Source organism: Rutilus rutilus (assembly GCF_951802725.1).
Source record: "Rutilus rutilus genome assembly, chromosome: 15".
Lineage (NCBI taxonomy): Eukaryota > Metazoa > Chordata > Actinopteri > Cypriniformes > Leuciscidae > Rutilus > Rutilus rutilus.
Window position 1 is genome coordinate 16,349,988 of NC_140220.1, and position 72,089 is coordinate 16,422,076.

Consider the following 72,089-nt stretch of genomic DNA (forward strand, 5'->3'; position numbering starts at 1 on the left):
GTTAGATCGTTTGTGCAATGCTTTGCAACAACACATATGTTATCTCTATAATGAACATGGGAAAGAATAAGTTCTGTTGTGCAATGCAATGCAAGAAGTGCATAGCCTATGTTATTCTTCAATGCACAACGTTAGATCATTTGTGCAAGGCAACAACACATATGTTATCTCTTTAATGAACATGGGATTAAGTTAGTTCTGGTGTGCAGTGCAATGCAAGAAGTGCATAGCCTATCTTCAATCTATTCTTCAATGCACATCGTTAGATCGTTAGTGCAATGCAGTGCAACACATATGTTATCTCTTTCATAAACATGGTAATGAGTTAGTTCTGGTTTTTAATGCAATGCAATACAAGATGTGCATAGCCTATATGTTATTATTCAATGCACAACGTTAGATCGTTTGTGCAATGCATTGCAACAACACATGTTATCTCTTTAATTAACATGTGAATGAATTAGTTCTGGTGAGGAGTGCAATGCAATGCAAGAAGTGCATAGCCCCTATGTTATTCTTCAATGCACAATGTTAGATCGTTTGGGCAATGTAATGCAACACACGTTATCTCTTTAATGAACATGGGAATGAGTTAGTTCTGGTGTTTAATGCAATGCAATGCAAGAAGTGCATTGCCTATATGTTATTCTTCAATGCACAACGTTAGATTGTTTGTGCATGCAATGCAACAACACATATGTTATCTATTTAATGAAAATGGGAAGGAGTTAGTTCTGGTGTGCGATGCAATGCAAGAAGTGCATAGCCTATAAGTCTTTCTTCAGTGCACAACGTTAGATCGTTTGTGCAATGCAATGCAATTATACAACACATGTTATCTCTTTAATGAACATGGGAAGGAGTTAGTTCTAGTGTGCAATGCAATGCAATGCAAGTAGTGCATAACCAATATGTTATTCTTCAATGCACAACGTTAGATCGTTTGTGCAATGCAATGCAACACATATGTTATCTCTTTCATAAACATGGTAATGAGTTAGTTCTGGTTTTTAATGCAATGCAAGAGGTGCATAGACTATATGTTATTATTCAATGCACAACGTTAGATCGTTTGTGCAATGCAATGCAACAACACACATTATCTCTTCATTGAACATGTGAATGAATTAGTTCTGGTGTGCAATGCAATGCAAGGAGTGCGTAGCCCATATGTTATTCTTCAATGCACAACGTTAGATCGTTTGTGCAATGCAATGCAAACAACACATATTTTATCTCTTTAATAAACATGGGAATGAGTTAGATCTGGTGTGCAATGCAATGCAATGCAAGAAGTGCATAGCCCATATGTTATTCTTCAATGCACAACGTTAGATCGTTTTATGCAATGCAATGCAACAACATATGTTATCTCTTTAATGAACATTGGAATGAATTAGTTATTTTGTGCAATGCAATGCAAGAAGTGCATAGCCTATGTTATTCTTCAATGCACAACGTTAGATCGTTTGTGCAATGCAATGCAAAAACACAAATGTTATCTATTTAATGAACATGGGAAAGAGTTAGTTCTGGTGTTTAATGCAATGCAATGCAAGAAGTGCATAGCCTATGTTATTCTTTAATGCACAACGTTGGATCGTTTTTGCGATGCAATGGAACACATTATGTTATTTCTTTAATGAACATGTGAATGAGTTAGTTCTGGTGTGCAATGCAATGCTGTGCATATATGTTATTCTTCAATGCACAATGTTAGATCGTTTGTGCAATGCAATGCAACAAACACATTTATTATATCTTTAATGAACATGGGAATGAATTAGTTCTGCTGTGCAATGCAATGCAAGAAGTGCATAGCCTATGTTATTCTTCAATGCACAACTTTAGGTCGATTATGCAATGCAATGCAACAACACATATGTTATCTCAATGAACATGGGAAGGAGTTAGTTCTGGTGTGCAATGCAATGCAAGAAGTGGGTCCGTGTACTTTTTGATAATTTCATTTCCTGTTTGGAATGGAATAACGAGAAATGAAAACCAGCTCGTTTATGCGTTTTTTAGTTTAGTTTAAAAAACGAAAAATGAGATTTTTGCTCGATTTTTCATTTTTCGTTTGTGGTTTACAAATTGGTTTACGGGTTCGATATTTATTTGCACACGTGGGTGGCGCTGAAACGCCGCTTTCATCTGACTGGTTTAAAAACCCCTCATGTAGTTTCTGTGAAGACGAGCGCATATCTTACAAAGGTTCCAGTTCTGTTTAGGCTATTGTAGTTTGTAATGCTTGTTATGTTCCTAAATTTATATAGGCCTAACACATTTAAACATCTATCTATCTATCTATCTATCTATCTATCTATCTATCTATCTATCTATCTATCTGACTGAGCTTCCTTTGTGAAAAATAGCAGACCACCTTTTTTAAACTTTTATTTAAAACGGTGGTCTGCTATATTTCACAAAGGAAGCCCATTTGTGCAGTTGTTGGCATTATACAAGAAGGACATTCTGAATATGAAATATGCGGATTGATCAGTGCAGAGTTATTCCAAACGCCTCCTGGTGCTATTGGTATTTGAATTGTGTAATCACAGATTATGAACAGATGTTTTCAGAGGTGGACAAAGTACACAACTTCCTTACTTGAGTGAAAGTACAGATACTACTGGTCAAATATTACTATTAAAAATATTTACAAATACTATTATTAAAAGTACAGAAGTACTTGTTTTTAAAAGTAGCCTACTTTAGTATCAAAAGTAAATGTCAATGCATTGTTTTATTATTGTTGCATTGTTGTGTGTAATACTTACAGTATGTAAGTTAATGCCTCTGAATCTATGCCTGCCTACCTACCCTCATATCAATATCAAGTTTATTTCTAGAACACAGTTCCAGTAGTGGGATTGAATGTAAGATTTTAATACATTCAATAATAAGTGCACTCATTCAACTGTTAATAAGTGCACTCAATAACGTCCACAATGGTTTCGGACACCCAAATGGCTGTTCCCTCAAATAGTGCCCTATTTAAAGTTTTTTGGCTTTTAGTATGAATATGTTAGCCTTACTGTTATCTATAAACTAGTGTGCACCAAAACAATGACAAAATTCGCATTTAGAAGACCAAACCCAATGGTGAAAATGAAAACCAGGTTGATGTCAGAATCCAAAGCCAGATTGACATTAATCTCCAACATTGGACAGACGTTGTATTGTGGTTGAAAACAAGGATATATTCCCAGTGTGTTTAATGGGAACTTTAGACATAATGATTTTTATACTGTACAAACTGTGTGATCCCCTAACTCTAATGTAACAGTTATGGGTAGGTCATCAACAGACATCTAATGTTACGGACATATTATCACGGTAGGCCTACAGTTCAGCCTATTATTGATTTTTATTTCCACTTCCCTTTTATCCAAAGAGACGGAACTATTTGCACTGTATTTATCAATGGGAAATACATCATGCTAAAATAATCTGTCATAGGCTATACTGTGGTTCACATTATTGGGGTTGCACATCGCTTGCAAGTCGCAGCAGCACGAATTACGTGGCCAGCAACATATTTCTGCTTCAAATATTGTGCGTAGTTAACGGTTTCAGACATTATTTTATTAAAGTGCATTTGTCAGTGCCGCACTCGTACACTGTAAAAAAAAAAAAACATCCCCAACTCAAAATTTTCTAGTGACTGGTCACATCTACATTTTTCAATTAGTCTGACGTATTATTTCTCATTGAACCAATGTTAACAGACTATTGCAACAAGAATTGCACTTGGGCCAATTTAAAAATTTAGATGTGACCAGTCACTAGAAAATTTTGACTTGGAGAGGTTAGAATTTTTTTACAGTGTACTGACTCTTTATTCTGCCTGACAGAAAGAAAAGCTCATAGCTTACTGAAGGCGGAGCGTTTTGACCAATCAGATGAAAGGGGCGTTTCAGCGCCGCCCATGTGTGCAAATGAAATATCAAACCCATTTGTAAACCACAAACGAAAAATGAAAAATCGAGCCAAAATCTCATTTTTCGTTTTTTAAACTAAACTAAAAACCGAATAAACGAGCTGACTTTAAAAGTATAAAGTTCAAATATAAACACTGATGTCCACGAAAGCGATAGAGTAAATCAGCTTTTGATAAAAAACTTGGTGCTTAAAATAACGCATTTATTGATTGCATTGTTTCGCCACAAGGTGGTGACAAGTGACTGTTAAAATAATTATTTTGTTATTGAATCATTTATTACAGTTTTTCTCAGTCGCTTTGGTGTATTTCTCACATTACTATTTACATTTGCACAACAGTTAATGCAGTTCTCAAAACAATTAGTACAAACTGCAAAACCTAGTTGATAACCTGCAAAAGCGTGTCACTTGCTCAAAATGGATAGCTCATTCCTCAAAATCAAGTATTCATGTCAATGAAAGTGTCAGTGTCATCAAGCTGAAAAGTCCTGACACCATTGTTTATGAACAAGATAGTCAAATGGCTTTGTCATGTTTTCATTATGACAGTTTACTCTGTAAATGTTTTCCAATGCAAAAAAGTCAGATCTTGGTGACACTACCTGAAAATGCTCAAGACAGCACTATATACTATTTGCACAGCCATTTGAAAAATACAGTAAAGTTACACATTACTGTATTTAGTGAGGTAACTGAGTACAAGACACTGAAAATGTATGTTTCACATTTTTACTGCATATGCTCTTTGCAATTCTAATTTGTTCACAGCATTGTGCAAAAGAAAAAATACACCCTTATTTACAACAAACATAAACTCCCTTTGGGTAGAGCTGTGCACAACTGTAAACAATATTGCAGTACATATTGGAACTGAACATACAACATACATAGTACTGTAATCATTCATGCACATCCAGACGTTCCTCATCAGTGAAAGCTGAGATTCACCTGAGAGAAATTGTTCAATTTAGGAGACATTTTCAGGAAAAAAAAGATAATTTTTTGTATTTTTTATTTGCTTGACAGATTTTGACAACTAGTTCAACATTTTTGTATGTAATGACTCAAGCAATGAAATGAGGACTATTAGTTTTATATGGAATGACTATTCAGCATTCACAAGTATAGTTAATTTTGACTGACATGACATAAGAAAATGATAATGTTATGAAGCAGCAGAGAGTTGTATGAAAGCAATTGATGCATGTCCAAAAGCATTTGCAATTTGTTGGAAGGAATGAGAAACTGCTACTATGATTTGCACAAATGACTAAATGTTGTGGAGGTTGAACTAACTGTGTTGAACTAACTCATCTGTGTCACGATCACTGTCACTGTCAATGTCATCGTCACGTCATCGTCACTGTCATCTGTTAGTCTCCGTTTGCACTACAGTTCCCAGCATCCTCCTTGTCCCACACCTGCAAGTCTTTCATCATTACCCGCACCTGCCAGTCGTCATCGTCATTGTTTTCTTTATCTTCTGTGTATTTAGTTCCTGCTCGTTTTCAGTTCATTGTCGGTGATTGTTCGTGTTAAATCACACTGTTTCGCACCTAGTTTACTATTGTTGTTAGAAATAAAGCTTCTTGTTATTTTGTTACCCGTTGCCTCCATTTGCCACCCGTTGCCTGCCTTTGAGAACCCAGCGTGACAATCTGAAACAATTTTAGTGCAGTATTTTGTAGATATATCACATTTTACTACTTTAGATGCCTATTAAGTCCCCATTTCTAAGTAGAAAAAAGTAAATGCCAGTTCTCATAAGGGACGTCCCTTAGCCTATATGTACACAATCTGTCACAAGTGTTGTATGTATGCACACCTCATATCAAACCTTTTTACTGCAGCATTTTGGAGATATATGCCATTATTCTACTTTAAACACCTATAAAAACCTACTTTAAACACCTATAAAAAAAAAAAGTAGAAAAAAGTAATGGTCAGTTTCTATAGGGGACGTCCCATACAGTATACACACCTCATATCTAACCATTTTACTGCAGCATTTTGGAGATATGTCACATTAAGTGACTTCAGAGGCCTATAAAGACCTCATTTCTAATAAAAAACAAAAAAAACAATGGTCAAGCTTAATACAGGACGTCCCATACAGTATACACACCTCATATCAAACCATTTTACTGCAGCATTTTGGAGATATGTCACATTAAGTGACTTTGGAGGCCTATAACGACCTCATTTCTAATAAGTAGAAAAAGTTATGGCAGTTTCTATAGGGGACGTCCCATACAGTACACAAACCTCATATCAAACCAATTTACTGTAGCATTTTGGAGATATGTCACATTAAGTGACTTCAGAGGCCTATAAAGACCTCTTTTCTAATAAGTAGAAAAAAACAATGGTCAAGTTAACACAGGACGTCCCATACAGTATACACACCTCATATCAAACCAGTTTACTGCAGCATTTTGGAGATATGTCACATTATTCTACTTTAAACACATATAAAGACCTCATTTCTAATATGTAGAAAAAAGTAATGGTCAGTTTCTATAGGGGACTTACAGTATACAAACCTCATTTGAAACCATTTTACTGTAGCATTTTGGAGATATGTCACATTAAGTGACTTTGGAGGCCTGCAACGACCTAATTTCTAATAAGTTTAAAAAAGTAATGGTCAGTTTCAATATGGGAACCATTTTACTGTAGCGTTTTGGAGATATGTCACATTAAAGGGATAGTTCACTTTGAAATTAAATTTTGGTATGTTGGGCATCCAAGATGTAGGTGTCTTTTTTTCCGCAGTAGTTTCAATTTTGATATTTTTAGGTCAAACCGTTCTTGTCTGTCAGTCATTTAATCCAGGTCTATGGTTACTGTCTCAAAGAGCATGCACAGAGTCCAAATTAAAACAATTCCCCGTCGTCCAAATTAAACAATTCCTCATCGTAAGTACACATTGATGGCCTAAGACACGAAACGAGCGGTTTGTGTGAGAAAACGAACAGTATTTATATCGTTTTGATCTGAGGGCGCGCGCGCATCCTGGTGTGTGACGTGTGCGCAGACTGGTGCATAGATATATACACTAGATGTCGCCTTAAAGACATTCGTTCCAATGAACTGCCGTAGACAAGGTGACATCTAGTGTATATATCTATGCACCAGTCTGCGTACACGTCAGATCAGATCACTTGGACGTGGCTGTGTATAAGAGGTAAAAACGATAAAAATACTGTTCGTTTTCTCACACAAACCGCTTGTTTCGTGTCTTAGGCCATCAATGTGTACTTACGATGGGGAATTGTTTAATTTGGACGACGGGGAATTGTTTTAATTTGGACTCTGTGCATGCTCTTTGAGACAGTGACCATAGACCTGCATTATATGACTGACAGACAAGAACGGTTTGACCTAAAAATATCAAAATTGAAACTACTGTGGAAAAAAAGACACCTACATCTTGGATGCCCTTGAGGTAAGCTAAAACATACCAAAATTTAATTTCAAAGTGAACTATCCCTTTAAGTGACTTCAGAGGCCTTTAACGATATAATTTCTAATAAGTAGAAAAAAAAAACAATGGACAGGAAGTCCCATACAGTATACACACCTCATATCAAACCAGTTTACTCTAGCGTTTTGGAGATATGTCACATTAATCCACTTCAGATGCCTATAAAAACCTAATTTCTAATAAGTAGAAAAAAACAATGGTCAAGTTCGTCCCATACAGTATACACACCTCATATCTAACCAGTTTACTGTAGCATTTTGGAGATATATAAGGAGGTTATTGTTTAATAATTATATATTTTAGTTTACATGCTAACAGTGTTTTCACTGTAGCATTTTCACTTTGTTTTCATTTACGCATTTTTTTCTGAGAGTACAATGTGTTATTTTTTATTTATTTTTTTATAGTTTAAAACACAAATCTTGAAAGTATTGTAAAGTAATAGGGAAAAACACTAATACAGTTCTTTTGCATTGCACTCAAATAGAAAACAAGTTTAGAACGTTTTATGACATGCAGCATCATCTGACATTGCATTCTCTTTGGCTCTTCTGATGCATGATCAACTCATGCATGATCAACAACCTGTTCAGTCTATCCTCTAAATGTCCTGATTGGCCGAATCACTGCATGATCAGCGTATGAAAACGAAACGGGTGCTTTTACAAAATAACTTTAATAATAATAATAGTAACGATAACATTTATTAGTATTACTTACTTTAAAGTTACAGATTTTTTTAAACGTCAATTTAAAACGTTTAATAGCTTGAATAAATATTTTTTGAAAAACATGTAGGTGAATTTAGGTGAGGGTGGGTGCATTGCATTAGATTCCCATCTTTCAGTCTTTAAAACAGCATCATGAGGCGACAGAAAGACCGGTAAGTTGGTAACCTTTTTATATAATTAATTGATGCTTTAACTGTAACTACTTTGATAGATATTTCTTCATTAACTATTGTTTTAATGTTGCCATGTTGTTTACAAAAAATATTAAATTATTGTACATTTCAGAAGATACTGTTTTAAACATTTTGGGAAGGTACGTAACATTTTCATCATAAGCTGTATTACTAGTCAAGGTAGTTATATTACTATTTGACATTTGAATTGCCAATAAAAAAAAAAAATATTTAAAAAAAAGAAAAAAAAAAGGAATTAAAACATTTTTTGTTTACTTTTCTCTACACAGAGTTGTAAAATTACGCTCACTTTGCAAGACATACAGAATGTTATACACGGCCGTGCTACGGATTAAAGTGCGAATCATTCTGATGGCACCTGGGCAACAATTTGCACGTCTTTGCAGGTTCCAATTTCATTATCAAACAGGATACGACTAAGGAACATTTTTTTTTTGCACACTTGAAGGTAATATTGTGACCGAGATATAAATGATAAAGTAATCTATTAACAATAACAAAATTGTTGTAAATAAAAATTGTTACAAATAAAAAACAAAATAATTGTTTGTCTTTGGTTGAACTTGTCACGATTGCCCATTGTATAAGGCAGAGGTGTGGACTCGAGTCATGTGACTTGGACTCGAGTCAGACTCGAGTCATGAATTTGATGACTTCAGACTCGACTCGACAAAATGTACAAAGACTTGCAACTCGACTTGGACTTTAACATCAATGACTCGTGACTTCACTTGGACTTGCGCCTTTTGACTCGAGAAGACTTGCTACTTACTTCCCATGAAAACTGGGGGAAAAAATGTCCACATGGCCGCGCCGCTCTCAGTTTATCTGCATCTGTGAAAAAAATGTGCACCACCTGTATGCATGCAGCGAGCGCGCGCGCTGCCTGCACGACATCCAATCACTGTAGTCCCACGTTGTTTTGATTCGACAGCATCTAACGCCCGTTTCACATTCACACATACTCCGTTTGCAGTGCGTATGCGCCAGCGGGTGCGTATTTTTTTCCGTACCCATGTTAACAGGTTAGAGCTTTCACACTGCACGCGGTTGCAGTCCGTCGATCCGTTCCAGGTGCGGAGCGTATACAGCAGTGCCGTGATCGTTTCCGCACCGAGTCTATTTCTGCTGTGCTGCACATGTGCTGCACGCGCTGAATTAAAGTGACAGCGCATGTTTCGTGGTCAACATGAACGCAGATTGACCTAAAAATTTAGTAATTTCACCATAAATGCGATTAATTAAATAAAATGTAGTAATCTCACCATAAATGTATTTAATTAAATACTATTTTTACTTTAAGACCAGGGTAAAGCAAGGAAAACTACAATTTACCTCAACAAGGCGACATAATGAACAAATCTCGTCTCATTCGTGGAGGTGGAAAAACATGTTCCTTGTGACATGCAAGATTTATTGTATTAATTTAAATATAAAATAAAAGGCATGAGAGTCGGCTGTTTTTTTATATAAGTAGCCTACATGGTTAAATATTTGACCACTTGCTTTAGGAACTTAATATAAGTAGAAGTAATGCATTGAATAATAGGCTTACGTTGTTTAAATTGTGTTTAAACGTGCATACGTCTATTAAAGAGTGTATATGTGTACAAAGAGAATCGCAATGCTGAGACGTAAGACCGGGGTAGCCTAAATCAAGGGAAAATACATATTATTTCAACAAGGCAACATAACACTCGTCTCATTCGTGGAGGTGGAAAAACAAGTTCTTTGTGACATGCGAGATTTATTGTATAAAGATTTAAATTATGCAAAAGAAAGAGTATGAGTCTGCTGTTTTTGTCAATTTTAAGTTTTAATTTAAAATGTAGGCTATGCGATTTTAATATAAGTACATGGTTAAATATTTTACCACTTGTTTGAGCAACTTAATATATAATTATATAAGAGTAATGCATTAAATAATACGTTGTTTAAATTGTATTTAAACGTGAATACGTCTATTAAAGAGTGTATACGTGTGTACAAAGAGAATCGCAATGCTGACAAAATTTTTTTTTTAAATAAAAGATGTTAATAACTTCTGGATTTGAAATACAAATAGTGAGTATGTATTTGTGGTACAGCCGCGGATCACGCACTGCAAACGCAGCATATGTGAAAGCACTATTGCGCGTGCTGGTCTTGCACCGCATACGCACTGCAACACGCATTCCAATTATATTATCAGGTTGGTCCAGTTTTTCAGAAGTGATAATTTTGAGGAGTGAGGATTTTATTGATGACATGTTTAAAAAGGTTTAGGCTAAAACGACCCATGTCTATTTGAAAGTTAAACTGTTTTGCAATATGAGGTTAATACAATACAGGACTGAAGCTGCATGCTGTGCATTGTTCTAGTGCAATATGCTGTTGAAATACAAGCATTTTTTGTGAAAATTAAATTTTCAGTTTTATACTGTATTTGATTATAAATCAAAGTATAAAAAGAGGTTTAAATAAATACAAATCTTACAGACGTACATGATTTGTATAAATTTTATTTCTGTGGTAAGAGGACTTGAAATGACTCGAAACTAAAATGGTAGGACTTTGGACTCGACTTGAGACTTGTTGGCTTTGACTTTTGACTCGACTCGGGACTTGCCTCATCTTTGACTCGACTTGACTCGGGACTCGAGGGCAAAGACTTGAGACTTACTTGTGACTTGCATAACAATGACTTTGTCCCACCTCTGGTATAAGGAGCCTCCTGAAGGCAGTGCAGAGGTGAGAGATGTGTTGGAGGCAGAATCTCCGACCCCCAAGGTTGTTGTTGTATTATATTATATTATATTATACTACTTAAATTCTACTTAAAAGTTTTCTGTGCATGTCGGGAAAATATACAAAGGAAAAACAAAAAACAACAAAAGGTATTAGGACACAACAGCCCTAAGAACGTTTTTTTTGTGTGTGTGTGTTTCCACTGTATATCTAAGCCTTCCACCCTGGGCAGTCCTTTCATAACTCTGGAAAGTAACAGAGAGTCTGAGAGCAGAGATGTGTTGGAGGCAGAGTCTCTGTCGCCCAAGGTTGTCGCTTTGTTAAATGCACCTAAAATTGTAGATTCAGTCCATTTTCAGCAAATAATTGTCCCTATGTTGTTCCTTATTGTTTATTTTTTGGTTTGTATATTTTTATAATTTTAGGTTTATTTTTTTCAGACATCAAAATTTTTGCATTTTGATGTCTGAGACTGAAGAACACAATATGACATTGCAATTCCTTTAACATTGTTCAATCACACACTGTTGTGGTCCAACAACAATGTTTACTCATTTTTTTTCTCACTGTACATCTAAGTGTTCTCCTCTGGGAAGTCCTGATGCTGCACTTGACACCAACATTGAGTATGAGGCCAGTGATCTTGTGGAGGTTGAGTCTTCTTCATCCAAGGTAAAGCCTTTGTTCAACGTAGCATTTTGATGTCTGAGACTGAAGAACACAATATGACATTGCAATTCCTTTAACATTGTTCGATCGCACACTGTTGTGGTTCAACAACAATGTTTACTCATTTTTTTTCCACTGTGCATCTAAGTGTTCTCCTCTGGGAAGTCCTGATGCTGCACTTGACACCAACATTGAGTATCTTAACAAGGATCTTGTGGAGGTTGAGTCTTCTTCATCCAAGGTAAAGCCTTTTTTAAGCAACTCATCAACTTTGATATGCAGGGAGCGATCACCTGGTGTATAAGAATGTTGTAATTTGTGTGATCATTTAAAACTTAACCTTTTAACCATCCAGAAGTATACTCTGGCCAGCCAAGTACCATCTAAAAGCAACACAAATAGTAAAATCATAGAACTTTTTAGAAGCTACACATCACAGAATAAGCTTTGTAACAATGGACCATTTAATTTACTGTGATGATGCTTTTCCACAGTTATGAACATCAGAAATCTTATAAAATAAAGTTTTTTATATTTTCATTTTAAAAATTTGTAATACACATTTAAAACACTTTTTGTTATATTACCTTGGCTATAAATTACCTGAAAAAGATAAGAAATTAATACTGCAGTAAGGGTGTTTGTAATATAGGGCTTAAAGGTGTGATGGCATATTTTACATCTTTCTTTCTTCTGACCAAAGTCAGAATCTCTCTTGGTATTTTTTCCTCTGTAGGATTGAAAATAATCCAAAATATTTTAAATGAAAAAAGATATTTGCTTGACTGTTTTTCTACCCCCTCTTTCTACCACAATGACCATTTGGAGTTCCTAAGGCACAGAGGGGCTGATAGTGATCTCGGCTTGCAGGCCAAATGTTTGTACTTTGGGGGGTCGATGAATTGTCACACCTTTAGTACAGTGGTGGAAGTGTAATTATCTGATTGGTCAGTTTGAATGTCTCACATTTGGGTTTTAGTCACATGGTCAAGGAAAGGATAAAACAAGATTGAAACTGTTGCTCTGGCGCTTTGATGCTCTGGCTATCTTCTTCTCTGGGTCCCTTTCTTGGGGGCTCTCTTCTTTTCTCTCTCTCTCTCTCTCTCTCTCTCTCTCTCTCTCTCTCTCTCTCTCAGGTAACATTTTTCACATATGCTGGGTACATTTAATAATATAAGTTATCATCATTTCAAACATTTATTTTGTAACTATTTTAAGTGTAACCATAACCATATTTTGTCATTAAACCTTTTCAATTGCAACTAATGTGCTAACTAGTTTTGATTTGATATTGACTTTGAAGTGCTACATATTGCAATACAATATTGTCACTATCTATAGCAACGCTCTCCCACAAATATTAAGCTATTGTAACTGCACTTATTTCCGTCGTTGGTATAAGTGGCAGTGGGTGGTTAAAGACTAGAAATGTGCAGTTTTCTACCATCTTGCCAATAACGTTTCTTTAGTCATTCGGCAGTTCTTGCAGCTTGAACCACTGCAGGAATTCCACCCTTACAGATGGTGCCGAAACCCGGGATCCCTTGCAGTGTGTTTTCTGAAATTCACTTTGATCAGAATAAGGACATTTTTTCACAGTTAATTTTGTGAATGGACTAAAGCTGATCTTCTGACCATGGAATGGGTAAGTCTGTTTTCATTGTTTAATGGTATGATAGGAAAAGTCTCCATTTGCATGAATTGAATGAAACAGAATTTAGAAGGTTTTGAATAGCTTTAATAGTCCCATTACTGTATAAATTACTGTAAATATTGTGAATATTCAGATCTCCTCGGGGATGGAAGGGAAAAAATCTGATAACAGTGATGTATTGTTTGCTTTATGGAGCAAAAAAGTTGAGCCTACCTTGTGTAAACTCAAGAAAGAGTACATTGGGATTAAATGTCCAGATAAGGAAATGCTCCAATGGTGGGACACAATAGGCAAACATCAAAAGAAATCAAAACATGCTGAAATAATTGAGGCTTTAAATTTCATAAGTTTTACACGGCTACGTGAGTTAACAACATGTCTATCTTCAAGTATAGATGCTAAATGTAAAGAAGTGCAATCTAAAAATGCAGAGGCAAAAAATTCTGAGGCAAAGATTCAAGATCTTCAAACACAGCTAGATAAATTACTAGCTGAGCAGTTAGCCCTGACTGAAAAGTGTAAAAATCACAAAGAGACCATTGCAGATCTCAAGGCTAAGCTAAATGCTAAATTGTCTCCCAAAATGCTTAACAGCGATGGGACTAAGAAGCATGTTCACTTCTTAGAGGAGGTGACTAGCTCTAATGAATCTGAAACGTTTAGTTCAGAAAATGCATGTGCAACTGACCAAGAAAGTGTGCCTATTTCAGTTTTTAAGGTGATGCAACACCGTAATAGCGCAGAGTCATGTACCAGAACGCATGGTGTTCAGGCATTAGAGAGTCGTGAAAACCCTCAAACTCCAGGAGAACATAGCAAACATCCCTATGGTAAAGAAAGCAGGTTTTGCAGTTCCTGTCAGAAAATAGGCCATAAAGAGGGAAAATGCTGGTCACTGGGAAAGGGTAGACCTCCTCCTTATTTTCAGAAAAATAGTAAACCACTTTCTAAGAGCAAAAATCAGCGATCTGCACACACAGGTAAAACTCTTAGTGAGTTAACTGCTTTGTTCATGCAAGGCCTTCAACTATTAACTTCACTTGCTAGTGGGTTGGTAGCCCAATAGCAACAAGTTAAATAGTTAAACATCCAAATTGCAATGATCCTGTTTGTATTTTCAAATGTGTAATTGTGCGTAACACATTGTGCTCATAGAACACACTTTATAGTTGTTTGTGCTACATGTGCACATAGGCTAATTAAGTTTATTCTTTAAAACACATGAATGCTTTACTGTAAGTGTTGTATGAAACACTTAGGTTAAAAGGTTGTAGATGCTAAGAGTTCTAGACCATGTATCTTGTGTAAACTGGAATAACTGTTTTACTGGAATTGCATAGCGATTTCAAGTTGCATGTGTGACTATGTTGAATTTGTTTGTCTCCTTAGTGGAAAACTCTGCTATTTTTCCATATAGCTGCAGTGAAACCACGTAAAGGAGCACAGAATTGCCATGTGGCCACAATGTTAATCACGATTTGCATTAACCATGAAAATGCTTTCCTCACAACAGGATTCAGTAACTCTGTACTTTGCACTTTTATCATGTTCCTTAACAAAAACATTGGTGTGGGAAGATTGAGCCAGAACACACCTCATACTCACATTCTCAGACTGGCTCCCTGTTACAACAACAGGACCAAATTTGCATCACAATTGTAAAACCTCCTCACCTTTGTTTTGGGGCATGATGAATTTACACATAGCCACAGGTAAATGCAGCCACATAATCTGATCCCACACAAAGTCAAATCTGCATCTGATTCTGCCTCACAAAATTAATGCATACAATGTTATTTAAGTCTTTACATCTAGACTGAATTATAACTGTGAATTGCATCTAGTAATTGTTTGTTTTGTTTTTCTTTGGATTTACTTTATCACTTAAGTAATCATTGTCTCACCAAGTTAAATTTTTAAATTGAATGTCAGTATTTCTCATTTTTACCCAAGTACAAATATTTGTATTCTCATTCATGCATTTGAAACATTTCTGAAATGTATTTGATTTCTACTTATTTGTATTTTGTCCATTTTACTTGCAACAATGTTTTGGACATTCATTCAATTGAATCTCTGTGTTTGGTTACACTGAATATTTTGCTGATACTCTTCATGAAATGGGGTTTTTAACCAGCATTTGTTGTTTTGTTGAAATGCAATTTATTTAAATGTTTCCAGAAACAGTGTAAGAGCTTGTTAGATCTTATTTTATTCTCCCTTGACCATATTTTTAAGTACATCAATTTAAGGGCTTTTTGCCAGAGACTAATTTTAATCTGACCATATCAAACCTCTGACCAATGTCAAATGCCATGTGTCTGCTTTTGCTGTTTGTTGTGCTATATGCTCTTTTAAGATAACAGGATCCCTGCAAGCAAAGTTCACATCCTGTGATCCGTCTTATAAAGAAGAACCAGCGTTCCCAGAGTCAGTGCCTGTTCTTGTGCAGGTGTGAAGTGTTCGATGGATGATTTGCATATCTATGAACGGTGCAACACCATTTGTTGGAGCCTTCCTCATGCAGGGCTGAAGGAGAACAAAGACTGAACCAGAGCCCGTCTACGGAGAGCCTGTCCACTCCCTATTGTACCGAATTTTGGTTGTAGTACCACCAGAGTTCCACTGGGGGCGCTCGCCATGAGTGCAAAATGAATGGGAGTCAATGGGGCTAGACGGCTAAATTAGTCTCTTTCACCCGATTGCCGTTGAGAAATCTCAGATGTGATTGTAGATTTTGCAAGTTCAACATGGGTTTTAGGTCGAAAGTTGAATGAATGAGTACTTATGTCGTTTTGATTTCTTACAGGTTGAGTTGTTGTTGCCCATAACACGCTAGCATTCTGCTAATGACGTCAGCATTCTGACGTCATTGACATTTTGAAAGACTTTTTTAAAGCAAATAAGTGACTCTAAAAAATCTAACACCCAGCAATGTGTAATTTCTTTGCATCTCCTTTCGAATACAACATTCAAATTACTAGACAAAAAATTATATCCTGAGAAAAGTGGATTTTGAGGGGTATACCGCCATTGACCTCCATTCATTCTGCACTCGTCCTGTGAGCGCCCTCATATGGAATCAGAGTGGAACTGCAACCAGTTCAGAAGCCGGAAGTGTAGTGAGAGTGAAACTTCTCGCCATATTAGACATTCTCTGACTGAACACTGACCAACTGAGATTGCAACAAGCTTGGACGAAAAGTCTGAAGATACAACTACACACAACAGAAAGCATGGCTTTATGGATTGTGTCACCTTTGGACTCCATGTGTGTGGCCAACGGTGCCAAGGGGGGAAATTGTAGGATTGAAAATAATCCAAAATATTTTAAATGAAAAAAGATATTTGCTTGACTGTTTTTCTACCCCCTCTTTCTACCACAATGACCATTTGGAGTTCCTAAGGCACAGAGGGGCTGATAGTGATCTCGGCTTGCAGGCCAAATGTTTGTACTTTGGGGGGTCGATGAATTGTCACACCTTTAGTACAGTGGTGGAAGTGTAATTATCTGATTGGTCAGTTTGAATGTCTCACATTTGGGTTTTAGTCACATGGTCAAGGAAAGGATAAAACAAGATTGAAACTGTTGCTCTGGCGCTTTGATGCTCTGGCTATCTTCTTCTCTGGGTCCCTTTCTTGGGGGCTCTCTTCTTTTCTCTCTCTCTCTCTCTCTCTCTCTCTCTCTCTCTCTCTCTCTCTCTCAGGTAACATTTTTCACATATGCTGGGTACATTTAATAATATAAGTTATCATCATTTCAAACATTTATTTTGTAACTATTTTAAGTGTAACCATAACCATATTTTGTCATTAAACCTTTTCAATTGCAACTAATGTGCTAACTAGTTTTGATTTGATATTGACTTTGAAGTGCTACATATTGCAATACAATATTGTCACTATCTATAGCAACGCTCTCCCACAAATATTAAGCTATTGTAACTGCACTTATTTCCGTCGTTGGTATAAGTGGCAGTGGGTGGTTAAAGACTAGAAATGTGCAGTTTTCTACCATCTTGCCAATAACGTTTCTTTAGTCATTCGGCAGTTCTTGCAGCTTGAACCACTGCAGGAATTCCACCCTTACACCTCCGTTGGAAAGTAGTGGAAATGCTGTCGGATATTATTTATTTTGCTATTATAGCAAATGCAAAAACATTAATTATATTATATGTTTTTGGCAAACTGTAGAATTCAAGCCTGAACTTGTCCTGATAACGAAAACAGTTCTGAAAGAAACAGACACAGAATCAATTGTTCTTTAAACAACATAAAACACTATAAAAAAAGTGTTTTATCTCTCATAAAGACACTTAATTCCATGTAATAACAGTAAAACCACAAAACAAAAAGCATTACTAAATATGTTTCTTGAAAGTATGAAGTGTTTTTTTTAATTGTAAACACCCAAAAATGTGGTTCATGTACTAACATTCAACTAAATCAACATGATTTAACGATGTTTACCAACAAAAGTTAAAATTTTAACCATGTTCTACATCAATATGAAGTGCCTTCATTCATAGGACTTGCAGGAAAACAGTATTTACACTGACCTACAGTTAATATATTTAACAACGTTTTTCTTTCATTTATAGCTCACTGAGAGAGACAGGATTCTAGCCAAGCATCAGAAACATCTTCTGAAAATAGTGGTCCAGATAGCCTCTTTTTTCAGCATAAGCTGCTGACAAGCCCATGTTTTTTTATTTTATGGACACTAAGGAGTGGAGCGAGCTGAGAAAACGACAGGTTGGACACCAGTTTAAAGATCTGCAGTGGACAAATATAATCTCAAAAAGAGTACAATCTGTCCATCCATACTGCAGCATTGCTTTTAAAAGGCACACCGTGAAAAATAAAATGTCTAAAAGAAAAGGGTCTTTATTTAATTGCCTGGGATACTGCACATTTTCAGATTGCCCAGTTTGTGTAGAGGTCACTGTGAGGGATGAGAGTACCCTCAAGGCCTGGGTGACCTTCCAGGGAGAGGAGGTCTGTCACAGTATGGAAGAATTAAAAAGAAGATATGTACGGGCTGATAACAAAGACATTTTTGGAAAACAACTTGAATCAGTGCTTCCAAGGGCCTTACATTTGCAGTGTCTGGACAAAATCCAGCCTAAAGTCTTTGAATCAGGATGCAGAGACCAGGCACCTACAGTCCTCAAAAACATAGCCTACATGACACGAAAGAAATGCAGAAGGCATGACAACGAAATACTAAGTCTTCTCAAAATGGTGGAGGACAAAATGGATGAAGACAATGAAGTTCTCCAAAAGGTGCTCTTGCACCCCAAAGGAGTCATGTTGTGGTCCAAAAACACAATCAGACTGTTCCATCAACGATGCAGGGATGATATTGTGTATATTGACGCCACAGGAAGCATTGTGCAAAAAGCGCGAGGGAAATCAGCACCTTTTTATGTGTATGAGTTGGTGTTGAGGCATCCTATTAAAGAATCCTCCCCTATCCCTGTTGCAATGTATGTCACCTGCCAACACACCACTGCATCAGTGTTATTTTTTATGGAGTCATTTCAAACTCAAACTACTACAAGTTGTTTGGAAGGAAATCTGTGAGGAGACCTGTGATGATTATGTGTGATGGGTCCCTTGTTCTGATGCAAGCTGTTGCCTACACTTTTTGTAAACTTTCTTTGGTGAGCTTGCTCAGTGTGTACTATGACATTGTCACTGGACAGTAGGTCATGAATATGCCAATTCTTCATCGCTGCCTAAGCCACATCATGAAGAATGCAAAAGTGTTCTGCAGGAAACAGTTAGTTCTCTTACGAGAGGTTCTCTCGTATTGCGTAAGTTGCTTACGTTATGGGTAAAGTCATCTTTTCTCGAGATCTGAAGCCAAAAATTGTCCTTAATTTTGTATTTATTGTCAACGCAGTGCGGCAGCCAGCAGACCATAGCAGGCTGTATAAGCGTGCTCATTGGCTGTCCTGCGGCAACTGCAGCAGCCTACCACTGAGCCCCGCGTGACGTCGCGCCCTCCATGCGTCACAGCCCGCCAGAATGGGTGTGGCTTAGTGTATAAAAGGAAGGCTCAGGAGGCTGGGAATCTGATTTTCATTTCTTCAGCGAAGCTCTACGCATCGCTGGATCTTGAGAAGCCGCCGCCGTTGAAACAAGCGACCAGCAAGCTTAGGAAAGCGTCTGAAGAAGCCGGTCGTCTTCGCCGCCTTCAGCTTTCCGTGCCTGCCGCGCTATCCGGCGTCATATCCTTACATTGCTTCTGTGTGTGTGTGAGTGTGTGTGTGTTCGCCGTCGCGACACACACTCTCTAAAAGAGCGCGAGGCGTTTGTTTCAAAATGCCTTGTATTTCCATGTGCTATGTCGACCCTGCGGGCTCGGCTAGCCATTTCCAACACGGACCACGCTTCCGTCTCTCTCGTTCGGGTCGCGCCGAAATGCGCCGCCCGCAGAGACCTCCGGAATGCGGTCCTGCTCGTGGGGGAATCCCCGTGTGCATCGTGAGCTCGCTGCCAGCTGTTCATGAATACACGCTGGTGGATTCCCCGCGTGCATCGTGAGCTCGCGGCCCGGCCAGCTGTTCGTGAATGCACGCCGGTGGAATCCCTGCGTGCATCGTGAGCTCGCGGCCAGTCTTTCTTACGATACAGAAAGCGAACCCGCAGAGCCCCGCTCAGCGACGGAGACCGCCACGTGATTTGCGCTCTCTGCCTGGCCCGAGACCACGCTGTCTCCGGGCGGTTGTGTCCACTGCGACTATATGACAATGTCGACCCTGCGGGCTCGACTAGCATTTCCAACACGGACCCCGCTTCCGCCTCTCTCGCTCGGGTCGCACCGAAAGCGCCGCCCGCAGAGACCACCGGAATGCGATCCTGTTCGTGAATGCACTCCGGGGAATCCCCGCGTGCAACGTGAGCTCACGGCCAGCTTTTTTACGTACAGAAAGCAAACCTGCCCCTCGCGCCCTCCCGTTCATACGGCGGGGCTCGAGCATTATGAGCGTTTTACAGTTTTTTCTGAATGCTTAAACCCTAACCGTGATTCTTATAGCATAATTTCTAAAACTATTAATACTTATAGCAAAACCACTCACTGAGTTTGCAAAACTAAAAGCACAAATACTGCTTTGCACTCAGTTTGCAATTTTGTAAAACACACTTTGCAAAACTGTAGGTACAATCCACTGCACAGCACTCTTTTTGCAGAACTGTAAACACAACTCACTGCTTTACACTCAATTTCCAAGTGATCAGCACACTCCTAGCAAAACTATACACATGTATGGCTATTATTTACACTATTTTGCCAACTGTCTGGCACACTGTCACATGTGAAAACTGTTTTAGATAATTAGTTCACTTTGCAATCAGCCTATGCACTATAAATAAGCCACTGGTAAGCTGTCCGTGTGGAGTACAATGGAGGGAGCAGGAAGAGAGAGAAGAGTGAGAATTAGAGGAGGCAGAGGAAGAGGACGTGGAGGTGATGAAGCGAGAGGGAGAGGACGACAAGGACAAGGAGGGGAAGTTAAAGGAAGAGGACAAGGAGGAGCAAGAGGAGGACGAGGAGGGGGAAGAGGAAGAGTAAGAAATAGAATTACTGATGACATCAGAGCTACAATAGTGGACCATGTAATCAACCATGGAATGACCCTGAGGGAAGCTGGCCAACGGGTTCAGCCTAACTTGAGCCGCTACACTGTAGCAAGCATCATTAGGACATTTCGAAATGAGAATCGGTTAGTACAGTCACTTTGCACTAAGTTTTGTAGCACTGCCATACTCTAATGAGAATCACAACAATACCATACATGTAAAAATAGTGAAACTGTTACTTTACAGAATTGCTGGACGTCCAGATGCAGAGGAAGAATGTTCACTGCAGAACAAGAGACCTATATAGTCAATATGGTGATTGCAAATAATTCCATAAGACTACGAGAAATACAGCAGCGCATAATTGAGGATGACACCACCTTCCAAACCATACACAATGTGAGCATTTCTGTATTATCTCGTGTACTTGCCCGCAACAGAATCCGAATGAAACAAATCTACAGAGTCCCTTTTGAAAGAAACAGTGAACATGTAAAACAACTGCGATATGACTATGTGCAGGTAAGCTATAGTATCATTGGTACTGAATCTGGAAGTGCGTACTGCTGTGCATGGGCCTGCTGTGCTGCATTTGTTTTGTCTTGTCCAGAGAGTGATGGAGCTAGAGGCAGATGCCATGGGTCTTGAGCTGCTTTTTGTGGATGAGGCAGGTTTTAACCTCACTAAAACAAGGAGACGTGGCAGGAACATTATTGGACACCGTGCCATAATCAATGTCCCAGGACAACGTGGTGGTAACATAACTATGTGTGCAGCTATAAGTCAAAATGGTGTTCACCATCATGCAACCCTAGGCCCATATAACACTGCACACATTATTACATTCCTGGACACCTTACATGACATGCTCACTAATGTTCAGAGACCAGAGCAGACCAGATACGTCATCATATGGGACAATGTTAGTTTCCATAGGGCTGCTTTGGTCCGCAACTGGTTTACAGATCACCCACTCTTCACTGTACTCAACCTCCCCCCATACTCTCCATTCTTGAATCCAATTGAAGAGTTCTTCTCTGCCTGGTGCTGGAAGGTCTATGACCGTCATCCCCATCAACGCATAGCCCTTTTACAGGCAATGGAGGAGGCATGTGGGCATATTGAGCAGGCATAATGTCAGGCCTGGATACGGCATTCCAGGAGATATTTTCCCCGGTGCCTTGAACTAGAGGACATTGCATGTGATGTAGACGAAGTTTTGTGGCCGGACCCAGAGCGACGACATGATGTAGAGTAGACAGATTTTTTTTTCCTTTTTTTTTTTTCAGTGAAATTACTATTTTGTGTTTTGACTTGGAAAAAAACACTTGTGTTTGTTTTGATGTGTGTAAATAAACACCAATACTTGAAGTTTGGATCCCTGTATGTTTACAGAACTATGACAAAAGTATGATCTCTAACTGACATAGCCTACCTTGTGCACAGAGAAAGCAAAAGCCAGATGTGTTTTTTATTCATACCATCAGTGTGTAGTTGGCGCATTGTGTGCTTATTAATGTGATGGCGTGTGTTAACTGTTTGATACGAAAATACCATTTTTACGAAGGTTTGAAGAGTCAAGCAAGGTTTATTAGCTTTTGCAAGAGAACTACAATGTTTTGCTGATTTGGTGAAAGGTTTCCTTATTTGTGTGTAGAGTTTGGCAAAAATAGCCAATAGTTACAAAAAATGTGCTTAAGCCATCAGAAGAAACTGTAAACATATGAGCCCACGCTGGTGCCTACCCAGCGTGACTCACATGACGCTCTCTTATATGCTCACGCTAACTGAAAGCTTATGTCATTTCCCCCTGTGGCTCAGTGGCGAAATCTAAAGTTTTCGCGCCAGGAACCCGTGTTCGATTCCCGGCTCTGGCGGCAGATAAATGATATTGCTCTCCTTTGAGCTCGCGGCCAGCTTTCTTACGTACAGAAAGTGAGCCTGCCCCTCGCACCCTCCCGTTCTATGGCAGGGCTCGAGTATTATGAGCGTTTTAAACATATGAGCCCACGCCGGTGCCCTCCACGTGACTCACATGACGCTCTCTTATCTGCCTAAGCTAATTGAAAGCGTACGTCATTTCTCCTCCACTCTGTCCTCCTTAGTAAAGGCTACTGCAAAAGCGTATCATGCAGCCAACGAGCCGTTAATACAACCCGCTCGCCTGCACGCTACCACCGTCGTCACGGCGACCCAGAGAAATCTCAAAAGGGTATAATGTCTGGTTATCCGGCTCACGCCGTAAGTGTTTAAGTGTACAAAATGTGCCCACATCTCAGTGTTCACCCCTACACACAAGCACGATACCCCCCGTGTCTCTCACTCTCACAGAGCCCACTCTCATAAAGCTGGCAAAAGCCGCTCGAGTGTTAGATGTAGGTGTAAGAACTGATTTTCCTGCTAAAACAAAACTCACCCTGCAATAATGCCATAAAATGCACCCTGGACAGCAGATAGCAAAGACAGAGCACAGAACCTTGTCCTGCCCAAACTTATCTCATTTGTCCCCTTGTTTGACTTCAACTCATCCCCCCACTCCCTCCTCAAGGCACTGAAAGTTCATTAAGAATGTCCATTTAACACATATGGTGTATCTTGTGAATATGTTGTTTTTCCTTTTCATGTTTGGTGTCATTTTAAAGGGCACCGTGCGATTGGTAAAATGGTCTTAATTTCATTGCAGTCATTGGTTTAATGAGAAAGATTGAGAACTCAGGAGAATCCTGTATCTCCTCTCTGGCTGATATCTCTTTACGATATCTCAAGAAACCAGGTGCTACCCCCTGGGGTACATGGATTGGCCCAACCAACTCTAAACAACATTTGTTTAACCCCCTTCTGTTCTGATCTGATATTTAAGGTGAGGTAACAGAGCAACCTTTGGGAATCTTTTACCAGGAGAATCCCCCGCACAGTAATACATGTCAGTATTTTCCTGTTGGAAAACCCTAACACATTACTGTGTGTCTTTGTCAGGAAAACATTACTTACTTTTAGAGTCATCTTTGAGTAAATGATGTCATATATTTTTTGAATTGGCTTTTAATAATTTACTTCTGTAATTGGCATGAGATATTTTTACCTGACAAATAAATGTTACATCTTGATTTATTCTGCATTCTTTTGAAATCATTATTTCCAGTAGATTAATGTGTAGTCTGGTGTTTCCGCAAATTTTGTCCAGAATAGATCAAACTGGAGGCACTTTGAATGGACCATGGGGCACATCTTAGAAAGACCTCCTGATTTCTGACTGTTCCCTGACTTAGCATGTTGTACGCTGCAAATATTATAAAAAATTACGCCTATGGGTCTGTAGTGCACGGCTGCATAGGGTAAAATATTTGCACTGCACCCTCTGACTATTTCAGGACTGGCTGGTTTGTGATCGTGAGCGCGCAGTCGCGACGTGACGTCTCAAAGCGACACTAGGTCCGTAATGAACGAATAATTGAAAGTATGGGATAATCAGAATTATCAAAGAACTAAATTAATTCATAATCAATGTTTATGATTATTTTCTAATCAGAAATACGATCTAAATTTGATTATCATTTGAAATTGGAGTCAGATTACGCATAGAGCTAAAGTAATACTAAAACTAAGTTCCAATAAATTAAGTGAACTTCACTGGAGCGCTGAAAAGGCATACACGCTTTAAACCTTCGCCAGGCCGTTGGATTCCGTCGTTGGGCCAATGGATGGTCATTACATAGGAAATGTGCCCACGACCCCGTGCCCACACCTACTCACTGCCCGCTCTGTTACATGGCCACCCCCTGCCGGTCACGTCACAGATGTAAGTCTTGTGCCCGCTCACAAGCGCTCACACTTACTGACAAGCACTTTACCCCCGGCGCCGCTCTCGCGCCTCGTTCTTCGCACAATATGTTCCCCGTCCAAAGCCACCGGGACATCCTGTGTAAAATGGCCAGCCATCGCTGTCTGTGAGCCGCCGTATTCAAGCACAGAGAGCGCGCGCACTGTGCCCGCGCCTCCGAATCAGGTTCTCGAGCCTGCGGAATGTGGCAATCGGAACCCGGAGGCCATTCTGCCCCTAGCCGTACATGCAAAAGCATGGAAAGCTATTCCAGGCGCGTCAGAATGGGTGCTGAGCACAGTAAAGCATGGCTATTCATTGCAGTTCGCTCGCCGTCCCCCACGCTTTCAAGCACGAACCGAGACGAGAGTGAAACTTCTGTGCAAAGGGGCCATAGAACCGGTACCTCCTTCTCTGAGTCAGGCTTTTACAGCCGTTACTTCCTCGTGCCCAAGAAGGACGGAGCTCTCAGACCAATTTTAGATCTGAGATATTTGAACAAAGCTCTTATGAAAAGACCGTTCAAAATGCTCAAAACCAGACAGATCCTCGCGCAGATTTGCCCGGGAGACTGGTTTATTTCCCTCGATCTGAAAGACGCTTACTTTCAGATTCAGATAATACCCCGTCACAGGCCATTCTTGAGATTCGCCTTCGACGGTCAGGTATATCAATACACCGTCCTGCCGTTTGGCCTGTCTTTAGCACCCCGTACATTCACGAAGTGCATGGACACGGCTCTCGCTCCCCTGAGAGGTCAGGGCATGCAAATTTTGAACTATTTGGACGATTGGCTGATTCTAGCACAGTCGGAGGAAGAACTTATCTCTCACAGAACAGTGCTTCTCAGCCACCTGGAAAGATTGGGTCTCACGGTCAACTGGACCAAGAGCTCATTACTGCCCAGTCAGTCAGCCTCTTTTCTGGGTTTATAACTGGACTCTGTAGCAATGACGGCCCGGCTGTCGACACAGCGCGCGCGCCGTGTTCAACGCCTGGCCGCGTCTTTCCAGAAGGGCAGCGCCGCACATTTCAGAGGATGCTGGGTTGTATGGCATCAGCTGCAGCAGTGCTTCAGCTGGGTCTACTGTGTATGCGCCTGCTGCAACACTGGTTGAACACTCGAGTGCCTCACCGAGCCTGGGCGTCCGGCGGCATTCGAATCAGAGTGACTCAGAGCTGCGTTTCAGCACTGAGACCCTGGTTAGCGGCCGACTGGTACCAGCGGGGAGTGACAATGGGAGCCGTCTCGCACCGAAAAGTTATCTCGACAGACGCCTCCAACATAGGTTGGGGCGCTCTTTTCGAGGGCAGACTGGTCTTTGGCCTGTGGTCAGACCAGGAGAAATGCCTCCATATAAACTGTTTGGAGATGCGGTCGAGAACGCGCTCAAGCGTTTCCTCCCACACATACGGGGCCACCATGTTCTAGTCCGCTCGGACAACATGTCCGTGGTGTCCTACGTGAACCACCAGGGTGGTGTCAGATCCAGGAATCTCTGCAAACTGACAGAACGCCTTCTCGTGTGGGCTCATCACTCACTGCGCTCGCTGAGAGCCGCGCACGTGCCGGGCCACGAGAATGTCGGCCCAGACAGACTGTCCACAACATTCCCCCGGGAGAATGGTCCTTGCAACCTCAGACAGTCCAGTCACTGTGGCGCCTTTTCGGCAAAGCGGAAGTCGACCTTTTTGCGTCAAAAGACAGCGCTCATTGCCCGAGATTCCTCTCGAAGAGCGAGGACGCGCTGGCCCAGACCTGGCCCAGCTGCCCGCTGTACGCTTTCCCTCCGATCTCGCTGTTACCACAGGTAATCAAGAGAATCAGGGAAACGCGCCACTCAGTGCTCCTCATAGCCCCGCATAACCTGGTTCCCAGAGCTGGTGAGGCTGTCGCACGTAGCCCCATGGCCGATCCCGGTGAGGAAAGATCTTCTTTCTCAAGCCGGTGGATCGATTTGGCATCCCCATCCAGAGCGCTGGTCTCTGCATGCGTGGATAATCAACGAATAACCGTTGCTTTGCCAGAAGGGGTCGTGAACACGATCACGCAGTCTAGAGCTCCTTCTACGAGAAGACTCTACGCGTCTAAATGGTCAGTGTTCTCCAAATGGTGCGCTACAAAGAGCCTGGATCCACGAACATGTGGGGTTTCGTGGGTGCTCTCCTTCCTTCTAGAGCTGTTGGACAAGGGCAGGTCCCCTTCCACGCTCAAAGTTTACGTTGCGGCTATTGCAGCGTTCGCAGAGTCGACGCACGGCCGCGCGATAGGAAGGAACGAGCTCATCATCCGCTTCCTTAGAGGAGCCAGGAGGATGAACCCCCCGCGACCCCCTTTGGTTCCTATTTGGGATCTTTCTTTGGTCCTAGAGGCCCTGAAAGCATTTCCCTTTGAACCATTAGAACCCGTGGACCTAAAATACCTCTTGCTCAAGACCGTTTTTCTGATAGCTCTGTCATCAGTAAAACGCGTAGGGGATCTACATGCGCTATCTGTTAGCCCCGCGTGTCTCGAGTTTGGACCAAATGACTCTAAAGTCATCCTCAAACCGAGACATGGCTATTTCCCCAAAGCGATTGGCACTCCCTTCAGAGCGCAGATCATCTCCCTATCGGCTCTGCCAGCATCCGATAGCGAGGGCGGTGATAACCTCCTCTGCCCCGTCAGGGCGCTGAGAGTTTACATCACGCGCTCCGCCGCCTTCAGGGGTTCTGAGCAGCTCTTTGTTTCGTTTGGTGGGTGCACCAAGGGTCTCGCCGCCTCGAAACATAGCCTGTCCAGATGGATAGTGGACGCTATCGCAGCAGCTTATGCGTCCAAACACCTGCAGTGCCCTATGGGCATCAGGGCCCATTCCACTAGAGGCATGGCCTCATCGTGGGCTTGGTCCAGCGGGATTTCTATTCATGACATTTGTATGGCGGCAGGCTGGGCCTCCCCCTCTACATTTGTTAGGTTTTATAACCTGGAAGTTCCTGCCTTGCAGGCTAAACTTTTATCAGTCTAAGTGGTGTGTATGTTCTGCCCAGTTTGTTCGTGTACAGGCTACTCTCACGTGACTATTAGCTCTTCTGGTTGAGCTGCACTAAGGGCGATATTCTCTATACATAGACCGGCGGAGCCGCTCTGTATTTCCCTATGAAATGTTTATGTACATGTGCTGGCCCGCGTTGCTGGCCGCCTGCTTCCCACAGGTTTATATATAGACCGGCGGTGCCGCTCTGTATTCCTATGAAGTGCTTATTACATGTGCTGGCCCGCGTTGCTGGCCGCCTGTTTCCCACATGTTTTGTGTTCCCCGGGCTTCCCTGGGACTCATGCAGTGGATGCTCGGCGCGCACGGCGTTGACAAGGGGTTCCCGTAGCGTAAGCAACTTACGCAATACGAGAGAACCTCATAAGAGAACGTACTCGGTTACCTAACGTAACCTCGGTTCTCCCTAGAAGAGGGAACGAGTATTGCGTAACCTGCCGTGCTCGCGCCGCGAGCTTATTCGCTTCAGTCAATGAAAACCAGATTCCCAGCCTCCTGAGCCTTCCTTTTATACGCTAAGCCACACCCATTCTGGCGGGCTGTGACGCGTGGAGGGCGCGACGTCACGCGGGGCTCAGTGGTAGGCTGTTGCAGTTGCCGCAGGACAGCCAATGAGCACGCTTATACAGCCTGCTATGGTCTGCTGGCTGCCGCACTGCGTTGGCAATAAATACAAAATTAAGGATAATTTTTGGCTTCAGATCTCGAGAAAAGATGACTTTACCCGTAGCGTAAGCTACTTACGCAATACTCGTTCCCTCTTCTAGAGAGAACCGAGGTTACGTTAGGTAACCGAGTACGTTGTTTATATATATATTGTGTTGTCATACATGGTTAGTCACATAAAATAATTAATTAACTTTGGAACAAACAATTGAACGGACATGGTCATGGTTTACAGTGGAACTATTCTTTAATAGGTGAACCATAGAATCACAAACTAACAAAAGTAGTTACTATCAAAATAGTTTAAAGTAGTGAATGGAGTTCAATAATTGTCTTTAAATAAAAATTAGGTTACACTTTATTTTAAGGTGTCTTCGTTAATAATAATAATAATAATAATACATTTTATTTATTACGCACTTTACATCAATTCAATGACCTCAAAGTGCTACAATGCAAAACAGAGTAAAAACAGAGACATTCAAATAACACTTTTAGCCATAAAAGGCTTTTCTAAAAAGATGGGTTTTAAGGCCTTTTTTAAAAGAGTCCACAGTCTGAGGGGCCCTTAGATGGACAGGGAGAGCATTCCACAGACTGGGTGCAACTGAACAGAAGGTGCGGTCACCCATAGTTCGAAGCCTTGTCCCCAGAGGCTGGAGGAGGTTGGCCTGTCCAGAGCGGAGATGGCGTGAGGAGGAAAGGGGGGTGATGAGTTGTTTGAGATATAAGGGGGCAGTGCCATGGAGGCACTGGTGGGACTGAAGGGAAACTTTGAATTCAATCCTGTACTGGACAGGAAGCCAATGGAGCGATTTGAGGATGGGTGTGATGTGGTGGTACTTCCGCACGCCCATCAGGATCCTAGCAGCACAGTTCTGAATGTACTGCAACTGCTGGATGTTCTTGCTTGGGATCCCGATGAGGAGTGCGTTGCAGTAGTCCAGCCTGGAGGAGACAAAGGCGTGGACAAGTTTTTCGGCATCGGGGAAAGTGAGTATGGGGCGGAGTTTTGCAATGTTCCTGAGGTGAAAGAAGGAGGTTTTACAAAGATGTTTAATGTGGGCCTCAAAGGTCAAGTGAGGGTCCATTCTAACACTGAAGTTTGTGACTGAGGATGAGAGGTGGATGTCGTGGCCGGAGAAGATGATGCTGGTGATGATGGATGACCGGGTCTGGTGCGGAGTGCCAACAAGAATGGCTTCCGTTTTTGAGCTGTTGAGTTGCAGAAAGTTAGCCGCCATCCACGTCTTTATCTCCTCCAGGCAAGTGGAAAGTGTGGAAAGGGCTGCAGAGGGGGTTGGGTTTGTTTTGATGTAAAGTTGGGTGTCATTACAATGAAAGATATTCCATGCCGGCTGATGACATGACCAAGACGCATGTACAGCGTGAAGAGGGTGGGGCCAAGGACTGATCCTTGAGGGACACTACAGGTGACAGAGTGTGTGTCCGATTTAGCACCACCCAGGGATACATACTCAGTTCTGTCCGTGAGATATGATGTAAACCAGGCCAGAGTAGTATCAGAGAGTCCAATGGAGGCGGTGTAAAAGAATATGGTGGTCCACGGTGTCAAATGCTGCGGTGAGATCGAGAAGGATGAGAAGTGACGGAGAGCCAGTATCAGCCGTCATCAGCAAGTCATTGGTGACCCTGACCAAGGCATTTTCTGTACTGTGTCCAGAGTGAAAACCTGACTGGAATTTCTCATAATATGGGGTGATTGTGGAGTTGAGCAGAAACTACCTTTTCCAGCACCTTTGACAGGAAAGGGAGGTTGGAGATGGGGCGGTAGTTGGCAGGTACTTCGGGGTCAAGGCTGGGCTTTTTGAGTAGTGGCTTGATGACCGCAGTTTTCAGAGACGTAGGGACTTGGCCAGACCGGAGAGACTGATTGATGATTTTGGTGATCAAGGGACTTATTGCAGAGGAATGACTTTTTATCAGGGCTGAGGGAAATGGGTCCAGGTCACAGGTGGAGGGCTTCATCTTCCTTAGGAGGTCTTCGATGTCATGCTGAGTGATATCCGTGAAACAGCAGAGGAGCTGGGTAGTCCCAGATTGAGGGTCAGTGGATGTAACTGGGGGGGCAGAGGGGCTAGGGAGAAGAGGGGGCGGGTGCGAGGGAGCAGATACAGTGGGAGGCTGGAGGGCAGGGGGGCTGGAGAGAAGGGAACGGATCTTTTCAACTTTCGTTTTGAAGAAGAAGATGAAGGTATTGCAACGCTCCTGCGTGTTATCTGAGTGTAGGGTGATCTGAGGTTTGAGGAGATGATTTATGGTTGAGAAAAGTTGCTTGGAGTTACCAGGGCTATTGTTGATTATGTGGGAGTAGAACCGGGACCGTGTGTCACTGAGGGACTTGCTGTAGGCCCTCTGATGATCCCGGTACGCTAGATTGTGAACAGCAAGTCCTGAGTCCTTGAAACGCCGTTCAAGGACACGCCCTGTTCTCTTCTGTAGCCGCAGCTCCTTGGTGTACCAGGGGGCTGAGCGTTTGAAGGTGACGGTTCTGGACTTGACTGGGGCATGACGGTCCAGGAGGGTGCTGAGTGATAAATTGTAAAGATCCACAGATTTAGTGACTGAAAGGGGGTTGGCAGCAGAGAGATGACGGAGGTCAGTAGTCAGGGTGGCTGAGTTGATGTTTTTTAAGGTTCCTGAAACTGATTTGTCTGCTTGACTTACTGAGGGGGGACAGAGTGGGTAGCTCCATTGAGATGGCCTTATGGTCGGACACGCCCAGATCGTGCACCGAGAGATTGCTGATAGAGGTGGAGTTGGTGATCAACAAATCAAGAGTGTGGCCTCTGGAGTATGTTGGGACATTGACATGTTGAGTGAAATTGAGACTGTCGAGAAGATTAATGAATTCAGCTACCGAGTAGGAAGGGGGATCGTTTACATGGATATTAAAATCACCAAGTATGATGATATTCCCTGGGGTTGTGTAGAGTGTGGTGAGGAGATCATGTATCTCAGGAATGAAAGCTAGGTTTGGTTTGGGGGGCCGGTAAATCAGGAGCATTGTAGTGGAAAGTGGCAGTTTGCATTTGAATGCAAGGCACACCATACACTGTAACTGTCGTTACACTGTAATTATACATTTGAGTACTGAATCATATTAAGTAATTATGTACTTACTATAGGGTTAGGCTTTGGTTTGGTTTAGTGTTAATTGCATGTTATTATAGTATAATTAATAGGTATTACTATAGTAACTGTAACAATGACACTGTAAAATAAAAGTGTTACCAAAAATGATGAATGTTACAACATAGCTACAATTACTTCTGCCTGTGTATTGAAGGTCTGTACTTTACTTTACAAAGAGAACCAAAAAGTCTAAGACAATTTTAACATGTTAAATGTACGCATGACAATAATCAACTTTTGTTTTCTTCTCAGAGGTATTCATGGTTTTTGTCTGTAATACATGTTAAACTTACATTTATCGTGTTTGTCAGTTCCCCCAAACACTACAGACTGTCCATGCATCTTTTTGGCCTCCTGACAAGTGCTGCCACACTGATGGAAATGGATGACATCATTACAAGCATGGCAGTCCTGTTCTCAAGTCCTCAGAGTGGTGTGGAAAAACACTTCCAAAACCTTCAGAACAGGTTGCAAACAATTGGCTTTTATGAAAGCATGTAGAAAATGCAGAAAATTACTTTGAGGTTTGTCTGATTTGTGCAGTGTACAGCTGTATGTTTCTGGTTCACTTCAATGTAGTTATAACATACTTTTATCATGGTGTATGATGTTAGCGTGACGCTGCAATTATGTTAGGGCACTGTTGCTAATTTGAGAGACACAGCATGAAGTGTCATGTAGCATTGGCTTTATGTGATGACATATGGGCCTCAAAAATAATCGTCACTCATGATTTCATATAGCATCAAGTACTGATACAGTATATATTTCCCTCCTTTTATGGAACCACACTTAATAATCCAGATGTTTGTTTGCTTCCTGTAACACCCCTTGTTGTAAAATTACAACGTTACATTTAACCATCCTTAAAAACAATCTGTTATATATATATATATATTTTTACCACATTTACATAGTCATTGGGTCCTATTGTTCAGTCTCACAATGCTATTGGATCATACATTTGTTTATAAGTCCCGCCTTATGGCCATGAACTCACACAACACCTCAAGGCTTCCTTTGAACAAAATCTCTTTGTTTCAATAGACTGGATTCATCAGATTCAAGTAAGTAAAATGTCTTTTATATATTTTTTTGTTGTTATTGTAATGTCTAGAGCATGTACATATGTAGTTATTGTGTAATAAATTCATCAAATTTAATTTAGAGCTTATTATACTTGTTGCAATTATACAACACTGGGTGAGTGTGGTAGTCAAAATAGCAGGCTTGTTGCAGTGGGCTCAAACAGGTTGTATTCCCTCCACTACACCACTGCCTAAAAGAGCATTTTCTTATACATGGACAGTATACCTGTACATTCTACTTTTTTGTTGTGTTCTGGTCACATTTGACTGATTTAAAAGTTGTATCTCTGAAAATGTAGTTCATTTGATCAGACTGACCTAAAATTCCAGAGGATATCAACAGACAATTTAGTTCTGGGAAAGGTGAAAATGTTCATGAATGTGGGGTGTGGATGTAAGTGGGGGTATGCATGTTTTCCTTTTAGTATGATAATTAGAGAGCATAACAAGCAGTATTGTTATGTCAAGGCAGTATTGTTTGACTAAATGGCTGGTGATTGGGATGCATGTTCCATTTAGCATGATAAGTAGACTGCATAGGCTATGCCATTTACATTTAGGGCATTTAGCAGACAGTTTGACTAAATGGCTGGTGATTGGGATGCCATTTACATTTAGGGCATTTAGCAGACAGTTTGACTAAATGGCTGGTGATTGGGATGAATGTTCCATTTAGCATGATAAGTAGACAGCATAGGCTATGCCATTTACATTTAGGTCATTTAGCAGACAGCAACAGGTTAGAAAGAAACTTACAATAAACAGACAGTATTGTCTGCCTGGAAAACATTTCTACCCTGAGCACTTGGTCCACAAACCTATTACTTCAGGTTATGTACTACAATATAAAAAGCATATTTATACATGTTAATTAATTGTTGTTTTATTTTCAGAATGCCACCAGCAAGGAGTGAGCCGCGATACAGTGTGCAGGATGTGATTGAATCCATCCAAAATGGTGACAGTAAATTTGAGATGGACCTCAATGACACGGATGAGAATGACGAAGACTCAGATGAAGATGTCTGTCAACAAGTGGACAAAGAAAACCAACCACCCATGGACATTCCAGCTGATAATTACATGGACATTGAGCCAAAAACAAACAAACACACCATGCCCCGTGACAGGTATCGCTGGCTGAAAAAAGATTTCATCAGTCCCAACACTGATTTTTCTGGTATGGATATGTCACAGGTCAGGGTGGAGCGCCAGTGGGCCGCCCACCCCTCCGCTTGCGTACCGCCCCTGAGGAGCTGACCGAGGACACGAAGGAGACAGACACAGTATTAAAAATAAATGTTCTTTATTAAATAAATAAAATAGTTTCTCTTCAGCATGAGTAGGCTCTTCCAGCATTAACAGGCTCTTCCAGCATTTGCAGGCTCTTCCAGCATTAGCAGGCTCTTCCAGCATTAGCAGGCTCTTCACTAGCATTAGCAGGCCCTTCCAGCATTAGCCGGCTCTTCACTAGCCTCAGGCAGAGAGTGGAAGATACGTGTTTACAGCATTAACGGGCTCGTCCAGCATTAGCAGGCTCTTCCAGCATTATCAGGCTCTTCCAGCATTAGCAGGCTCTTCACTAGCATTGGCAGGCTCTTCCAGCGTTAGCAGGCTCTTCACTAGCCTCAGGCAGAGAGAGGAGTGAATACAGGTAACTCACAGCATTAGCAGGCTCTTCCAGCATTAGCAGGCTCTTCCAGCATTAGCAGGCTCTTCCAGCATTAGCAGGCTCTTCCAGCATTAGCAGGCTCTTCCAGCATTAGCAGGCCCTTCCAGCATTAGCAGGCTCTTCACTAGCATTAGCAGGCCCTTCCAGCATTAGCCGGCTCTTCAAGCGTTAGCAGGTTCTTCACTGGACTCAGGCAGGGAGAGGAATGGATACGTGTAACTCACAGCGTTAGCAGGTTCTTCACTGGACTCAGGCAGAGAGAGGAATGGATACGTGTAACTCACAGCATTAGCAGGTTCTTCACTGGACTCAGGCAGGGAGAGGAGTGGATACGTGTAACTCACAGCATTAGCAGGTTCTTCACTGGACTCAGGCAGAGAGAGGAATGGATACGTGTAACTCACAGCGTTAGCAGGTTCTTCACTGGACTCAGGCAGAGAGAGGAATGGACACGTGTAACTCACAGCGTTAGCAAGTTCTTCACTGGACTCAGGCAGAGAGAGGAATGGACAGCTGTGACTGCGAGTGAACAGCAGAAATAATTCCCACACTCGCATATCCACCACACACTGTAAGGTTTCACTCGTGCTCATTTCCACAATAAAACTGCAATTCAACAGACTCACGGTGCAACCAAGGCTTACACCCGCAATCCAGCCGAAGTTTTCTCTGTCTCTCTCTTTCTCTCTCTCCCGCGGCCTCCCTCCGCATCCGCGGCCACGGCCGCTCACGTGCTGCATGCCTCACATCTCGAACTGTGCTCGAGCCTCGTGCTCCCCGCCCCTTTTCCTCACACCAAAATGCCTTTTTATATCCATTGTTAAGACACGCATCCCAATTGCTGATCGTCTCCCTCATCTCTCACAGCTGACACTCGTTTCTTCCTTCATTACCCCGCGATCGACAATCACGTCAAAACCGGAACCGGCCCGGTGTCCCACCGGAAATGCTCCGACGGGGAAACGCCCCCCTCCAAAAAAAGTTCCGCCTGCCTTTTTGTCACCCCGTGACAGATATCACAGGAGATGACATTTCCCTCCACACACCACGGGAATACTTCCAGAAGTTTGTGTCCGAAGACATGATTGAGGCTCTGACACAAAACACAAATGAGTACAGCTTTCAGACACATGGAACATCTTTAAACACCACTGTAAAGGAAATTGAAAAAATGTTTGGCATGTACCTGAAGATGGGCCTAGTACAAATGGCTGGAACCCGTATGTATTGGGAGACAGAGACACGGTACTCCCCTGTTGCTGATGTGATGCCACGCAACAGATTCCAATCCCTGTTGACATCATTACACTTTGTAAACAACCTGACAGTATCTGAGACGGAAAAGAAAGACAAACTATGGAAACTCAGACCATGGCTTGACTCATTCAGAGAGAAATGCCTGCAGGTGGTACCAGAAGAGCACAACTCTGTGGATGAGATGATGATTCCTTTCAAGGGGAGGTTCAGCAGCATCAAGCAATATATGCGAGGCAAGCCAAACCCATGGGGATTCAAAGTGTGGGTGAGAACTGGAATCTCTGGCATGATGTGTGACTTCGATGTCTACCAAGGCAGTGTCAATGGAATACGAGCCAAATCTGAACTTGGATTGTCAGGTGATGTTGTGATGAAACTTGCTTCCACACTTCCAGAAAGTCAGAACTACAAAATCTATGCAGACAACTACTTCACCTGTGTTCCATTATTAGTAAAGCTCCTTGAACGGGGAATTCATTATGTGGGAACAGCCAGGCAGGTGCGCTTACCCAACTGTAACCTTGAAGATGAGAAGAGTTTGAAGAAAAAGGGGAGAGGAAGCTATGATGTCAGAGTGGAGGGGAATCACAACATCTGTGCTGTCAAATGGTATGACAACAGAGCTGTCACACTTGTGTCATCGTTTGCTGGACCTGAACCTGTGCAGAAGATTCAACGCTGGGACAAAGTCAACAGAGCCTACATTGAAGTTGAGAGGCCTTACATTGTTGGTGCCTACAACAAGTACATGGGAGGTGTGGATTTGTTGGACTCATTTACAGCCAAATATAAGTTCCCCATCAAATCCCGTCGCTGGTACATGTACATCTTTTGGCACACCATCATCCTCGCTGTGGTCAATGCCTGGCTCCTCTACAAGCGGGACTGCAAAGCTCTCAAGATGTCTAACAAAGAGACAATGAACAGGAGACAGTTTCAGGCACAGCTAGCATCCTCTCTCATCCTGGTCAACACAACACATCAAACTCCAAAGAGAGGACGACCATCTCCAGGCAAAGGGAGCCCAGAAACACAGACAGTGACATCAAGTAGCCCTCTGAATACTCAGAAGAGACCGTCCAAGAGATGTGCACTCCTTCCATTGGATGTACGCAAGGACCTAGTTGCACATTTCCCAAAGAAGACAGGGAGAGGACGCTGCAGACACTGCAATAAAGGATACACCAACACACAATGCAGCAAGTGTGATGTTCGCCTTTGCTTTTCAGAGGACAAGAACTGTTTTTGGGACTTTCACAACCAATGAAAGTCAGTCATGAAAAGAAAAAAGGGAATGAAGAAGTTGCTAGAAAAAGCTAGAGATTTATCTGTTTAATATTTTATTTTTAATAAATGACTTCATAAAAAATATGACTAATGTGTGATTATTATTCATGTTATGTATGTATACATTATTTATGGGGCCAAGTAAGCAATCAAACCTGCAAATGAACCTTTAGTTGTTCTGAATTGTTGTTCAGACAATCATGCTCCCAACTAAGCCCAATGTTGCAATATTACAACGTTTCTCTAAAAACATACATAAACATTTTTTTTGGTAAAACTTTTTAATTTCTGCATCAAAGGCCTCCTACAACAACATCTGAAAGGTACAAATTTTTTTTTTTAGGTTTTTCTATGTTTGGGTTGTTGAAAACCTTTTTCTTCGTCGAAGCAAGAGACCAGGAGACGTTGGGGATCACGTTCAAACAAAGTTATTCTTTATTGAGGACTTTGCGTTGACGCGGCTGCAGTTCTTCCCAAATCAGTCTAAAGTATATACAGTTTGCATTGTAGTTATATACATTCCAAGGGGGAGGGATTACATAGAGGAGGAGACCATGAACAAAGCATGCAAATGAAGTAGGAACACACCCCACTATTCACATGCTGATACTGGCCAGGAACTCCAATTCCAATAGCCATCCCAGACCCATTAAAGACAAAAGGTGAAAGTCAATCAACCTAACGATTCAACGTCTGGGCTTCGAAAGGTGAGAATCAAGTGATCTGACTTATTTAAAACACAATAGAGAAAACAGGTCTGGCAGGAAAGGAGACTCTTGCTGGAGACTCAATAAATCAGTATATAAACTTTATCAGTTTATATACTATTGCAGTGGAAAAACTAAATTAAACTTTTAATAAAAATGTAATCCAACACTTCCCCCTTTGAGAGTTCTAATAACTCTCACAAAAATACAAATTTATACACTTAAAAGTTAATTCTTGTAACTTGTGTAAATTACAGGCACGTGTAACTTATTCTGTGTTGTGTCCTTGATTTACATGAGTGTCATAGTTCTTCTCAAAACCATAACTGTTGACACCTGCGACGCAGGGTGTAAAATGTCATATAAACTACATGATTACACAGAAAACCATGTAGCATAACAGTGGAATTCTTGAAAATCCATGGCGCCTGAATAGCTGTGAAGTCTGTTTCCTGTACCGTCCATTTCCCACGTAGAGTCGCTCTGATGACTCGTCCCTCATGAGGCTTGTTCATGGAAATCTGAGGTGATGCTTTACACCAGGTTTCTGCTTGCGAAGACATCAACACATACGAGTAACACAAGAAAACAAAGAAACAGCAGAACAGCAATATTCATGCATAGACTTCATCCTTCCATAAGTCATTTGATCGTATAGTGGTTTTAAGTCTAACTTTTATCAAAGTACACTTAAAAGTTCATTCTTGTAACTTGAAAAAGTTACAGGCACAAGCATGATCTGTGTTGTTCATCTGTAATTGCATGCTGACACAGAAACATAACATGAAACTAGGGTCCGTGAATTTTCTCTGCGTTGTGTATTTTTCATTTTCTTTGGTGATAGTTCGTTCAGCAGTAGGTCTGGTTGTCTTCTTGAGGTTGTGGCTTCATACGCAGATGAGACGGTCGTTGCATATGGATCTTGAAAAAGCCATCAAGTTTTATCTGTAAGACAGAAAACAGAAAAACAGAGAGCAGTATTTCTTCAAAACACTACGGTTGTAGCAGTTTAAACATTATGGTTCTATCGTTTTCAGAGTCTACTGTTGTCGTTTCATTCTTTCCCTATTTCTTAATTTATTTGACACCTATGGACCAGTGAGGTAAGGATGGACTAAATCGGGAAAGGCCTATGAGGTAGTGTCTTCACCCTGGGTTCACCCCCGAAGCCTGTTGCGTCAGTTCCTCCCAGGGCACCCCACTTGTCCGTGTCCTACCTGTCCCTGTGTTGTGTACACACTGTACAGTGTGTGAGAAAATTGGCACATTTCCATTCTCCAGTGAAACATCAGTCTTAATAAACATCATTAACAGAGGATGGTGTCTGATGGTAATGTTCTGCAGTATAACATTTAAGGCTGTGAGTATACTGAATGTCCCCCAAACAAAGGCTGTGACAGTCACTTTCCTTTTGTTCTATTAAACAAAAATAAGTCTTTCATCTTTGTTGTGAGTTACTGGGGAAATTAAGCACTCACAGCCTAAATGGTTAACACTGTATCAAGTTGCCCCACGAGTTTAACGAGGAGGGGAGGGGCTGCTTCAGAATATCAAGCAGGCTAAGCAGAAGCTGAGTAACCTTATTTACATGTCTTAAGTTATTTTTGTTTTTTCTACATTCTTTTCCAAAATGTCCATGCTTGCCACAGTAAGAACAGCTGGCATCTCTAGGACTTTTGCGTTTCTTTGGCTTCTCTGAGTTGACCATAACAGAAACTGCAGCAATTCTTACTCTCTCTTTGACATCAGAATCTCTTTCCCAAATAGCTAAACTGTCCAAGTTGTCTTGCAGAGTTCTCGTACACCATGTGATGTTTAAGTAAGGCAACGCCTTTCTGTGTTCTGGCAAAAGACAATGAAACCATGTGCGAACCAAAGGACCATTATGACCTAACACCTTTTCTGGAGTGTCGGCAATTCCGCTGTAAACGGCAGCGATCTGACAGAATCGTTCTGTGTACTCACAAACAGTCTCACCCTTCTTCTGTACACAATTGGTTATTTTTGACCAGTCCACGTTCGGTCCAACAATGTTCTTTAAAATTGTCAGAACTTCCTCTCTCAATTCATCTTTACTGGCTTGTTGCAGTTCAGAATTGTTTACAGCACTTTCAAAATCATTGAATTCTGACTCAGTCAAGATCTGTGATATTAGCTGAGTGACTTCAGCTAGAGTCATATCATAGAGCCGCATCTTTTTGGACAACTCTCTCCTAAACTCAGAAAAATTTCTTTGCACTGATGGCAAACTTTCAGCAATTCTCTCAATATCTTTAGGAACTAAAGATGTTTTGACTGCTTGTGGCTGCAATATGGGGTTTGCAAATGGAACTGTATCAATACCTTTTCCCTGAGGCTTTTGTCTAGCTACGCACACTTCAACTGCATTTACATCTGCATTTACATCTGCATTGACCTTGTCCTCTATACTATCAAAAGACTGTAAATCAGGATAGCTTTCATCTGACTGTTGGTCTTCTAAATCACATTTGGTTGAGGCTTTGTTATGGCCCACGTTTGTCTTGAGACAGGACATGTGAGTCTGCAATTGTTTGATCTGATCTTTCAACTTATCAATACAACAAGCTTGTTCTTTTGCAATGGATAAGCTAAATTCTCTGTGACAGAAGATAATGCCTTTGACATTTTTCTTGCGAATACTTTCTCCTAGTACCTTCTTACAATCTTCAATTGACCACACTTTTTCTGGATCAATGCCAAATTTCTTTGTTAAATTCAATCTGACTGGCTCAGTCACGATGGAGTCCATGTGCTCTCTTAACAAAGACTTAAACTCATTGTCTGTCCATAACGGGCTAGCTAATCCACCTTTCTCTGTTGTAGGTATCAGCCTAGCATTCCTTCTAACCATTTTGTGACTTCCTTTGTTACTTAACAATCACAAAACACTAAAACTTCTCTACTGTCTTACAAAACAGAGGGTACAATCTTATTACCACATGACGCTAACTCTTCTCTAGCTTACAGAGGATAGGTCTTCTCTTAGCAAGAGGATACACACAATATTAACATGTAACTGTTAAACTTCCCTGCCAACAACAGAGGGTAAATTTCATCTCTAAAAGCAAACTTTAGAGGCTTATCTTTAGTTAACCAAACTCTACAGCTGTTTGTTAACTACTTCTCTGAACGGCGCAGAGGAAAACATTTGTACTGGTCTGCATTGGTTCTTTGAATGGAGTGAAAACTCACCGAGTCTTTGGTTGTACAGAAAACATTCGTCTGGAACTCAGTCAGCTTTGTTGAGATCTTTGAGCTTGAAGTTTTCAATCTGGAGGAAGCTTGAAGTTTTAAGATTCAGTTCTTTGAGTTTCCTTCTTCTCCATCCGGGTCACGGCACCAAATTGTTGAAAACCTTTTTCTTCGTCGAAGCAAGAGACCAGGAGACGTTGGGGATCACGTTCAAACAAAGTTATTCTTTATTGAGGACTTTGCGTTGACGCGGCTGCAGTTCTTCCCAAATCAGTCTAAAGTATATACAGTTTGCATTGTAGTTATATACATTCCAAGGGGGAGGGATTACATAGAGGAGGAGACCATGAACAAAGCATGCAAATGAAGTAGGAACACACCCCACTATTCACATGCTGATACTGGCCAGGAACTCCAATTCCAATAGCCATCCCAGACCCATTAAAGACAAAAGGTGAAAGTCAATCAACCTAACGATTCAACGTCTGGGCTTCGAAAGGTGAGAATCAAGTGATCTGACTTATTTAAAACACAATAGAGAAAACAGGTCTGGCAGGAAAGGAGACTCTTGCTGGAGACTCAATAAATCAGTATATAAACTTTATCAGTTTATATACTATTGCAGTGGAAAAACTAAATTAAACTTTTAATAAAAATGTAATCCAACAGGGTCTTACAGGGTTAAATACAGACTGAAAGTATCTGTTCATTTGCAGATCACCATGGGACCCACAACATTTCAAAGTCATTTTGAGGAAACAGTGGCAAACGCACCTGTAGATGAAAAGGGGGAGCCAAATGAGTATCATTCACCTACATTCATGCCTAACCTTGTCAAATATTTCCTACCTCAGGCAGTTTTGTGGTCTGGTCTGATGCTGGGTAAGTGACAACTTATTTTTGAGGATTGCTTGGGGTGAGGTTGTGGGATTTGAACACAGCCATAATGTTAAACTAAAAAAATATATAATCTTAAATCGACATATAATTACCTCATTGTAGTGAAAGAAAATATTATATGGCAGATTTGATCCATTAATTTGTGTTCACTGCGGTAAATAATATGTTGTGGGTATTCATCATAATACATTTTAAGGTCTAAATTAGTTACTTTAATATAGGTGATCTTGGCCGCCATGGAAAAGGACCAGCCTACAAACATTTGTCCAAGATTTTTATGCGTTGCAGTCAGTCAGGCAAACAGGTACATGTTTGATAATGTCTTACACAGTGAATACATAACTTGTCCAAAATTACATGCATAATATGTGTACTCTTTAACTCTCAGTAATTATTTTATCCAATAATGTAGAACTGCACTGAGGACAAGAAGACACAGCCTTTAAGTCTTTAAGTCAGTTACATTAAGTCTCATTAATGGAAAAAAAAATCCAATGGGATCTGAAAAAAATTTGATCTCAGAGACGCCGTCTCACAAGGCTTGATGACTTTGTGCAGATTTATCAACAGACTCATAATGCCCTCTTAATGGAGTTCTCTGACTCTACACGCAAGAGAAAAGTAAGTTTATTGAGGTATACTTACCTGCACTTATTTCTTAAGTAATCCTTCCAATGAATCTGCTTTATTTAAAACATACAGGATAAATGTTGAACGCTGGAGAGAAAGGAAGCCTTCCAAGAAAGGCATCTACGTGTCGCCAATAAAGAAGGGTTTCCCATTCAAGACAACCAAAGTGGTATTGCAGTATCATATTTGGAGGGACCGAAGACAGTGACAGACACCAGCTCGACTGGACCCAAGTCAGATAAGGTATGACTTCAATGTCATACTGAAAGTCATGGTGTAAAGAGTTTTTCCAGTGTATCCAGAGAGCTATATCTTCCTGTATGTGATGTGAATGGTTTAGGCTGGAATAGACTTCTTTTGATGTTACATCAACCATACACTCACCTAAAGGATTATTAGGAACACCATACTAATACTGTGTTTGACCCCCTTTCGCCTTCAGAACTGCCTTAATTCTACGTGGCATTGATTCAACAAGGTGCTGAAAGCATTCTTTAGAAATTTTGGCCCATATTGATAGGATAGCATCTTGCAGTTGATGGAGATTTGTGGGATGCACATCCAGGGCACGAAGCTCCCGTTCCACCACATCCCAAAGATGCTCTATTGGGTTGAGATCTGGTGACTGTGGGGGCCATTTTAGTACAGTGAACTCATTGTCATGTTCAAGAAACCAATTTGAAATGATTCGAGCTTTGTGACATGGTGCATTATCCTGCTGGAAGTAGCCATCAGAGGATGGGTACATGGTGGTCATAAAGGGATGGACATGGTCAGAAACAATGCTCAGGTAGGCCGTGGCATTTAAACGATGCCCAATTGGCACTAAGGGGCCTAAAGTGTGCCAAGAAAACATCCCCCACACCATTACACCACCACCACCTAACGGCACAGTGGTAACAAGGCATGATGGATCCATATTCTCATTCTGTTTACGCCAAATTCTGACTCTACCATCTGAATGTCTCAACAGAAATCGAGACTCATCAGACCAGGCAACATTTTTCCAGTCTTCAACTGTCCAATTTTGGTGAGCTCGTGCAAATTGTAGCCTCTTTTTCCTATTTGGTTGGTGGTTGAGGAGAGATCCCCTGACATGATTGTAAAGCGCTTTGGGTGTACAGTAGTACATATGAAAGCGCTATATAAATGCCCGATTCTATTCTATTTGTAGTGGAGATGAGTGGTACCCGGTGGGGTCTTCTGCTGTTGTAGCCCATCCGAACTTTTTTTTTACACCAAAACTTTTCACCCTGGGATAAAAATCTAGTGTTGTCTTTGACAAACACATAAATACAGTGGTCAAATCAGGCTTTTTTCAGCTTCAACTACTAGCAAAAGTAAAACCTATTCTGTCATTCTGTTTTTTTTTTAAAGTAATTCATGCTTTTACTGTATTACATCTAGAATGGATTACTGTAACTTGCTTTATTTTGGGATTAGCCAGTTAACTTTATCCCGCTTGCAGATCAAAATGCAGCTGCAAGACTCTTAACCTGTACTAAAAAATGGGACCATTACACCGGTTTTACGTTCTCTGCACTTGTTGCCTGTGCGTTATAAAGAGAATTTTAAAATTCTTCTTTTAGTGTTTAAGTCTTTTAACGGTTTGGCTCCTCCTTACCTCTCGGATTTATTGACTGAACACCGTCCAGTTTTGTCTCTTTCGGTCATCCAACCAGAGATTGTTATGCATTCTGAAGTGGAACCTGAGATGCAGGGGTGACCGAGCCTTTTCAGTAGCTGCACCCAGACCCTGGAATGCTCTGCTCTTCTGTATTAGATTAAATCCCATTTTTAAAATTTGGCCTTTACAGTTTTTCTCAATCGATTTGGCACATTTCTCCAAACTCAGGTAAATGCTCTCAAAACATTTAACACAGTGATCTGTGCACTTTGTAATTGTCCTAAACAGATAGTAAATTCTCCTTCATTTCATACAAATTACAAATCAAAAGCATAATTTTCTCAATACACTGTGCACAAAATTCCCTAATGTTATCACAGCAGGTCATACAGCCAACCAAATCCTGAATATATCAGGAAAAACATTTGCATCTTTTTCATTGGTCTTCACAAAGATCACAAGCATTTTTGTACCATTTTCAAAACACAACAAACAAAACTCTGTGAATTGTAAAATAGTCAGTTGCACAACTTATGTCCTCAATTAACCACAAATTGATATCTGATGAGCTAGTAATCCACTCAACACAGAAAAAGCCAATTTCCTAATTGTTCACACAGCTGTCTTAATTACAACAACTACAAAAGGAGAAGAGAAAAACAACAAAGAAGACGAATGAGGACAAAAGACAATAAAAAGAAGAATGAGCAGTGGAAAAGGAAGAGGTGTAAGAGTGAGAGGTGGTGGACAGGGTAGAGGGAGAAGGGGATGGAGAAAGAGCAAGAAGAGCTGAAGATGTAGGAGAAGGAGCAAGAATGGCTGAAGATGTAGTAAGTAAGTAAGTAAGTAAAATTTATTTATATAGCACATTTATCACAGCAAAGCTGACCAAAGTGCTGAACAAAGTCAAAGAATAACATAAAATAAACAAAACATACGATACAATAAAACAAATGGAAACATAGATAAAATCACAAATTTAAAATGCCTGGGAATAAAAATATGTTTTCAACTTCATTTTAAAGGTTGTGATAGATGTTACAAGGCGAATGTCCAGTGGAAGTTGGTTCCAGAGACGGAGCAAGAGAAAGAGAAAGAAGAGCTGAGGATGTAGGAGAAAGAGAAAGAAGAGCTGAGGATGTAGGAGAAAGAGAAAGAAGAGCTGAGGATGTAGGAAGAGGAGAAGATAGAGTAGAGGGAGAAGAGATGGATAGATTGGAGGGCAATGGTATAGTGGAAAGAGAAAGAGTAGAAAATATAAGAAGAGATGGACAGAGAGGAAGAGGAGGGCAGGGTGTAAGAGGAGGGAGGAGAGGTAGAAGGATAGGGTACACACGTGTTTCAAATGAAATCAGAGCCACACTTAGTGACCATGTCATAAATCATGGTCTCTCACTGAGAGAAGCTGGGCAGAGAGTTCAGCCCAATATAAACAGTGGCTTCAATTATCCGCACATTTCAGAGGGAAAACCGGTAAGTAACTATATCATTCTACTTCTACAATGAGAGTCCATGTAGTCTTGTTTGACATAGGTCTAGATTTCTACAGTAAATGTTCCTGCTTGTCCAAACATTTTTCAGAATTGTAGTTAGAGAACATTCAGGTGGACGAACAAGACTTCTTTCAATTGAACAAGAGCATGCCATTGTTGACATGGTGGTCCAGAACAACTCCCTCCGCCTCAAAGAAATTCAGCAAAGAATAACAAGGACAATCAACTGTTCCACAATATCCACCAATGCAGTCTTTCCACAATTGATCGTGTTCTAAGGAGAAATGCAATTCGAATGAAGCAAGTAAATGAAGTAAGTATACAAAGTGCCCTTTGAGAGGAACTCCGTTAGAGTGAAGGAGTTGCGATTCCAGTTTGTTCAAGTATGTGCAACCCAATTACTGCACTTTTTGTCAACACAAAGATATATTCTTCCTGAATTTTAAGTATGTGTCCATAAACTATTCCATGCTACTGTAAGTGAAAAGATTTAGGCATATATGTATACTGCTGCTTCAAAGTGTGAACTCAAACTTCAGCAACAGTTTCACAGTAGTATTGACTGCAATACTTCAATGCCATTACTGTAAAACACTAACTTACTGTAATTGTACCTTGTGTTCTTTTTACTCTAGGGAATCTTGGAGTTGGATAGCAGTGCAACTCATTATGAGTACCTGTATATTGATGAAGCAGGCTTCAATCTTCACAAAAAAAGGAGAAGAGGGAGAAATGTGATTGGCCATCGTGCTACAGTCAATGTCCCTGGACAACGAGGAGGCAACCTCACTCTCTGTGCCACAATTTCTACAACTGGTGTTGTGGCACACAATGCTGTCTTGGGACCATACAACACAGCAAGGCTCCTACATTTTTTAAACCCCAATGAAATCCTCTTTCCGCAGGGTGATCAGGAGCAAATGGTGCGGAATTTTGAAGTAGTTTGGGACAATGTCCAATTCCACCATTCAGCACTAGTGCGAGATTTCAGGATGGTGTTCCTTCCACCATATTCTCCTTTCCTGAATCCAATTGAGGAATTCTTCTCTTGGAGATGGAAAGTACATGATCGCAACCCTTTGTAAGAAATTATGTTCTGTTCCCAAAAAACTTCCACTCCAATATATATATGTATATCAAAATGTTCCTTCACTTAAAAGAGTTTAATTATCATATAGAGAAAATTACATTAAATCTCAGTAATAAGTAAATAATAGTATCACAGAGGGCAACCAACAACCATCTTGATTAAAGGGACTTCAAACAATCTTATCACTTTAACCTTTGACTGTTCTTATTTGAAAGAATAACATAGAACCTTCTGTGGGACACTAGGGACCATGGGGTGTCTCAATTTCATTAACATACAGACCACAGCTGTTGCAAGAAGAGCAACTTCATTTACATTAAGACCAGTGTAGCGGGTAGGACGTAGGCAGTGGGAATTGTGCCTTGATTTGAATCAGCTGGTGGTCATTTGGCTTTGCACCTTTAAATCCAGTAAGCTGGCGGTCTCTCTCTCATTAGTGTTTTGCTACAGACTTTTGGTTCCTTGGACTCTTGGTTGGTTGTACGAGTTGATGTGAGTTCATGCTTAAATGTATTTTGGCCTCCTTGTGTAAACATGGTTGGCATGGATCTGATTTTGATTCAGACTATTGCATTTTGTAGCGCGATCTGGTGTGTGCGGTTATTCAGTGCCGTGGTTACATACAGCTTCCTGTCTTCACGAGCCCTCACTGGCTATGAATTGTGTCTGCGCGTTTCAACGAAAATGTAAGTTTTCTGCTTTTACTCGTGAGCAGCGTTCAGTTTTTTTTCTTTAGGCACTGGCCGTAATGAACTCTCATTGATTTGTGTTCTGTTTATATTAGTTATGGGTTTAGAGTGTGACCACTACAAAGTTTGCTGAGTGCTGTTTGTTGTGCTGAGAATGTAAGTTCACTGGCTTTCTTTCTCCCTCCCGTGTGTACATTTTCATCACGGAACGCTTGTTTATATGTATGTAGTCATGTTGACTCGCCATGTCTGTATTATATGGCGCTTTTCCACTGCATGGTACGGTACGGTTCGGTACGGCACGGCACGCTTTGGCGCTTTTCCACTGCATGGTACGGTACGGCTCGGTTCGGTACGGCTCACTTATGGCGCATTTCCACTGCATGGTACGGTACGGTACGGCTCGCTTCGGCTCGCTTTAAATGGTACCACCTCTGTTGAGGTTCCAAGCGTACCGTACCGATACTAAAATGTGACGTGAAAACACTGCAGATCACTGATTGGTCAGACAGAATCGTCACTACCAGCGTCATTGTATTTGCGACACGAGACACTACACCCGCTAGATTTAAATAGCCAGACAACAGCCAAAGCTGGTAGCACCTGTTTTTAGAGTATTTACTTGACAAAAGAAGTAAAAAATTTAAAAAAGAAATGGCTGAATCGTGGTCAGTGGACGAGGTGCAGACGTTCCTCTCGTTGGTTGCCGAGGAGCGGATCCAGCGAGAGCTGGATGGGGCGACACGGAATGAAAAAGTGTTCCAAGAAGTAGCACAGCTCCTAGCCGCACACGGCTACCACCGGACCTACAAACAGTGTAGGGACAAATTAAAAAAACTAAAAAGTGACTACCGAGCCATAAAGGATCACAACGGCCGGAGTGGTGCAAACAGAAGAACGTGGAAGTGGTTCGACCAAATGGACGCTATCTACGGAAGTCGACCTGCGAGCAATGGGAGAGAGGGTGCCCTGGACTCGGCCACCTCTTTGTTGGACAACACAATCGAGGATGGTACGTAACGTTGTACAATTTATTAAGTTTGAAAGCTTCACTTTACTGACCATCTGTACTGTAAAGTTTTATTTTGTTTTTTTACATGTATGCCTATTCAATTCTGTTCTGGATTTGTTATTGTTGCTAGTTTGATTTGTGTTGCTGTAATTTGTGCATTAACAAACATTGTACAAACTTTTTGTTTCAGATGCACTGTCTACGATTGACTCGTTAGCACTTTCTCCGTGCAGTGATGCCTCAACGTCCCAACTGGTGATAGCAGCGTCGACACCAGCACGACCGTCGACACCAGCAACCTCCAGCAGCAGCAGCAGGACACCAGAGCGTGTGGTACCAGGTATGAAATATGACTAAAAAACACTTACTGTTACATATATATTTAGAGTAGACTAAGCTTACCTAATTCTTTTCTTATGTCGTTTTGAAAGCCTGCACTAAAATTGGATATATCATGAATTCCTGTTGCTCACCATAAATACAGTACCAGTCAAAAGTTTGGAAACATTACTATTTTTAATGTTTTTGAAAGAAGTCTCTTATGCTCATCAAGCCTGCAGTAAAAAAAAAAAAACAGTTATATAAAATATTATTACAATTTAAAATAATGGTTCTCTTTTTTAATATATTTTAAAATGTAAGTTATTTTTGTGATGCAAAGCTGAATTTTCATCAGCAAGTACTCCAGTCTTTGGTGTCTTATGATCCTTCAGAAATCATTCTAATATGATGATTTGATACTCAGTTATTATCAATGATGGAAACAGTTGTGCTGTTTAATATATTTTTTTGGAATACTTTTTTCAGGATTCATTGAGTAAAACGTTAACAGCATTTATTCATAAAAACAGCATTTATTCAAAATAAAAATATTTCTAACAATATAAATCGTTACCATCACCTTTTATCAATTTAACGCATCCTTGTTGAATTAAAGTACTAATTTCTTTAAAAAAAATAGTTATTGTTCCCAAACTTTTGAACGGTAGTGAATATTGTTACAAAAGATTTCTATTCTAAATAAATACAGTTCTTTTTAACTTTTTATTCATCAAATAATCCTGAAAAAAGTATCTCAGGTTATAAAAAAAATATTAAGCAGCACAACTGTTTCCAACATTGATCATAAATCATCATATTAGAATGATTTCTGAAGGATCATAAGACAGCAAAGACTGGAGTACTTGCTGATGAAAATTCAGCTTTGCATCACAAAAATAAATTACATTTTAAAGTATATTAAAAAAGAGAACCAATATTTTAAATTGTAATAATATTTCATAATATAACTTTTTTTTTTTTTTTAACTGCAGGCTTGATGAGCATAAGAGACTTCTTTCAAAAACATTAAAAATAGTAATGTTTCCAAACTTTTGACTGGTACTGTACATTATTGCTAGCTACTGTAACTTTGATTAGTTCACACTGTAGATCATGGGGTTGTTAATGAACAGTTCTTTCATAGATTAATTGATGATATGATAATGTTAGCTTTATTTTTACTCTCAATTTTTTTTTTGATTTTAGAAAAAACCTTTAGAAAAAAAATTAACTTTTCTTTCTTTGTGTCCAGGCAAGAGGAAACGGAGCATGCACCATCAGGAGCATCTTGCTGTTTTAAGAGAGATGCAGGTGGCTGATATTCAACAGCAGGAACTGAACCGTGCACAGAGGGAGCTCCATTTGCAGATGGCAATAGATGAGGCCCGGCAAGCAAGGGAGCACGAAGCGGCCTTTAGGAGGGAGGAAAATGCACAAACGGCTGCATTCAATCAAGCCTTTCTCAACGTCATGGGGATGCTTGTACAGGTGATGAGTGACCGAACAGAACAGTGACAGAACCGACAAGAACAGAACTCTCTGCCCGACTAAAACCTCCCTAGTCCATACTTCACGGAAATAGTTATTTTTTTAACTTGTTTTTCCTGTGAATGTTTTTATACTACCGGTACATACGTTTGTGCACAACGTTTAAAGTTTGCTTAGTGTACATTTTTTACCTTTAAATTTGTTTATATATGTCGTATTTATATTTATTTTTTTGCACTACATACATTTGCACAATTAAAGTTTGCTTGGTGTACATTCTTTACTTTTAAATTTGTCTTTATATATGTCTTTATATTTTCATTATATACATTTTTTTGCACTATACGTTTGCACTTTGTTTAACGTTTGATCTGTTTACATTTTTCTTCAATAAAATTTACTTGTCAAACATGTACTTTCCTTTTTAATGGTGCATGTGGATTAGAGCAACATGTATCAAGCTACATGTCACAATTTAAAAGATTAATAGTACACTTTTACCTAAAACTCACTTTAAACCGCTATTGAGTATTTGTATCATATTCCGCTCGCGGTTTAAAATAGTGTTTGGACATAAAATGAACAAAAATGCTATTCTGTATGACAAAATATCTATAAGAACATGTGATAATTATTTCTCCAAATATGCACACAATTGGATAAGAGCCCTGATGAATGCTGTATATTGCATGTAAGTGAACACAAACCTGAGAAAAACATGATTGACTGCATTACCTATTCAAAATATCAAATATTACAGATTAATAATTTTGCACTCCTGGAATAAATTAAGAATTTAATGTCACTGCAAAGCAGATTTATCATAAACAGTGGTCAAATATCAAAGCTGGAGTCTTACATCTTTATAATGATGCTATTTATTATTAATATTATATTTATAATAAATGGGTTATTTATAATAAATGGGTAAATAAATATGCAAGGGAAACTTTTTCAAATACTGCACAAAAGTTTATTTACAACACACTTTACAGAACAGACATAGTCAACTATTCAAGTAACGCATCAGAGCCTCACGGACATCCCTGCCCTCCTCCTCTACATGCTGTGCCAGTCCCAGCACAGGCTCTGCTGCTGAAGGTGGATCCCATGCAATCTCATAGGCCTCTCCATGACTCTCACAAAGGTTATGTAGAGCACAGCATGTCAGCACCATAGATTTCACAAGGTCGACCGCACAGTCATTTCTTTTCATAAGGCAACGCCATCTTCCTTTTAATCTACCAAAAGCATTTTCAACCACTACACGTGCTCTGGAGATTTTCATGTTGTAGACCCGCTGTTCCGCTGTTAGCCGTCCAGTGTCAATGAATGGTTTTAATAGCCAGTTCTGCAAGGGATAGGCAGAGTCTCCAAGGATGTAGTAACCAACATTCACCCCAGCAATGTTTTTGGTGCTAGCTGGTATGTGGTTTCCACGGCTTGCCACCTCCCACAGTGTGGACAGTCTCAGAACCCGAGCATCATGCAGGCTTCCAGGCAGTCCTGTGAAAACATTCCAGAAAAGTCCCTTTCCATCCACAACACCTTGAAGGATGATGGAGTGCCAGCCTTTACGGTTGAAATAGTCACAGTGATAGTCTTGTGGTGCTATTATGGGTATGTGTGATCCATCAATAGCACCAATACACTGTGGAAGTCCCCATCTGTTCTCAACGTAGGCAGCCATTTCTTTAAACCTCTCCTGATCTGGAAAACGAATTTGTTCCGGTACCAACAACGTCTCTGCTGCAGCACAGAACTCCTGAACACACCGACACACAGTTGAAATGCTTGCTCCAAAAAGATGTCCAACACTTCTGTACTCAGAGCCGGTTGCAAGTTTCCACAGTGCAATGGCTACTCTCTTCTTTAGAGGTACACACACGCGGAAGTTTGTGTCCCGTCTCTCCATCGCAGGACGCAGTTTGTTGCACAAGTAAATAAACGTTTCTTCCGACATCCTAAAGTTCTCCAACCACTGCGTGTTTGTAAAGCCAGGAACAATCACATCCCACCACTCAGAAGCTCTGTTAAATGTCCAAACAGATGGTCTGTGGCGGCGACTTTGCGAAATATGATACATCTGAAATACACAGAGTACACATTTTAATACATAAAATTGGCAGCTAAATTCATTATATGCTTTGTGACAATATAGCGATTGAGATCCTAAACAAGATTAGCTTACCGTGCGCCGTCGGGCAAACCGAGTGATGTCGTCATCTTCGCTTTGTTGTAAGAGTTCCCAGACTCTTTTTTTTTTTTTTTGCAGTAATTTGTTGTGCTGCCATCAGCCTTATTTTAAACACATTTCTCCGTCTTGAAGTTAAAAACATCCACATGCCGAGAATCAAGAACACCATCCCCTCGATAGGCTCCATTGTTCCTGTGTTGTGCGTTTGAAATGTGGCGCGTTTAGGATGATGTCATGACAGTAGAGGCGGCAACTATTAACGATCAGTCCCACCCACTTTGAAGCGGTACTAACTGCAGTGGAAAAGCAACCGAGCTAAAGCGAACCGAACCGTGCCGTACCGAGTCGAGTCGTACCACGCAGTGGAAAAGCGAAGCGAGCCGAACCGTACCGAGCCGAGCCGAGCCGTACCATGCAGTGGAAAAGCGCCAATAGTTTGGCCTGGGAATGTACGAGTAAAAACCAGACGGAATAAAGCGATCGCTACAATATTACAACTAAACAAGCTCTTGGCTCGACGCTGCGGTCTGCATTCAGCATTCATACAGGTTGGTAAAGTAGGCTGCTTTAGCACCTTGCCCTGTTCCGACTGCTTGTATTTAATTGAAGATCTTTTGTTTTAAGTAACTTTTAGCCTATTGATGCACAGGTTATAAACTAAGCATAGCTTTGATTTGACCTGTATAATTACTTGTATGGTATTGTAACTGTTTTCTTTGCAGGAGGACCGTCACATGCCATCTTGGCCACTGTTTTTCCTGTGCTTTGTTTTTAGTATCTAGTTGTGTGCGAGCGTGTGTGTGTGTGTGTGTGTGTGGGAGGGAGGCCCACTGGGTTGTCCATCAGTCTCTCCCGTGTGTGTGTTGTTGTATGTTTCATGTTTGTGTATCTAATGTTTGTATTTTAGGCCATTGGGTTGGTGCAATATCCTGGGGGGGTAACAATTATATTGTGTGCCCACTTGTTTGCTGAGTGTAAATTATTTTTGTTTTTTTGTGCATGTGATTTGTGATGTGCCCTATTTATTCTGTGTTTGAGTTTTGCTGAATTTGAGTGCTATTTATTCAAACACCTTGATTTTGCACTTTGTTGTCCCCGTTCCTGAATTTGTTGCCCAGAGGCCTAGAGTCTGTTTTTCATGTTCATGTTTTATGTCCAACTTGAGAAGAATAAAATAAACTGTTTATATTTTTATAATACTCCAGTCCCTCTCTCTCCTTTCATTTCCCTTCATTGGGATAGCCTGCTTGTAAACATCTAAAATTTGGATTGTTGGTGATCCACTTGTGATTGATGTAAAAAGGCCCCTTGGGGGTCACATTTGGCGTAGTCGGGGCAGGGTTGATTGGGACTGGTTGATTGGGACTGGTGTAATTTGTTATTGTTTTTGTTGTTTTGTGTGTATGTATGTGTATTGAGTGCAGGTAGAGTACAGGAAAAGCAGTGGTTGAGGACTGGGCCTGGACAGCGGTTCTGCAAGTGGTTTGTATTTATATATAAAAAAATATAACAAAAATAAAGAAACATCACTTTTTTTTTCTCTCTTTCCTTTTTGGCTTTGTTCGGTTTGAAAATGTCTCAGGAGCTGGAGGAACAGGTCGGGCAGCTAATGGAGCAGATTAAACGGTTGCAGGCTGACAATGAAAGGCTACGTCAGGGAAATGTAGCATCTGCTGGGGCTGTAGAACAGGGAGAGCAGAGTCAGCAAGAGTCAAATCGCCAAGAGCCAAATTTTCAGGAGCCAGGGTCTTCTGGATTAAGGTATGTGTATGTTCCTAGAGAACGTAAATATCCCAGGTTCTCTGGTGGTTCAGAGTCTCCTCCGGTGGAGGAATGGATTGAGGAGGTCCGTCAATGTTTGCAGGTTAGGCATATGTCCATAGGGGAGCAGGCGCATTTCGTGTATGACCTTCTGGATGGGGAGGCAAAGCTAGAAATTAAACTCCATCCAGCTTCAGTTAGATCCGAGCCTGAAAATATTTTCTCTATACTGACTGAGACTTTTGGCTGTAGCCAGTCTTATATTGACGCCCAACAGAAATTTTTCCAATGTCGTCAACGGGAGGGAGAAACGTTGCGTGAATTTTCACATTCATTAATGTCACTTATGGAAGTCGCACAACGTAAAAACACAACTGCAATTGCTAAACCTGACTGTGTTCTCCGTGATCAATTTGTAGAAAACGTTAGAGACAAAATGTTGCGTAGAGAATTAAAACAATACATCCGCCTTAATCCTGATTCCTCCTTTTTGGACTTGCGTCGTGAGGCATTTCGCTGGGCCGATGATGGCGAGGGGCCTCGTCCTGTCCGTGCAAGGGCTTTTTCGTGTGACGCTAGTTCAAGGGTGGTGGGAGCGTGGCAGGCAGAAGCTCAGGTCGTTGTACCACAACCAAGTAATGAATTGACAGAGCTCAAAGACTGTTTACGTAGGCAGCAGGCCCAATTAGATACTATTCTTAAACATTTGTCCCCTGGCTCAGGGCCATCCAATCTACCAACTAGGCAGATTAATCACCAGAGGCGGTTTCGTTTTGATGTGGATGGCAGGCCTATTTGTCTGCGTTGTGAGCAAGTAGGCCACATGGCTAGGGATTGCCCGGTTGGCTCACGGCAGACACAGCGTGTGGGGGTTGGGTCCAGGCCACCCGCTGGGAATGGGAGGGATGACTCTTCTAGCGGGCAACAGGGAAACTAGCACCCTCTAGTGCATGGAGCCAAGCACTAGAAGGGGGTTTGATGGGCTCAGACTCGTTAACATCTCTTTTGTCCTGTCCTTCTGCATTGGTGGGCGAGTGTCCAGTGGCAGATGTCCAGATGGGCGGTGTAACTGTTACTTGTCTTATAGATACTGGTTCTATGGTATCTACAATCACGGAGTCCTTCTTTAATAACCATTTCCGCGTTCTGGGGTGTGACCAGCTACGTTCCTGTGGTTGGTTACAGTTAAAAGCGGCCAACGGTCTAGATATCCCATATCGTGGTTATTTAGAATTGGATGTAGAAGTCTTAGGAAAAGTTCTTCCTTCTATAGGCATCTTGGTGGTTCAAGATCCACCCGGGTCCAGACTTAAGACAAACAAGGACTCTGTCCCAGGATTGATTGGGATGAATGTCCTCCGTTGCTGCCTGCAAGAGTTTTTTTGCCAAGACGGTGCAAGTTTGTTTACTTCTTCCGGGTTAACAGTCCCAGCTGTTTGGGAACATGCCTTATTAGCGTGCCAACGCCTCGAGGACTTTTCTACATCTGGTTTTCTAGGCAGGGTTTTGACTGCCCCTGGGTCCTCCACCTGTGTTCCAGCTGGCTCTTTAAAGTTTGTGTCAGCCACCTGTAGGCAGGGGCTTGGCCCATTGATTTCTTCTGTACTGTTAGAACCAGCAGGGGCAGGGTGGCAGTTGCCACCAGACTTAATTATTCCAATCTCATTGCTCCCCATTGGAAATGGGATAGTACAAGTGCCAGTTGTTAATGTGGGCCAGGTAGATCGGTGGATAAAACCACGTACCCTGTTGGGGGAAATGCACTTGATCACTGCACGTTCCGCTAGCAAATCCATCTGCTTTCAGGAAGAAAATGGTACCCAAGGCCCTGTCGCGTTCATTCGGTCAATGGAGGCTGCTATAACTCCCTCGTTGGGGTTTGCGGACCTTTCCTGGCCTAATCTAACTGAGTCCGAGCAATGGGAAGCAAAGTCTTTACTTCAGAAGTATAGTGATACTTTTAGCTGTAGTGAGGCACTCTTAGGCTGTACCAACTTGATCGAGCATGAGATTCCTGTGATTGACGACATTCCGGTGCGGCAGCGCTATAGACGACTTCCACCATCCCAGTATGATGTAGTGAAGGCACATATCCAGGAGTTGTTAGATCAGGGAGTGGTAAAACCGAGCTGTAGTCCTTATTCCTCACCCATCGTGGTTGTGGAGAAGAAAGATGGATCTATTCGTCTTTGTGTCGACTATAGACAACTAAACGCAAAGACTAGGAAAGATGCCTTTCCATTGCCAAGAATTGAGGAGTCTTTGGATGCCCTCACAGGTGCGTCTCTCTTCTCCACTCTCGACCTTGCGAGTGGTTATAACCAGGTGTCAGTTGCTGAGAAGGATTGGGCTAAAACCGCTTTTTGCACGCCATTTGGCCTGTTTGAGTTCCAGAGGATGCCATATGGGTTGTGCAATGCACCCGGGACTTTTCAGCGGCTGATGGAAAGAATATTCGGGGACCAGCGTTTCCATTCCCTTCTCCTGTACTTAGATGATGTGGTCGTTTTTTCATCAAACGTTCAAACAACATCTGGAACGTTTGGAGTTGGTATTCAGTCGTCTACGCGAGCACGGTCTTAAGCTCAAACTAAAGAAGTGTCATTTTTTTCAGCCTGAAGTAAAGTTCTTGGGCCACGTTGTCTCGGCCTCTGGGGTCTCTACGGACCCTGACAAGATCAGTGCAGTTAGGGATTGGAGCACTCCATCTACAGTTGCAGAGCTGCGATCATTCCTTGGGTTTGCGTCGTATTATCGGCGTTTTGTGCAGGGGTTTGCGAGGTATGCGGCTCCTCTACATAAATTGGTGGCAAAGCTCCAGCCACACCCTAAAAGGAATAGGACGGGGCGTAATGCCACTTTGCGGGACCATTGGGACTGGGGCTGTGATCAAGCATTCAATACTTTGAGGGACAAACTGATAAGCGCACCAGTTTTGGGTTACGCCGACTTTAGCAAACCATTTGTCCTCGAGGTAGATGCTAGTGGGCTGGGGCTCGGCGCGGTTTTATCTCAAGAGCAGGATGGAAGGCCTCGGCGTCCAGTCGCTTATGCAAGCAGGGGCTTGCGACCAACTGAACGAAACATGGATAACTACTCAGCCATGAAACTTGAACTGTTGGCACTTAAGTGGGCAGTAACAGACAAGTTTCGGGATTATCTGCTGGGTACCAAATTTACTGTTCTGACCGATAACAACCCGCTCTGTTACTTACGGACAGCTAAGTTAGGAGCCGTAGAGCAACGTTGGGCTGCGCAACTAGCTCTTTTTGACTTCACCATAGAGTACCGTCCTGGCGCATGCAACAAGAATGCGGATGCGCTATCTCGCTTGCCGGCACCATCAGTCCCAGTCTCTATGGATGAGATGGCCTTGGGGATCTCAGTGCCAGTCGAAATTAAGAGTATGGTCATGTCCCCTTCTGTTGAAATACAGGCCATAGATGCATGCCCTACAAGAACTAGGGAAAATCTCCTACTCTTGCAGGCTGAGGACCCTGTTTTGAAGGCCTTCCTTGTATATTGGAAGAGGGGCAGTCCTCCTACAGCCCCAGAGAGGTCCAATGAGTCCCCTGCTGTTGTGGAGCTTGTCCGTCAATGGGCAGACTTGGTAGTCTATGAGGGTGTCCTATACAGGAAGACACATGTCCCTGGCAGCACTAAAGAGGTCTTGCAGCTACTGCTGCCTCAGGCTCTTCAGACAGAAGTGCTCACAGCCTTGCATGATGATCATGGCCATCAGGGGGTAGAACGAACAACTAGTCTTGTCCGCCAGCGATGCTATTGGCCCTTTATGCGGAAGGATGTCGACCGGTGGTGCCGTGAATGTCGGCGGTGTGTGGTTGCCAAGGCAACTCAGCCAAAACTGAGGACCTTTATGGGTAGTCTGTTGGCATCAAGGCCTTTAGAAATTGTAGCCATTGACTTTTCCATATTGGAAAAATCTAGTGATGGGAAAGAGAATCTTTTGGTTGTCACTGATGTGTTCTCTAAATTTGCGCAGGCATATCCTACGGCAGACCAGAAGTCGTCAACGGTAGCTCGAGTCTTGACAGAGCAGTGGTTTTACATTTATGGTGTCCCATTACGTATTCATACCGATCAAGGGCGCAATTTTGAAGGTGAGCTGTTCCAACAATTGTGCAGAGTGTATGGGATTCGTAAATCCCGCACTAGCCCATACCATCCAGAGGGCAACGGACAATGCGAGCGATTTAATCGCACATTGCATGACTTGCTTCGTACACTACCTCCTGACAAGAAGAGACGGTGGCCCTACCATCTGCCACAGGTTTTATTTGCTTATAACACCACAGCTCATCAGTCTACGGGGTTTTCTCCGTATGAACTGATGTTTGGGCGTAAGCCCACTCTTCCACTCGATTCTTTGTTGGGCACAATTGACACTCCATCAGACTCTACTACTACTGCCGAGTGGGTTCAAGAACACCAGGAGCATCTCTCTGCAATCTATAGCCAGGCCCGAGCTCATTTGGAGGCAGCCGCTCAACAACGAGCAAAGAATAATTTGGTTCCTTTGCCACTTTTGCCCCCTGGTACACTGGTGTATCGTCGCAGTCACCCGCATGGACGGCACAAGATTAGTGATCATTGGGAAAATGGGGTGTATGAGATTGTGAGGTGCCTTGATGAGGTTGGTACACTTTATAAAATTAGGCCAAGGGATCAGTTAGGTCCAGAGAAGAATATCAACCGGAAAGAACTGCGGCCCCTCCCAACTGACCCAGGTTCACCCTATCTTGTACCTGGGGCCGAGATGCTTAATGTAAGCATGCCAAACTCCATAGGGGATGATGTTGATGGTAGTATGGAGGAAGGTGATGATTTTGGAGTATTGGTGGCAATTGATGCACCTCCTGTAAGAGGATTAACACCTCCCACTGAGTTTGGAGCGTCGCAGCCTCCAGCTCTTGAACAGCAGGGGAAGACTACACCCCAACATTTAATACGTGACTCCTTGGGTGTTGAAGGGGAAGTATCAACATCTGGCAATACCCTTGTTTCAAGGAGAACTGTTAGAACAAATGCAGGCCACCATCCTAACCCTCACAACCTCCCATGCACGACTGTTAGAAGATCACCGGTGGCCTCGGCAGAAAACGATCTAACCATTTCCTCCCATAGCGCTGTTTTTAGACCTTGGGTTTGACCCTTGCCCTAGTCACCGGGACGGTGACATTCAAGGGTGGGTGAATGTAGCGGGTAGGACGTAGGCAGTGGGAATTGTGCCTTGATTTGAATCAGCTGGTGGTCATTTGGCTTTGCACCTTTAACCCTCTGAGGTCGGCAAACGCGCCCCCGCGTTTTGCTGGATTTTTTTCACATAGCAGCAACATAAACTTAAAAAAGTCCGTCATTTACGGTCATATTAATAAAATAAATACATGATTATAAACTATAGAGGGTCTTCTTTTTTTTGTGTACACTCACATTAACATCAAAACCTTGTTTTTATTTTTAAATAAATAAAATAAACAGGGTGCGCTTTCAGCTCACTCTGTCTCCGCAAAAATCTTTCTGAAACAAGTCTGGAAAATGAACTGAAACTCAGCTAATACTTATCACACAACCATGAAACATGCGTCTAAAGAAAGCTTTACATTTCTACTTTTAAATAAAACAATTCACATTCAAAACAAATATTCTCCTGCAATGTAATCTGTAAGAAACTAAAGAGAAGTACAGTTTCTCCCGTCTCACCTAATTATCGGTAATGAGTTCACACCCACTCGCAGAGCGCGCTATTCATAAGATAATGAGCTGATGTGATCTATGCAAAATAAGGTAAACGCCCCCTGAAATGCCTTAAAACCAGCAAGTTTCATTTATTCACTTTCCTGCGCTGTTGGAAGATGACACGAGTTCAAATTTTGCTCAGAAGAAGAGCAGGACTCTGACGACGAACGTTTGTATTTTGAGCGACGAACGTTGAGCGACTTGATCCAGCCGTGGATAATATTTCGGGTAAGTCTTTTTAAATTTACTTGCATTAGTTGACACATGTTCGCATTTATGAGGAAAAAACAATATTACGTGACAGTTCTCCATTATGGACGCGAGCGCTCTGAAGCAGCACTAAAAGACTTTCAAACTTTCACAGAGACTTCAAAACAGAAAGCACAAATCCATTCTTTAAAACGAATTTCGTTTTGTTTTAATTGTATCTTAATTTTAATATTATTTTCATTAACAAATTTCCTGGATTTAATACATAAAAAGTAAAAAGGCTAGCAATCACAACATAAGGTGCTTGAACTGGAGATCATCATGAACCAGACCGTAGCCTACTCGCCTCGCAGGTCTAAAAAATGTGAAATATATTTACAGAAAGCTGGTTCTAAACAAAACCATCCAAAACAAAAAACTATGTAGCCTAATAAATGTGCATTTCTCTGGTGCGTTCACTAGCCTACTGAGAAGATCGCGAGTCAATAGCCTATCGTCAACTTCATCTTTGCCAGAAGTTAATAAACAATTAAAATGTCTTATTGCAATATTTTACATATTCATAATCATTATTTTTTGCTGGATCTTTGAGACAGCTTTTTAGGTTTATGGCGTTTTGGAAAAGAGCTCTTCACGTACAAACACCGTTTCACTAAGGCACAGCGGCCCTTCAGCACATAAGAGAAAGAAAAAAAGAGAAAAAGCACGGACTTACTAATTACGAAACTTTGATGTGGTTGAACAGGTGAAACAGTCACAAATTCCTCAGCGCGTCCTCCTCTGATTGCTGTGTTCTGACTGAAAAAGTGCGTGCAGGAGCACATGCGCAAAACGTAGGTTTGTAAAATGTCCTTTTTTTCAAAATGACATATGATAAAATAAAAATAATTCATTTATCATTTTACAAAACGGTTTTGCGCATGTGCTTCTGCGCGCACTATTTCGAATTTACGTAACGTTTTTGACGACACGGGACCATGGGCTGGGCCACTCGGAGGTTGCTTCCGGGAATAGTAGGCTACTGCCCTACAGTATTAAAAGTCGCATATAATTTATAACATATTATTGTTTATAAGGTTATAGTGTGCGTTATTTGTTTTCTCTTTAACTTCTTTCAGCTCTTTTCATGTTTGGGGGGTCGGATTGTACAAGTTACTTTTGTTTATCGCTCACAATTGCTTTGTTTATAACAGACTGATTTTTTTTTTTTATTTTGGTCACATTTGATTTGCTTAGAGCAAATTTAGAACATTATGTTCCTCCACATAGAGGAATTACAATAAAACAGATTGAAAAACAAAACCTCCTCTACTTCTTTTGTTCAGGCTGCGATGGGCCATTAGTCATTGGGGGGGTGTCTATGTCACACCCCTGGTCTGAATCTCATTAATATTTATAGCCATTACCACTCCCATGCATAAACCTCTTCTGACAAAAAAACTGTTTTACAACGTTTAAATCAATGTATTGTTTTATGAGAACGATTAGGCAGGATGATTTTCACATCATTTTGAAGAAAAAATCCTAGGCAACAACATCCATTTGTCAAAAGTCTTGTGGACACATATTTACTATATGTTATGTGGTTTTATTTCAGCAACTTTCATTTTTATTTTTTCAAATAACCACGCATAAACATTATTCTCTAAAAAACACAAAGATTTACAAGCATGTTGATCAGATATGATGGTAGCCCTGTTTGTGCTTTATAGAGTGAATTTACACCTTTGCCATTAACATGTTTATAAATAACTGAAAAAACAACAAATGTCAGAGCATGTCAGAACACCTCCAGGGCCCAGAAAACCCCTCAGACTCCAGAGGGTTAAATCCAGTAAGCTGGCGGTCTCTCTCTCATTAGTGTTTTGCTACAGACTTTTGGTTCCTTGGACTCTTGGTTGGTTGTACGAGTTGATGTGAGTTCATGCTTAAATGTATTTTGGCCTCCTTGTGTAAACATGGTTGGCATGGATCTGATTTTGATTCAGACTATTGCATTTTGTAGCGCGATCTGGTGTGTGCGGTTATTCAGTGCCGTGGTTACATACAGCTTCCTGTCTTCACGAGCCCTCACTGGCTATGAATTGTGTCTGCGCGTTTCAACGAAAATGTAAGTTTTCTGCTTTTACTCGTGAGCAGCGTTCAGTTTTTTTTCTTTAGGCACTGGCCGTAATGAACTCTCATTGATTTGTGTTCTGTTTATATTAGTTATGGGTTTAGAGTGTGACCTCTACAAAGTTTGCTGAGTGCTGTTTGTTGTGCTGAGAATGTAAGTTCACTGGCTTTCTTTCTCCCTCCCGTGTGTACATTTTCATCACGGAACGCTTGTTTATATGTATGTAGTCATGTTGACTCGCCATGTCTGTATTATAGTTTGGCCTGGGAATGTACGAGTAAAAACCAGACGGAATAAAGCGATCGCTACAATATTACAACTAAACAAGCTCTTGGCTCGACGCTGCGGTCTGCATTCAGCATTCATACAGGTTGGTAAAGTAGGCTGCTTTAGCACCTTGCCCTGTTCCGACTGCTTGTATTTAATTGAAGATCTTTTGTTTTAAGTAACTTTTAGCCTATTGATGCACAGGTTATAAACTAAGCATAGCTTTGATTTGACCTGTATAATTACTTGTATGGTATTGTAACTGTTTTCTTTGCAGGAGGACCGTCACATGCCATCTTGGCCACTGTTTTTCCTGTGCTTTGTTTTTAGTATCTAGTTGTGTGCGAGCGTGTGTGTGTGTGTGGGAGGGAGGCCCACTGGGTTGTCCATCAGTCTCTCCCGTGTGTGTGTTGTTGTATGTTTCATGTTTGTGTATCTAATGTTTGTATTTTAGGCCATTGGGTTGGTGCAATATCCTGGGGGGGTAACAATTGTATTGTGTGCCCACTTGTTTGCTGAGTGTAAATTATTTTTGTTTTTTTGTGCATGTGATTTGTGATGTGCCCTATTTATTCTGTGTTTGAGTTTTGCTGAATTTGAGTGCTATTTATTCAAACACCTTGATTTTGCACTTTGTTGTCCCCGTTCCTGTATTTGTTGCCCAGAGGCCTAGAGTCTGTTTTTCATGTTCATGTTTTATGTCCAACTTGAGAAGAATAAAATAAACTGTTTATTTTTTTATAATACTCCAGTCCCTCTCTCTCCTTTCATTTCCCTTCATTGGGATAGCCTGCTTGTAAACATCTAAAATTTGGATTGTTGGTGATCCACTTGTGATTGATGTAAAAAGGCCCCTTGGGGGTCACACCAGGATTCACGAGTTCACACTTACATATAATTTAAATGGGTAAGTTTAATGCGTATATGGCGTGCTGTCCGGAGGGAGGGCTCCGAGCTCGGAGTTCAGCCCGAACCCAGAGTACTCCCCCCGTATGTAAGTGTTTAGTACTAGAAGTGTGGAGAAGGGGTGGTGGAGGGATGCTGCAAAAACTGTCAATGGAATGAGGTGAGACTGCTGAGTATTTATACCTCTCACCATTGATTGCTGAGTGCTTTCCACTTGTGTTAATTATCTGAACGTGCTCCTCCCGAACCTTGTTAATAAAACATCATTTCACGAGTTCACACTTACATATAATTTAAATGGGTAAGTTTAATGCGTATATGGCGTGCTGTCCGGAGGGAGGGCTCCGAGCTCGGAGTTCAGCCCGAACCCAGAGTACTCCCCCCAAAGCTAAAGCAGAGGACAGCCGCCGGACTAAAGATCCCCCAAATGAGTGCCGAGTTGGCGGGCTGGTATCTCAAGAAGGCCTGGATGCTTGACTGGGAAAGCCCGTAATGGTGGCTCCCTGCCCGGCTGACGTCCCCTGTTGGTCTGTAAACGGGAGCGGTTTGTAGTTTACAGAACAGGAAGGTGGGTGCTTGCCTCTGAGATTTCCTCGCACTGCGTTGCTGGAAGAAAAGAGAAAACATTAGTACTCTACTGGGGAAGTTCTCACTCCGTCCACTGTGAGACCAATGCTCGCTGGACGGAAAGGAAACAGGAAAGTGAGTGCTTGCCCGGGAGATTTTCTCACATTGCATCATTGGATGAAAAGAGAAAACGTAAGTGCTCCACTGGGAAAGTTCTCACTCCGTCCACTGAGAGACCAATGCTCGTTGGACGGAAAGGAAACAGGAAAGTGAGTGCTTGCCCAGGAGATTTTCTCACACTGCATCATTGGATGAAAGAGAAAACGTAAGTGCTCCACTGGGAAAGTTCTCACTCCGTCCGCTGTGAGACCAGTGCTCGCTGGACGGAAAGGAAACAGGGAAATGAGTGCTTGCCCAGGAGATTTTCTCACACTGCATCATTGGATGAAAAGAGAAAACGTAAGTGCTCCACTGGGAAAGTTCTCACTCCGTCCGCTGTGAGACCAATGCTCGCTGGACGGAAAGGAAACAGGAAAATGAGTGCTTGCCCAGGAGATTTTCTCACACTGCATCATTGGATGAAAAGAGAAAACGTAAGTGCTCCACTGGGAAAGTTCTCACTCCGTCCGCTGTGAGACCAATGCTCGCTGGACGGAAAGGAAACAGGAAAATGAGTGCTTGCCCAGGAGATTTTCTCACACTGCATCATTGGATGAAAAGAGAAAACGTAAGTGCTCCACTGGGAAAGTTCTCACTCCGTCCGCTGTGAGACCAATGCTCGCTGGACAGAAAGGAAACAGGAAAATGAGTGCTTGCCCAGGAGATTCTCATACTGCATCATTGGATGAAAGAGAAAACGTAAGTGCTCCACTGGGAAAGTTCTCACTCCGTCCATTGTGAGACCAATGCTCGCTGGACGGAAAGGAAACAGGAAAGTGAGTGCTTGCCCAGGAGATTCTCACACTGCATCATTGGATGAAAGAGAAAACGTAAGTGCTCCACTGGGAAAGTTCTCACTCCGTCCATTGTGAGACCAATGCTCGCTGGACGGAAAGGAAACAGGAAAATGAGTGCTTGCCCAGGAGATTCTCACACTGCATCATTGGATGAAAGAGAAAACGTAAGTGCTCCACTGGGAAAGTTCTCACTCCGTCCATTGTGAGACCAATGCTCGCTGGACGTTAAGGAAACAGGAAAGTGAGTGCTTGCCCAGGAGATTTTCTCACACAGCATCATTGGATGAAAGAGAAAACGCAAGTGCTCCATTGGGAAAGTTCTTACTCCGTCCACTGTGAGACCAATGCTCGCTGGACGGAAAGGAAACAGGAAGGTGAGTGCTTGCCCAGGAGTTTCTCATACTGCATCGCTGGAAGAAAGAGAAAATGTAAGTGCTCCACTGGGAAGTTCTCACTCCGTCCGCTGTGAGACCAATGCTCGCTGGACAGAAAGAGGAGACAGTAAAGAAGAGACAGTAAAGAAGAGAAAGGTTTTTTTTTTTTTTTTTTTTTTTTTTTTACTCGATGAGGGTTTGGTGAGCTTTTTTAATATGGAACTGGTTGGTCCTGATGTAGCTTTGGAAAGCATCGGAGGACCATCTCCCAAGGGCTTGAATCTGCTGTTGGGAGAGGCCTTTTTGGGCTGCTGAAGTTGCTGCCCCGATGCGGAATGAGTGACTTGAAAAATTCTTTGCTGGAACGCCTGACTGTTGGAGAACGGATTTGAGGTGTTTCTGGAACCAAAAACGTGTCACGGGTTTTTTGGATTCATCTAAGAACAGGGGTTCCAGAGGAGATTTAGCCTGAGAACTTCTCCATTGCAGATATGCCAGAATTGACTGGTATGGTTGGATTTGCGAAGCGAGGTTAAAAATGTAGATGACCTTTTTTGGTATGGTCAGTTTTACTTTGTTTAATCAAGTATTATAGGAGACATCCCTGCTGTGGCAGTGGAGAAGATTAGCCGGAGTAAAAGAGCTCCAGTGGGAGCAGAGGAGACATCACTGCTGTGGCAGTGGAGAAGATTAGCCAGAGTAAAAGAGCTCCAGTGGGAGCAGAGGAGACATCACTGCTGTGGCAGTGGAGAAGATTAGCCAGAGTAAAAGAGCTCCAGTGGGAGCATAGGAGACATCACTGCTGCGGCAGTGGAGACATTAGCCAGAGTAAAAGAGCTCCAGTGGGAGCAGAGGAGACATCACTGCTGTGGCAGTGGAGAAGATTAGCCAGAGTAAAAGAGCTCCAGTGGGAGCAGAGGAGACATCACTGCTGTGGCAGTGGAGAAGATTAGCCGGAGTAAAAGAGCTCCAGTGGGAGCATAGGAGACATCACTGCTGTGGCAGTGGAGAAGATTAGCCGGAGTAAAAGAGCTCCAGTGGGAGCATAGGAGACATCACTGCTGTGACAGTGGAGACATTAGCCAGAGTAAAAGAGCTCCAGTGGGAGCAGAGGAGACATCACTGCTGTGGCAGTGGAGAAGATTAGCCAGAGTAAAAGAGCTCCAGTGGGAGCATAGGAGACATCACTGCTGTGACAGTGGAGACATTAGCCAGAGTAAAAGAGCTCCAGTGGGAGCATAGGAGACATCACTGCTGTGGCAGTGGAGACATTAGCCAGAGTAAAAGAGCTCCAGTGGGAGCATAGGAGACATCACTGCTGTGACAGTGGAGACATTAGCCAGAGTAAAAGAGCTCCAGTGGGAGCATAGGAGACATCACTGCTGCGGCAGTGGAGAAGTTTAACCAGAGAAACAGAGCTCTAGTGAGAGCGGAGGAGACATTACTGTTGCAATATTAGAGAATTTTACCAGAGAAATTGAGCTCCTCCAGGACCAGAGGAGACATCACTGCTGCAGCAGTGGATAAACTTACCTGGAGAAACTGAGCTCCCACAAAGGGAGGAGGAGAGTGGGGCTTAGCGGACCGACGCGAGAAAAGGAGGCGAGATGAAATCCTTGCAGGATTATGCACATTGAAGTTTAAGTGATCGAGCAAGATAACAGTTTGCGTTTAGAACAATTTTGATTATCTGAAGTTTATTTAGTTAAGTACAAAAGAGACGGTTTATGGTAAAAGACGAAGCTTGCATAAATGTAGGCATCTTGTATTTATTTAACTGTGTTTCAATTAAGGATTACTAATCTCTTGGCATGAAACACATTGCTTTTATAGCCTACATTTTTTTTTTTTTTTTTTTTTTTTACAAGATTTTGCAGATAGATTGCAGGACAGTGTTAACGATAGGTTCTTAATGATTCTGTGATCAATCTGCACGTAACGTGCGACCTACTGTATGACAGTAAATCATTTGTACAGAAACAATTTAAAACGTGCATTCCCCCAATCAAATTTGTATACAGATGCATGACTGGCTCGTGACTCAAACAACTGAAGCAATGTCAAGCTCAACCAAGACAGACACGAGAAGGGCCGAGCTGAGCACTCACTGAGTTGACCCGGCAAACGTTGAGTATGGACTGGCCGGAACTCAATCTGCGGCGCGGCGCGGCTTACTTTAGGGCCAGCTGTGGCAGCCTGGCGAAGGAGGAAGACCCTTCCCTCGCGTGAAGAGGGCGGCATTGCCTTACTAACCATTTCTCTAATGGCGGGAATTGTTGTATGGACCGGTGTAGAGAAATACGCGGAAGGTGATCGCGGATGTTTCGCCCGCGGTTATGATCCCGTTTGTTAAGCCTGACGCCCGCGATGTTGGTCAGAGGATTGCGGCAGAGGTTCTTCAAAGACGAGAGATTATTCATCGGATGGGAAATGCTCGATTCGGACCTGTTAGGACGATACTGTCTGGCTACATGCTGCAAAAACTGTCAATGGAATGAGGTGAGACTGCTGAGTATTTATACCTCTCACCATTGATTGCTGAGTGCTTTCCACTTGTGTTAATTATCTGAACGTGCTCCTCCCGAACCTTGTTAATAAAACATCATTAAAAGGTTTAGGATTGGGTATGTTCGGGGTTCATTCTGACGCCGGTGAACCCAAGGTGCTTCGTGTACCTTGCCACTGCTATGCTGTAATAAACTTCATTTTTGAGATCTTCGACGTCCACTTCATTTTTTCTTACATTGGCGAGCCAGACCCAGTCGACGGATTTCCAACAAAAAAGGGAAAAGGTAAGAAAAAGCTGTTTTCTTTCATTTATGCTGTTTTTGTTAAGGAATTCCTCGTTTTAAAAAAAGAAAAATTAAGGACAGAAGAGATCGAATTTGATTTATTCAGTATTAGCAGGAGGAGTTTTTAGCCTATTCCGTACAATTTTGTTTAGGATTCTAACGTAACTGAATAAGCCCGAAGCAGTGTGGTGGCAGAGTTGTATTGGAATTGTTGTTTCTAAAGTAATTGAAACAAAGTGCTTAAGTGTAAAGTTTCTAAAGTAACTGAAATTTGGTGTTGGTCTCTTATAATTCTGTTAAGATTCTAAAGTAATTGAATAAACCCGAAGTACTGTGGTGGCAGAGTTATATTAGATTGGTTGTTTCTAAAGTAACTGAAACAAATGTATATGTTTGTAACATTCTTGAAACCGATTGGGAAGTGGTAATGATTCTGAGGAAATTCTAAAGTAATTGAATAGACCTGACGCAGTGTGGTCACAGAATTATTTCACGATTGTGTGTTAAAGTGTAGGCTAGTGAGTCAGACGCGCCGTTGTTATGTGGTTGTAGGAGAGATGAACCCAATCGCAGACGGTATGCAATACACACAGATTTATTAAGACAAAACAGGAAAAACAAAACCCTCAATGGGGCAAAACAAGGCTGGTGGGCAAAAACAAAGACAAACTACACTAGATTAAGATTAAACTGATAACTAGACAATAAACTAACAACAGCTACAAGATCAGGACTTTACAAGACAGAGTTCTTCACAGGGTACTCACAGGAAGGTTTACACACACTGAGAATCACATAAAGTATGGCAATGAACCGACACAAGACAGCAAACACAAGGGGATTAAATAGGGAGAAACTAATGAGGGAAACAGGTGACGGCGATGATACAATAATGATAACAAGATGAGATAACAAGGGGGCGGGGTTACATGACGAGACAACGCAAGCACACAGCCAAACAAATGGCCATGTGCTTACACACAAAACATGGGCCTGTCATGATCCTGCCTCAAGACCAGGGAAAATCAGAGACAAGAAGGCAGAATCATGACAGAACCCCTCCCTTAAGGAGCGGCTTCCAGACGCTCCCTAAGGGAACACTAAACACGTGACATGACGGACTGAGACATGGACACAAACCAACAAAACATGACAAAAACCAACAACGGCAAACATGAATAAACAATAGCAGGGTTGGGGTGAAAAATCAAAAACAACAGACAAGGCAGAGGAGGTGGAGACAACACAGAGTTCATGGGGGAATGTCCAGGGTGGGTGGATGGGACTGTGGTCTTGGGTGGACAGGATGATGGCTGAGGGCGAGGGGTCCGGGCAGACTTGGATGGGGAAACACGAGGAACAGTCTTAGGAGAAACAGACCGGGGTGAAGTGGTGACAGGGGTGTCCGGGGAAACAAACAGAGGTCGGGTGACAGCTGGTACGGGGCTGGACACATTAGCTGGGACAGGGCTGGACACAGACATCCTCCAGTCAGCTGGGACAGGGCTGGACACATTAGTTGGGACAGGACTGGACACAGACATCCTCCTGTCAGTTGGGACAGGACTGGACACAGACATCCTCCTGTCTGCTGGGACAGGACTGGACACATCTGCTGGGACAGGACTGGACACATCTGCTGGGACAGGACTGGACACATCTGCTGGGACAGGACTGGACACATCTGCTGGGACAGGACTGGACACATCTGCTGGGACAGGACTGGACACATCTGCTGGGACAGGACTGGACACATCTGCTGGGACAGGACTGGACACATCAGCAGGAACAGTGCAAGCGGTGGCTGACTTAGGAACAGCGCTCTGAGTGGCTGGCCTCAGATCAACACTGGCTGCAGCTGACTGGGGTACGGCGCTCTCGGCAGCTGACTGGGGTACGCCGCTCACAGACTCAGGACAAGACATGGCGGGGACTTCAAGGATTTGGACAAGACGTTTTAAGTATTGAGACAATGCATCGGCAACAACGAGGACAGGCATCTTTTGAGAAGCAGAAACCGACCGCAAGACAGCTTTAGCAGCTGAATCGGCCGCTGCTCTCTCTACAGCACACACGACTGCGGGCTCGGGAACAGCGCTTGCAGTGGCGGGCTCGGGAACAGCGCTTGCAGGAGCGGGCTCTGGAACAGCGCTTGCAGGAGCGGGCTCTGGAACAGCGCTTGCAGGAGCGGGCTCTGGAACAGCGCTTGCAGGAGCGGGCTCTGGAACAGCGCTTGCAGGAGCGGGCTCTGGAACAGCGCTTGCAGGAGCGGGCTCTGGAACAGCGCTTGCAGGAGCGGGCTCTGGAACAGCGCTTGCAGGAGCGGGCTCTGGAACAGCGCTTGCAGGAGCGGGCTCTGGAACAGCGCAAGGGGCAGCCTGAGATGAAGAACTAGAGGCTCCCCTTCTCCTCCTCTTTCTCCTTGGTCGCGGAGCGGAACCCGTAGCTGGACTAGGGACCGGTTGAAGAATCTCTGTGGGGTCTGTAGCAGGAGTTGGGAAGACAACCCCAGGAAGGGTAGACTCCGTCGAAGAGGACTCTGAGGCAGATTCCCACGATAAGCGTCTTCCTCGCTTTCCGCAGAGGCTGACAGACGCGGTGGGTGTCTCGGGCGTAGAAGAGGAGTGAGCTTGGTCCCCCAGCGAAGCAACAGCGAGAATGCAACCCTCCGGGATCACTGGCAGAGTGGCAGGTGGTTGGGACAACCACCAATGTTCCCGGAGCCTGGACTGTCGCTCGAGAAGAGAGGACACACTGTCTGCTGGGTTCTGTTTTGGTCGGTTCATTCTGTTATGTGGTTGTAGGAGAGATGAACCCAATCGCAGACGGTATGCAATACACACAGATTTATTAAGACAAAACAGGAAAAACAAAACCCTCAATGGGGCAAAACAAGGCTGGTGGGCAAAAACAAAGACAAACTACACTAGATTAAGATTAAACTGATAACTAGACAATAAACTAACAACAGCTACAAGATCAGGACTTTACAAGACAGAGTTCTTCACAGGGTACTCACAGGAAGGTTTACACACACTGAGAATCACATAAAGTATGGCAATGAACCGACACAAGACAGCAAACACAAGGGGATTAAATAGGGAGAAACTAATGAGGGAAACAGGTGACGGCGATGATACAATAATGATAACAAGATGAGATAACAAGGGGGCGGGGTTACATGACGAGACAACGCAAGCACACAGCCAAACAAATGGCCATGTGCTTACACACAAAACATGGGCCTGTCATGATCCTGCCTCAAGACCAGGGAAAATCAGAGACAAGAAGGCAGAATCATGACAGCCGTGACTCGGTGAAGTTTAAAACAAGAACCCGAAGCAGTGTGGTTTTGCCCGACGTACTGTGGCAGTGTTTTAAATTGGATAAATATTGTTTAAGCCCGAAGTACTGTGGCTAAGTAAATTATTTTAAGAAAATAACATAAAACCCGACGTAGTGTGGTTTTGTCCGACGTACTGTGACAGTGTTGCATTTCCTAACTGTTTTGCGTAACGAAATTTAAGGACCAATGGATTGTGGCTGTGGTTAAGTTTAGAAGCCTCAGGTAGTGTGGCTATTTTGATCATTTGTGTCCGAAGTACTGGAGCTGTGAATAATTAGACTAACGGATATCTTAAAGGAACTAGATAACGTGTAGTCATTTAAATCAGACTTTGTGAATAACTATTAGATCACGAGATATTTTAAAGCTTGATAAGACTTTGAAAATGGAAGAAATTATTGTTAAATACATCGCTAAACACGGTTCTCAGGGAATGTTTGACGGAATAGAGAATATTGTTGATAAACCGTACAAGTGGGCTATCTCTAAGTTTGAAAATGATCCCAAAATGCCTAAGAACAAAAATGGGAAAATTGCTAATGCACTTCAAGCACTTTTTGCTTCATACAAAGTAACTAGGAGGAGAGTAGATGAGTTAGAGGCTGAAAATGAGCGACTCAGTGTTGGGGTAATTTCTACAAAAAATTACCTGGCTAGTGAAACGATATGGAAAGAAGAAAAGGTCAAGATGC

The 72,089-nt window shown here is 42.0% G+C and overlaps 3 protein-coding genes and 1 long non-coding RNA gene across 4 annotated transcripts; 3 read left to right on the forward strand and 1 right to left on the reverse strand.

Annotated features, from left to right (window-relative positions):
* Positions 1-35,380: 35,380 nt before the first annotated feature.
* On the forward strand, positions 35,381-36,958 carry LOC311304748 (piggyBac transposable element-derived protein 3-like; the record flags this gene model as incomplete). The annotated part of the gene is made up of 1 exon (XM_084431985.1): positions 35,381-36,958. One exon carries the CDS (start codon positions 35,381-35,383, stop codon positions 36,956-36,958), a length of 1,578 nt encoding a protein of 525 aa, XP_084288111.1.
* Positions 36,959-46,983: 10,025 nt separating this feature from the next.
* On the forward strand, positions 46,984-47,483 carry LOC311305346. The gene is made up of 3 exons (XR_014630002.1): positions 46,984-47,130; positions 47,220-47,324; positions 47,423-47,483. It is a non-coding gene; the product is annotated as an uncharacterized lncRNA (long non-coding RNA).
* A 153-nt stretch (positions 47,484-47,636) lies between these two features.
* LOC311304749 (uncharacterized protein) lies at positions 47,637-50,175 on the forward strand (the record flags this gene model as incomplete). The annotated part of the gene is made up of 3 exons (XM_084431986.1): positions 47,637-48,339; positions 48,530-48,679; positions 49,913-50,175. Exons 1-3 carry the CDS (start codon positions 47,982-47,984, stop codon positions 50,173-50,175), a joined length of 771 nt encoding a protein of 256 aa, XP_084288112.1. The 5' UTR covers positions 47,637-47,981.
* A 979-nt stretch (positions 50,176-51,154) lies between these two features.
* LOC311304750 (uncharacterized protein) lies at positions 51,155-52,111 on the reverse strand (the record flags this gene model as incomplete). The annotated part of the gene is made up of 1 exon (XM_084431987.1): positions 51,155-52,111. The coding sequence occupies one exon, from the start codon at positions 52,109-52,111 to the stop codon at positions 51,155-51,157; it is 957 nt and encodes a 318-aa protein (XP_084288113.1).
* Between the last annotated feature and the right edge of the window lie 19,978 nt (positions 52,112-72,089).